We start from the raw sequence: 72089 nt of genomic DNA, 5'->3' as shown, positions 1-72089 counted from the left end.
TAAGCATCTTTTTAAAAGTAACCATTTGAAAATTTTATCACCTTAAAAACCTTTGGACTTCCGGATGGTTGATTTCGGACGGTTTGACTACTGGAGGGTAATGAAGTGTATTCCAGAACAAGGTGATTTGAAGAAAAAGGTCCGGAATGTTTTTTGGAAATGAAAAAGTTCGAAGTGAAACTTCGAGATGATTTTCGAAGAAGATTGGTTAAGTTCTGGATTATGAATTGAAGTTCTGCAAAAAGAATTGAAATTTCGGAGCCAAAATCTGTAGCTTTCAAGAGCAAACTATTTTAAAATTCTGGAGACAATAATTTGAAAGATTCTGGAGAAGGTTTTGAGACAAGATTCCGGAATGAAAATTTGAAGAAAAGAGTTCTGGAGCACATTTAAGACACATTCCGGAGCAAAGATTTTTTAAGATTCTGGAGAAAAAAATTTAAGATTCCGGAGCAACATTGAGGATGATTTTTGAAGCAGAGTTTCAGATGTTCAAGAGTGAAGGATAGAAAGCATTTACTACCGTTCCAGATTTGAAATTCCGGAGATATTTTATGATGTAGGTTCTCAGGTAGGATTGTGACCAATGTGACTATATTGGTCTTTGAACTTCAAAAGACTTAGGAGTTTTACAACTTAACACTTAAAATTGATAGTTAGATAACAAACACACAAAATGATACTGATTATTCCGAGAGGCAATGGTTCCGAATTGTAAAAGGATTTTGCTTCAGAACCAACTATACTTTCTGATGTTGCCATTAGAGAGTACATACTTCTTGAAAGAATTGAGGATCAGGCATCATCATGCCCATTTTGTTCAGAAAACGATTGAACTTGGTTTCGTCTAATGCCTTTGTAAAGACATCAACAATTTCATCGTCAGGCGGAACAGAAATACGTTCAATATTGCCATTCAAAACATGATCTTTTATAAAATGGTACCGTATATCAATGTGCTTCATCATGGAGTGCTGAATTGGATTATGCTAAATTGCAATTTCACTTTAAGAATCACAATAGATTGGAATACGTTGAAAGTGGTATCCATAATCCAGAAGTTGAGATTTCATCCAGAGAACTTGAGAGGTACAACTAGCAGCAACAATGTATTCTGCTTCGGCTATTGAGAGAGCAATGCAATTCTGCTTCTTGGATGACCAACTAACCAATCGACCACCTAAAAATTGACAGCCACCAGATGTGATTTTTCCGTCGAATTGAAGACCACAATAGTTTGAGTCTGAATATACTTGAAGAGTAAAACTCTTATTTGTTGGGTACCAGATTCCGAGATTCTTTGTGCCTTTGAGGTATCTGAATATTTTCTTAACAACCAAAAGATGAGACATCTTTGGATTGACTTGAAATTTGGCACACAAACATGTTGAGAACATGATGTCTGGACGACTTGATGTGAGATAGACTAAGGATCCAATCATTCCTCTGTAATTCTTTTTATCAACTGCTGCACCTGAAGGGTCCGAAAGGATTTTGTGTCCGAAACCCATTGGTACATTGGCTGAGGCACAGGTGTCCATTCAGTGCTTTTTGAGGAGTTCCGAAGTGTACTTCTCTTGGTGAATGAAAATTCCTCTGTTGGTCTGTTTGACTTGGAGACCAAGAAAGAAGCATAATTCCCTATTCATACTCATTTGAAATCTACTGACCATTAACTTAGCAAAGTCAGCAACCGTTGACGGATCCGAAAATGATATCGTCCACATAAATTTGGACCAGCATGAGATGTTTTCCATTTATCTACGGAACAGACTAGGATCTAGAATTCCTCTTTGAAATCCTGAACGCTTGAGAAAGTCAGTGAGGGTCTCGTACCATGCGTGAGGAGCTTGCTTAAGGCCATAGACAACTTTCTGGAGTTTGTAGCAGTGGTTAGGATATGATAGATTAACAAAACCAGGAGGTTGTTGAAGATATACTTTAGTATCAAGTTCACCATTTAGAAAAGCGCTATTGACATCCATCTGGTAAACCTTGAAGCCTTTATGAGCAGTATAAGCAAGAAAGATTATGATAGCTTCAAGACGTGCAACAGGAGAAAAGGTCTCATTGTAGTCAAGCTCTTCAATCTGTGTAAATCCTTTAGCTACCAATCTTGATTTTCTTTGAATGATAACTCTTGCATCATCTAACTTATTTCGAAATACCCATCTAGTACCAACAATGGGATGATTCTGAGGAGGAGGGACGAGAGTCTAGACTTCATTTCTATCAAATTTTGCCAATTCTTCTTGCATGACTGTAATCCAATCAGCATGTTCAGGTGCCTCTTTGATGGATTTGGGTTCAATCATTGAGATAAATGCCGAGAAATTACATTCATTTTGAATACTTGTGGAAGAGCGAGTTTGTACACCACGTTTGGGTTTCCGATAACTTGGTTCGGAGGATGATCCTTGGTCCAAACATGTAACCTTGTAAGTTCTCGTGCAACAGATGATCTGATATCAACAATGGGGTTGTGTTGTTCCCTCTGAATGGTCTGAACATTTTGTATGATGCTCCCCCTGAACTTCTGTACCGGATAAGTTGATGTCATCTTTAGGTGGGAATTCAAAGAAGTTTGCATAATCTTCGATGTTGATAGGATTGGAATCATCAAAATCAGAAGCTGCATCTTGAAATCCATCCACATTTGATTCGAGGGAAGAGTGACCATTCTACCCCTCAACTTGAGAAGGTTGAAATGGTTCATAATCAAATGGAGGAAGACTAGGAGTAGGACCGGAGATATTTTGAGAGACCAGAGCTTCGGATGAGGTTGGTCTTGTTCGAGATTTCAAATCAAGAGCTGTTTCTGAGGGTCTGAAGAGGGTTTCAAAGTCAACTTCAAAGATGGTTTGCTAGTTTGGACATTCGGGCGCTGGAGCATTGGACTCCATGATGTGAGTTGTAACATGAGTTGGGCCAGAATTCCGAACGAAATTGTCATTAAGTACTCGATATGTCATTGATTTTGCAGAATAGCCAAGAAAAATTGCTTCATCAGCTTTGGGTTAAAACTTTGTAAGCTGATCACCATTGTTTTTTATGAACCATCGACATCTAAATACGTGAAGAAAAGAGATCCTAGGCTTTCAACCATTCAAGGCTTCATACGGTGTCATGTTGAGGCATCGATTAATGATGCTTTTATTCTGAGTAAAACATGTCGTAGAAACAACTTCAACCCAAAGATAGAGTGGAAGATTTGCAAAGTTGAGCATAGATTAAGCAGCTTCAACAAGTGTTTAGTTGCGTCTTTTAGCAACACCATTCTGTTGTGGAGTGTAAGGTGCAAAGAAGTTGTAATCAATTCCTTTATTAGTGAGTAATTTCTCAATGGTTCCATTGGAGAATTCTGAAATATTATCACTTCAGATTCATCTAACCGGAAGTTTGATGAGAACTTGTATTCCTTCGATGAAATTGATGAGTTCAGAGGCTATTTCAGACTTTAGCCTAAGGAAAAAGACCCAAGTGAACCTTGTAAAATCATCAACTATCACAAGGATGTACATCTTGTGATGAAGACTCTCTACAGTTGAGGGTACATATAAGTCAATGTGAAGAAGTTCTAATGGTTCTGAGACTGATTTTTCAATGATGAATGCAACACACAAGTGATCATTTTCAAACTTGAGGAGAGGCAGTCCTCTTACCATTTCACCAGACACAAGATCATTCATGTATCGAAAGTTCAGATGAGTAAGCCTTCAGTGCCATAACCAACTGATGTCAGGAACAACTTTGGAAAGAAGACACAGTTGAGGTTTTCCAATGATCATGTTGATGTCGAGTGGGTACATGATCTTGTTGCGATTTGACTTGATCAAGCATTATTTTATGTCTTCCGTCATTACGTAGCTATGTTTCTTGGAAAATTCAACACGCCGATTTGAGTCAGTGAGTGAGCTACACTTATTAGGTTGTGCTTCAGGTCAGCTACATAGGCTACATTTGAAATATAGAAGTTTCCATTGGTGAGGATGCCATAAACACGAATCTGAGAGTTGGAGTTGTTTCCATATGTCACGTAACCAACATTAGGAGAAAGTTTGAGATCTAACAGAAAGTTTTTCTGCCCCGTCATGTACATGTAGCAAGCACTATCAATATACCATAGTTTCTCTTGCTCCGAAGCACATAGTGCCTGCAAAAATTAGTGAGATGTGGAGTTTTTAGGCTCCAAGTTAGGTTTTGGGACAAAGGCACGAGTCTTGGGTTTTGGTAGTTACTTTTGAGCAACAGATGGTTTGGAAGGTTTATTCATGGATTCTTTAGGAAACAAACAGAAGGTCATGCCCCTTTCATCTATCCAGTAGACATACTCAATCACATGAGAGTTCGAAACAACTTTCTTCGGACATTGAACTTCCGGAGTAGTGTGAACTACTGTGTCATCCAGAGTTGTTGTCACATCTTTGTATGTTTTAACTTTCCAGACAAGGTTTTGTTTAGAAGATTTTGCAAAAATTGATTTCTTAACACTTTTAGCTTTGGTTGATGGCACATTTGAGTTTGTAGACTGAGGTATAAAAATTATGCCATCAGTTTTAGCAATAAAAACAGGTGAAATTGTTCGAGGAGAGTTGTTTTGGACAGATTTGGTGCTCACACTTGATTTTTTTGGAGTGGGACTGACAATTTTCTTTTGTTCTACAAGGCTGGGAGTATTGGAAGGTCTCTTGAGAATCTTAGTGGGTGTGAATGAGTTTTGACTGTGAGTTGAGGAATGAGAATTCCAAGATACACTCATTTTGGAGTTCTCAAGGAATCTTGAATTTTGAGTTGTCTTAACTTCCTTTTTGAGAGCGTTTGTGGCTTCTTGTTTAGGACTAATGGCATCTTTTCGGTTCAAGTAAGGTTTCTTTCTTTGGTCAGATGTGGACTTTGAATTCTGACCATTTGAAGGATTGCCAAACTCTGGCTTTATGGGCACCAAGGTTGTTTTAGAGGTTACCAAGGAATTTGATTCACAAGAATCAAAGGAGACATTGCTTGTAGTTTCAACATTATCATCTAAGGATGCCCATGCAAACTCAGAAGTAACCGGTTTAGTTGTCACTAGAGGAATTTTCTCAACATTACAGTTGTTAGGAGGATTGTGTTTCGGAATATAATTAATATGATTTGAAACATTATGGTGGAATTCTATTGTCTGATTCAGGTATAGGTTTGTCAGAGGTGGAAGGAGCATGGAATTAGGACACTTGATAACTATAGGTTTAAACTCAGGAATCAAAGACGTAAAATGGTCAGAAGTCTCATGAAAGGGTGACAAAGGAGAAACAGATGTATCCGAATGTTGATGGTTCGGAACATCTCCCATAAAGGTCATGTTTCGTAACTCCTTCAAGCGACTAGCTATTGGTTTCAGAAACTCGCTTCTGAGACCAGGAGCTTTTGACCAAGGATGATGAAAGTTATGTGTCACTCTTTGATTTGCTTCAAGAAAGTCAATGGAGTTATGAAAAGCATAAATTTTGGCATTAAGACGTTTGTTATCTGAAATTAAAACATTTCTTTCAAAATAAGTGATTTCACATTTTTCTTTAAGAAGGATACATTCAGCTTGTGACATTACAAGTTCTCGCTCTAAAGACTCTATTTTTAATTTCATATCCTTGAAATGTAACCTAAGACGACTCAATTCATTATCCTTCTTCTCACTGGCTTCTATGGCTGACTCATAGGCTCTATAGATGGTGTTCATATCTGTTTGGATCTGGGTCAGATAAGATTCACAAAGAGTCATATCAAAATTATTATCAATAATCATAGATGTTACCTGCTGAATGATGCTTCGACTTGGTGGATCGTTGGTGGCCATGTAGCAGTAGTTTGGTTCAACAATAACATCTTCATCTTCATCTTCTGACCTTGAAGACCAATAGCCATCGTCACACTCAATGGTTTGTATCGCCATCAAACACATGTTTCTTTCATTAATCATATCATCATCATCTCCGGATGACCAATATCCTTCCACATCTCTAGACAAAGTGGTTACAAATGCCTTTTCAGTTTCAGCCATCTCTTGTGCTCTTCGAGCATAGTAAGAAGAATCCTTGATTTTGGTTTTGTTGAATGTTATCCAGACAATCTTTTTCAAAATAGTTCGCATGTCCACACTTATGACATATAACTTTTGGTTTGTCAGATTTTGGAATCTGCTGAGGTTCTGGGGTGGAGTTGGGTTTAGAGATGTTTGGTTTGTAGGCTGATGGGTTTCTGGAGTGGTTTGTTGTTGTGGAACAGAGTAAGGTTGAGATTTGTTTTGATGAGGAGCATGAAAACAATTGTGATAAGGTTTATGAGATGGATTGAATGGACGTTTGTATTTCATGGAGAACAGTGCGAACTCTGGCTGAAAAGAGAGTTCAGAGTCCATGGTTTCAGAATCAAGAGTACCTTCAATAGGATAGTTTTGAGTAGATAGGATAGGTAAGGAAGGTTGAGTAAGTGGAACAATGTTTTTGAGAGGATCCGAGATAGATGGATTTGGAATAGAGGGTTCAAATGAGCTGAATAAAGGAAGAGGACCTCCGGAGAGTTCTCTTAAGTTCTGAGCAATGTTTGATTCATGACCTTGCAGCTCATCTAATAGTTGATAAAGCTTCAACTTCTTCAAAGATCCATTTCTTTGAAGACAAGAGTTCATGTTTCCCCATCCTTTACCAAGACTGTTTATGAACTTAAGATTGTACTCCAAAAGAGTTCGAACAATCCCATGAGCAGTCATATTGTTGACTACGATTTGGTATTGGTTAGAGGCTGAGGCAACTGATTCACTAGGAGTTGTCGTAAACGTGTTAAGCTCATTTACAACAGATGTCAGACGCTTGTCTTTCATATTTTCTAAACCTTCGATCAAATCTTGAAGAGTTTCCCAAATCTCTTTGGCAGATTTACACAACTTAATGTGTTCAAAGAGAGATGGTGGAACGCCAAACACCATTTCAAAGAATGCCACTTGATCAGGTTGCATCTTCTCAATATCGTCAGCAGTGAGAGGAGCTGGGCGTTGTTCATCTTGACCCATGAGTTGAGCAACAACATCTCTAATTGTTGTTCTAACTAGAACATGAGGACCTTCTTTGACGGATTTCTAGATAGCTTCACCTTTCTCTTTATCCAGATAAAATCTTTCCATTCTGACTTTCCAATGATCATATTCTTCAACAACTTGCAGTGGGGCACGAGTAAGGTAACCCACACTATTTGCTATTTGCATTGAATAAATTTGTTGAGGATTAGAAGCAGCCATTGAAGTTAAGGTATCTTCAAGAAAAAGTGGTATATAGAAGAACTTTTATCCTAAACACATAAATGGTTGAAATAACAAGGTAATCTCAAACCAACTATAATCTGATCTTATGGATTCAAACGACAACCACTCAAGCTCTGATACCAATTGTGAGAGCAAAAGATGTGATGTGCAAGGACAAGGTTTAAGAACTCAAACCATGAGTTAATGCTTAAGATGAATGTCTGCTTAGTAAGGATTGTTCCAGTCAACTCTGGAAAGACTAGTCAGGTCTGAGTTAATGCACTCAACAAAACATTCAAGATATTAATGAAGGGTGAAGATACTGATCAAAGTAAAGATAATAAATGAAGAACAATTAGAATGTTTGAGAGAATAACTTAGAAAGTGAAGTAAACTAGAATATTTCTATATTTTTTTGAGCAATCCGTCATATGATTTGTCATTGAAAACTCCCATAAATAGGAGGACATGATACATCGTACAAACTGATTTACATAAATAGGAGTGGATAATAGAGTTACTCCTGACACTCTGATTATCTAAGTTTGACAAATAGATCTAGTCCTATGATACGTAACATCAAGCTAAATGAAAAATACAATTAATACAAATGGATAAAACATTGATTCAGACAAGTTAACATTCCAGATATGAGATCCATTCTAGAATTCCTTCATTTGGTTTAGAACACTAACACACAATCTTCTCTTCTCATCCGGACTCAAGTTGTTATTCCGGACTGCACACTGACTTCACACCAACTTCTGTTTTGGAACTAAGACTGACTTTGGAACTTCAAAAGGTTAGAGATTGCTAGAGGTTCATTTTCAGGTTCCAACAAATTGTATGTTAATACTTAATACTTTGTATAAAATATTACACTAAATTAAGATAGTGTTACCATAACAGAGTTAGAATTGAAAGTTGGTTATAAGAATTGTAGGCTCTTTTAGTGATGAAATAAGACTTAAAATAGATGCTTACTTTAATTATGTTTAAATATTGTGTAGCTTCTTATTAAGGGCATGTGTCTGATCTAAATAGAGAGTAGAAACTTTGTTCGAGGAGATTGATGATCTGTAGAATATGTCCTACGTACAAAAGTACTTTCTAAGTACCAAGTCTTTTTCAAGGCTCTTTGTCTTAGGTGTTGCTTATGTCGGGGTACTATTATGTTCTAGGGTATGAGTCTTACTCATACCAGGGTACTATAATGTGCCAGAAGTACTATCATGTACAAAGTCCTTCTTTTTGACACTATTGCATGTCGGGATACGGGAGCGTACGTGATTACTTTATTAGTATTTCCCTATACTTTTTATTTGAAGAGATTTGGAGTCATCGTTTCTTTTATGAAGTGATTGGACGAGCTTCACGTGTCAGTATTTCCTTTCACGAAGTAATTGAGGGAACTTCGTAAAATGCCTAATGGAGTGTGTCAATAATAGACCATTACCAGGTATGTCTGATGTTGTACTACCGGATCGGGTAAGTCTGGGGGTAAAATACCTCACAATGTCAGACTACTGCTAGGAAAATTTTGATGCTGTATTGCCAAATAGGGTGATTCAGGGGGTAAAATATCTCACAATGTCAGACCACTGCTAGGCACATTTATCTAAATAACCATCCCTGAGTTTATTGTCTTGTTGTTTTACGAATGGAGGTTCGTGGTGAAACTTACTCCATTCCCCTCATTTGATGTATTTATTAATCCTCGTTTTCTGCCAGGGAACTTTCGAAGCAGTGTCGTCAGTTTGTTGTTCATATTGATCCTTTAGGCTAGATCTTGTAAGATTGTTATATAGGATCTATACGTGGGAATCGACGCGCGTGATGGGATCAATTGTTTTAGAGATATGATATATTTGTGTTAATGATAATAGTTGGATTTGTAGGTTTGAGTTATACATTATTATCACATTGTGGGATTAAAATCCCTATGTACTCACTAGGTTTCCCAACCCGACCCACTCAGTTTATTGTATCACAAGTGGCTATATGAAAGATACATTCTTATGAGAGATTCAAGGAGTAGTAGGCCACTAGTTTAATTACTATAAGGATTGTAATATCATTATCGTTTTTTATTTGAACAAATTCCGCAATACTATTTCTCAAAAAGGATACTCTGATTTTTAAATAAGCATAAACAAATCAATATTTTTTGGCTGTGAAAATGGGATGACAAAAACCATATATTCTATGTTTTATGAAATTGAAGATGATGGTATTAGAGCCTCATCTTCTTACTGCTCCCATGAAATTGATGAACAGGGGAATGATAGAGCAATGAACGGACTGCAAGATAGGGTTCTCATGCTGAAAAAGGTAAGCGTCAACATATAATCTTAATAAAGGAAAGAACTTTTACAAATTGTTATAAATCGAAGATTTATTTCAAGCAAAATTTATGTGGATCAATGCTGCATTTTAAAATTATTTTCTCTCTTCATAAGTTTTATAAATTATAATATTTTTACTTTTTTATTATTTTATGATTAGGGTTTATAAAGTGGCAGACCCATTTCGTTTCGAATTTTATGAGTTATAAACATGATTTTATAATTTTTTTTTGTGTTAATGGCTTATGTAGTGAAGTTCTCATTAGATAGGAGGACAAATAAAAACAGTAAATGGCTTGATCAAACGTAGTAAGTTTTTATTTGGTATTTGAAGGAAATTAAATAAAAAATTGCAAGTTGTTGTCAAGGGTTGAAATCGTAATATTCGTTGGATAAAAATATTGGGTCACATTAGGATGTTGTTAATCCAAACAACTGTTAAAATGTTAAAAAAAGAATGAAATTGTAATTGGTTTTTTGGTTCAAGAATAAAAAACCGTTCTTATATTGCTATCAGTAGAAAAGTAAAGTTTTTTGTTTAATTATGATTAAAAGACAACTTTACTCTTCAAATGCACATTTATGTTTAGCCTAGACCAAAATATCAATAGATATAGAAGATGTATAAACAAGAATGACTTTTATCCTTTGTAATATATATATATATATATATATATATATATATATATATATATATATATATATATATATATATATATATATATATTTGTTTTACGATCACATAATTGCAAATCAATGAAACCACTCCACTATCATTTGCTAATGTTATATTTTTTGTCAAAATTTACTATTTGTTACTTAGTAAATGATATGCATTTTAAAGCCATTTTCCTTTTATGACCTTACATGATAATTTTTTCATATTTTATGTTTATGAAGTTTTTTTTTATTTATTAGTTTACTTTTTGGATGTTGTTTATAGGCTCTACTTGCTGGAAAGATAGTTTTATTGTTCACGAAAGATGGAAATTAGCACAATATCCTTCATATGATGCATTATATGAAGTTAGTTTTGATTACAATTGTTGATACAAGTTTTTTTCTTTTTTTTTATATATAGTTTTCTAATTTAGAACTTCATTATCATTCTAGCTTTGTTTTTTAATTTATTTATTTTCAAACCTCTGAAGCTTTCATTAGTGTCATAAATAATAAAGAAATTTTCCACAAAATATATATAATCACCCGCTAACACACACATACACACACACTCTTGCACTAGAAAGGGTATTCAAGCTTATGATGCACCATATGTTAGTTTTTACTATTTTAGTTATTAGTGTTTATAGTTTGTTATTACTAATTTCTACAACACATTTGTTATTTCTTATATTGGTAAATTTATTAACCATGTAATCATAAAATATTAAAATATTGGTTGGCAAACTGGGAATGGATAGGTTCTAAAATCTAATGACCCAATGTAACACATTGATTCCTAATTGTACATATTAAAAATAGCATCCTGGTTTTACAAAAACTTAAAATAGCATTCTATTTTTAGCAATCATGTTTTGTGCACGCTTTTATTTAAAACATCTCAATTTGTTCTAACTTATATTCAACACTTTTTCTCTTAAAGTTTAATTGACTTGAATATGAATTCCAAAAAAATTCATTATTAACAATTCATAAAGTGAGACGTACTTACACATCTCATCATGAAATGACTATAGAAGTTTATATTTTTTTTTGAAACCCAACACGATTTGTGTGACATGTTTCTCATTTTTATTTTACTTAGTTTAGTGAAACTATAGTTTGGTATTGTGAGAGATTTTTTGTTTCAATTCCATTTAAGTACATCTCAAACGTAAACTCTAATTTTGCTTTTTTTTCTCTTAAGTCATTATCCTTGGGATTTAACAGATTGCAAGATGACTATAAAGAATCCTGGACCAAAACTGTCTACTAAACCCAAACAGGAAGATTTTGATAAACCTAAAAAAGAATTAAATTCATAATCAGACTCTATGAGAGGGAATGTGATTATGTTTCTGCAATAGTAGGTTTTCTGAGTTAATTGCAAGATATAAACAAATTATGTTGCTATTTTTTAGTTAAATTCAAGAAATGATCAAATTGTGTTACTTTCTTTTGGGAAAAGAGTTATCCCTATATAATTAGTTGCTTTGTGAAATTTTTGCATGGATTCTACTACATACACATGTTGATATAAATGTCGGGAGTATCCAAATGAATGTAATCAACAATTACTATCTTTCTTGATTCTTGAGTCTAGTTATGTGTATTTTATGTTTCTAGATGCCAGATAAAATCAATCTCATGCTAGTTCAAGTAGAATGCCAAAACAAATATTTGAATTTAGCATTTTGTGAAACTTATTGCTTTTTAGAAGCGACCACAAGCTTTTAACTTTTATTATTTTGTTGAACTTAATGGTTTTTCATCTGTTGTGATGTTTATGTAGAACTTATTGGAAATATGGAAGATTATTTATAACGACCAACTAGTTGAAGTCACTACAAAAATATAGCAATTTAGTAATATATCTATAATTGCGAACTACTATCATTTTTCTAACATAAAATGCTAACTTATTTATAATTTTTTTAACCCCAAAGCAAAGTACTTATATCAGTTTGTTATAATCTATATAATCTACTTTGTATAACAGGTAAAAAATTTGTTATGTACTCATTTAATTTGTTCACATTCAATCAACAAATTGTAAACAGATATTAGAACAAATGCTAAACATAATTGTGTAAATATATTATAGATAGCTTAACGCAAAATCATATTTTTCAATATGTTGTTGTGTTATTTGAAATATGATATTTTTCAAAAGAGAATTATTTATTGTTGTCGTTGCTTAATGAAAATAATATTTTTTGATGTGTTACATGTAATTTTCGGCATGTCATGTTTTCTCAAATAACCATTTGCCAAAAACATATATTTTCTCAAAAAACTAATTTCAAAAAGGAAACATGCTAAATATGACACTATGTTTTAACATTACACAATTGCAAAAATCATCTTAGTCTCCACATTTGTAAAAATCTAACTAAAGTCAAGAAACTTCCCTAAGTAATTTTGTTTTATGATGTTTGGTTTTTGAATTAGATTTTTGGAAAGAATTTATTGATTCGAAAGAAAAGGACTTGTCAAACGAAAAACAAATCTGGACCAATCATTTAATTGATATTTCACTAATTATATAAAATTTAATCAATTAATCGGTTTCAAAAAGTAGTTTCTAAAAAATTATATGAGTAAGGTCAATAGTACGAAATTGCTGGGTTTTATATCAATTATTGCCTTATACTTCCATCTTTTTCATACAACGAATTTATGATGTTTTTCTTTTCGTTTAATTCTGAAAAAAAAACCTTAAATGCAAATGAAAGATGATAGATAATTACTCTAAAAAGAAAACTTATGTAATGAAAAAGGCCGTCCAACTAATAAAACAAAAAATGTTATCTTCCAAAAGGTCCTTTAACGGTTATAGTTATTAATGCATTTCATTGTATTTTTAAAACATTTCAATATAGCCAATAACATGAACTCTCTTTATATTACTTTCTCTTTATTTATTTATTGTGTCAGATTTTTATAACTTTATATGTAGTTTTTATAAGTTCCCTAGCGTTTTATGCAGATCATAATCTAGTATTTTCAATATAACACAATAACTTGAGTTTTATAACGCTAGGTACAACTCATTTATATAATAACTTGATTCAACATCTTCATGAAGTTCATAACACTCAATTATATATAAACTATTTGTACTCCATGTCTTAGTTGTCCACATGTCTTAATTCATCAAGACATGAGTTTAATTTCACCTTGTTCATCATCAAATTGAGTACCATATCTAAAGATACAAGTTATTTATGCGTGAATTAATCTAATGACTTCAGTTTTCACACAAAACTAATTATACTCCACAAGTAAGTCATCTATATAACTAGTTCGTTAAGATCTACATTCAATTTCACTTATATCACAATTTACCAAAACTATGATTTACGACATTCTTTTCCAATTCAAGAAATTACAAGCAATAATATTTCATCTTGATGTTCTATACTAGTAAACACGATTACTGCATCCAATTCATCAATATTGTTGCGATCAAAAATCTTTAATCAATGAAGATCGATTAGATCTTGAACAAGTATATGAATATAAAACAGTAAGAACGCAATAATAAGAACAAGAAAAGATTGAATCAAACGTGTCGAATGATTAAACAAAATCCTCAGAAGAGCTCGATTAAGAACATCAACTATAGAGGATTGGAAGATTACAAGAACGATTAAAGAAAACTGTTGTACTCTAGATGAATCGCTATATCGACAATCTCTAAAATCGTTAACCTAATATGCATGCAAGCATTAACTTATATACACTACATAAAAGGCTCACGGTTGGACAGGCCCAAACCGGAGTGTACATGGCTAAACTAATGAGCCCAAAAGACGCAACATCAAAATAATCTTCAGCCCAACAATCTCCCCCTTTGCGTCAATTTAGAGCGAGACCTTCACTTTTTACTTGGGCCGGCAGCTGAAGCTGGTACCTTCTTCTTCACGGTATTAAACAGACATTTGGTTATGGAGAGGATGGTCTGTCTAAACTGGATGTACCAATTTATCATATCATTGAAGTACTTGATGTCATCATCCGAGTTCTCTTTACACCGCTTGATAATTGATAAGACATGCTCCAAGCAAGCTGTGGTGTAAAGGTGTTTGTCAGCTAAAGCGAAGAGACATTTCTGTCCTTCGGCTCTAGTGAACATTACAGAGTTTCGCCTCGAATCAATCTTGCCCATTTGCATTTGGTTTAGATCACTGGCCGATCCCAAGGGTGCTATCTTCGGTTTCTTCTTAAAAACTGTGGCGATCTCCTGATCCATTAGGGCAACCTCCATGATGTAGCAGGCCAACATCCTTTTGACATGGTCTATGATGGGACCATATTCGGCTTCGTTAGTCAGAAGGATATTGTACAAGACAATCCAGTCATGAGGATTCAGATTCGCCAGATCCGCCAGGGAGATAAGATGAGCAGTTCTTGCTGATCCACGAATGAGCTTGAACTTAACGTTTGTGAATCTCCCCACGGCATAAGGCTTCAGCACCCGAACGTTAACAATCTTCTGGGCGCTCCAGGTAAGGTATTGAGGGCGAGCAGCCTCCAGATAGAAGTCAATGAGCTCTCTGTCAAGCTCATCGTTCGGATGTGGGACTTCGAAAATGTTAGAGAAGGCGTGGAAGATGAACGCCTTTCGAGTCAGCGGCATATCAAACTGCGAATCGATAGTGTTGTTGCAGTCGAATGATATAACCGGCTCGAGCCATAATATGCTTGGAGTTTCTATGGCCTCTTTAATCATACGTTCCCTGGTCCAGGCAGGGAAAAGCGTCTTTCGGCTCTCAAGGAGATCGTGGGCTTCCTTTTGTTGGCGTTCGGCTTCTTCAGCCTCTCGCGCCACACGACTGGCATCATCGTCAGCATTGCGACTGTTCTTTCGCTTTAACATGTCAGCAATGGTCTCCTTGTCTTCATCTTCATCTTCATCATCATCTCCTCCCTCAGCTATGTTTTTGCCCTTGTTCTTCACACCCGAACCCGAAACATGACCGGTTGAGGGTGGTTCGGTTGTGTGAGTAGCTTTGGAGGAAGGAGGTGGTTTCGATCCGATTTGCTCATCTCCCCCTTGTTTCGGAATGGACACGAAACTCGGTAGGCCTTCGATTTTGCTGAGAAGATCCATGGCCGGAGAGAGCTTTTCAGCGAGGGTACGCCTCACCGAATGGTTTAGGATGGGGTCGTGTGCTTCCAGGATGTTTGATAATACTTCGTGGACATCCGAAACACACGTTTTGATCACTTCCCGTTCGGATCGAAGAGCTTCCAGTTGTTCTTGAGAATTGGATAGTTGTGTGCTCTTGACCTTTAGGGCGGTTGTTTTACTCGCCAAGACGTCCATCAGAGAATTCTCAACTGCAAGATCCTCTTGTAGCTTAGCTAGGCGGGCATCGATGGAGGCACGTAGTGCCGAGTTGTCGTCGCTGATATTTTGGCGTAGGGCAGCAAACGAAGTCAACTCCGTTGAGACGAACTTGGCCAATTGCTGAACAATCGGTTCCAGAGTTGTCTTGGTGGCGTCGGCGCTTTCCTGCAAGGACTTCAGCAGGACAGAAGCGTCGGAGAATAGTTTATCGACTTTCTCAGTCGCAGCCTCACAGGCTCTGGTGGAGGCATCAATTGCAGCAGTTGCTGAGGCCACCGAATCATGTTGAGCCCTGGAGAAGGCGTCAACAATTTTCTGAAGGGCAGCTTCAGAAAGAGAGGACTGTTGGTTGGAGGAGGAGGCGAGAAGTAGGTCAACCTTCTCGTGAAGCTCTTTGAGATGCTTCTTTGTCACTGGAGCATCATCCTCCTCATCACTCTGAACTTGAAACGGACTATAGTAGACCGAATCAAAGGTCATGTGATCACCACCAAGGTATTGGTTTTCGCCATCGGAGGCGTCTTCTGGAGATGGAGGTGGTGGTGAAGCTGGGGGTGTTGTGGGTTTTGTAGGTTCAGGTTGAGTAGGTGTGGGATTAGTTTCGGGTGGTGGTTTAGTATGGGTAGGTTCGGTTGTATGGGTTTCAGTGTGTGGTGGTTCGCTTACTGGTGTGGTTTCGGTAACTGGTGGTGTTTCGGTTGATGTGGTGAAAATGGGTGGTGGTATAGGGAAAGATGTTGGTGGAATAGTAGGGTTTATGGTGGGAATGGAAATAGGAATGGTTGGTGGGGGTGAAGGAACTGGGGATTGGTGAAGTTCCATATCTGGGGTTGGGGATCGAGGTGGTGTGTTGCCTCGTTGAGGAGATTCGTCTCCTTGAGATCCTTCAGAGTCCGAACTTCCACCCTCAGATTCGCTTGAAGAAGAGGGAATAGTAAGCTTTCGCTTCGGTTGTGTCTTCCTCCTCTTCGGCTGTGGGGACGGAGCAGCCTTCGGTTGTTTCCTCTTTTTGGGAGAAGGTCCCTTTGGAGCTTTGGACACTTGCTTCCCTTTGTCACCCTTTTTGCCCCTGCCCACCGGTTTGTCGGCATCATGAATCGACCTTAGCATGTCCGGTGTCAGTTCCCTTGGACCAGTTGGCCTAAACTCCTTGATCGTCCTGATCAGTCTGCTGTCGGAGGGCACATCTGCATACATTGTCTCCGGGATGGAGCCAATGAAGGAAAATTTTGATGCATCTGATACGATGATCTTCTTGGTATGGAACGTACTAATAGAAGACATCGATGCACCATCAGCAGTTGGAACATTAAACTTGTCCATGGCCCATCTTGTAATCAAGATCCAGAACCGGGCCAACGACACCTCAGAGTGTCGGGATGAAGAAGATAGGCTCTGAATGAGCTGTTGCCATAGGACAAACCCATAGTCCAGATTTATCCCGTTGTACACCCCATACATTATCGATAGGAAAAGACGACTTGCACCGTCAGATCCTGAGCTCCTTTCCGACAAGCCCTTGAAAAGGACTGTAAATAAGCCATTCCACTGTGGCGGCAGGCAAGACTTCTTAAACTTGGCGACAGAGGTGAGAGCCTCTGTGTATCCCATGTTGTAAAACATAGTATACAGAAAACCAACCGGAATAGTCTCCGGGTTAACTCTCGATGGGTCAGCAGCAAACCCTAGCATAGTGCAGAAACGGGGGCGAGATATGGAAGTCTTGTGTTCTGCAACTTCGAAGAACACCCGGTCGACTGCCTTGTCGTAGTAAGCAGTCGCATAAACCTGCAATAGAGCCACCATCGGCACGGTTTCAATTCTGGACAGTGCAGGAGCAAGTTGAGAGTACTTCAAACATTCGATGACCGACGACATATAGGAGTCGTACGCCAGTGGGTTGAGATCAATGACCAGACATTGTTGAGGACGGATGGGGAGGATCTGAGAAGTAGCATGAACAGAAGTAGATTCAGCCATTGTTGCAAGTTGGAGAAGAGGATGAACAGTAGACGGTTTATGAGTTTTTGCTCTTGAGAAATTTCGGAGGCAGTAAAGAGGTAAAAGGTTTTGTGGACTGCCTTTTATAGTGAGGGATTGGAGAGAGAAAGATCGTTTCATATCTTCTATGCGATGATCACGTAGGAGAGAGATTGTCAGAATCCTAGGATCACGCTACCCAACAAGCGTCGTTTTAGAAGAAAATCGCTTCATTTCCGCACGCGCCTTTAATTTCCAGAGAGATGACGCTTGGATTTCGCACACGCGTCCATAAGTGTCAGTAAAAGCGCGGCCGTTTCAAATTCACACGCGCCTTCCTTTTTACCGTCGTTTGAATTTCTATCCCTTTAACTCCCGCCGAGTCAGCAACCTTTCGTCTTATCCTTTTTAAACGACATCTTTTTGAATTAAACGCCCACATGGATTATTTCTGACCACAACACCATAATTACAGCCTGTAAATAATTAGTAACAGATTTTTGGAAAATCAAGGATTTTCGTGCAAAGAGTGTAAAAGAAAAGAAAATAAAGCAACTCTTTTAAGGATAGTCTGTGATGTCAATAATGACACGAAACTGATGATCCCGGGCACGAATCGCTTCCTTCAAGGTCAAGAGAGACCTCAAAGTGTTAGTGTGGAATCCCGTTGAATTACGATCAAACACTTATTAATAAATGTTGAAAGGCTTCTTTTTAATTAGGCTAATTAATGGTGGTTTTGCTTTGATTCATCAATTTTATTCTTGAAATAAGAAATAAAGTGAACAAAGTACTTGTGAGACCAGTGTAGTCTGTTGAACAAGTAGGTAGGAATTTATTTTGTATTGGCTTGGAGTAATATAAAATCTCATAAAAAAAATTAAAAATTGGATCCCTTGGGAAGAAATGTTATGGTGTGTAACAATTTCATAGGAATCTCGCAAAAGAAAAGTTGAGATTTTATAAGGGTACATTCGTTAATTCTTTGGTGAAAGCTTGAGCAAATTAATTGTTCACCGTCAATTCTTTGGTGTTGAATTGTGGGTTTCACTCAGCTCGTAGTGGCACGAAACTAAGATCATAAACACAGATGTTGTGTAACCATAAACCTCAGTGGTAGTTTCTGAGAGTCTCAAGGGTTACGTTGATGAAACGAATGTAATGGAGAAGTGTAATGGGGATGGTGTAAGAAAACATGGTACCTCTGCTGCGAAAATAAGGACCAAGCAGGAAACTCTTAACTCATGTGAGAAGAGAGTGAGGTAGCTCGCGATTAGAATAAATGTGTTAGCCTTATTGGGAAGACAAGGTTTGTGTATACCAGGTCATGAAGGCTATGTTCGTGGGAACAGGAACAGTAAGAGAGATGTCAACTAGATATGTTCGTTTTATAAGAGTTGTTTCATCTTTCTTTTTAATTGTAAACACTTTTATCTTATTAGGATTGGATGTGTTTGGTTTGGACTCTGGTTTAGATTCATTGATCTTCTGTTTGCACTTTTGTTCAGCGGATGGATGAGATTTCTGAGAACGAACAGAATTAGCTTTAGAGCTAGATGGAGAGGAATTGGTGGGAGTGGAAGATTCAGAAGAATTAGAAGAAGATGGTTCAGTTGATGAATTGGAAGAAGTAGAAGAAGTGGGTTTAGATGAAGAAGACTTCTTGGCTGCAGACTCTAGGTGATCTTTTTGCTTTTGATCGTTGGAAGGACTGACCTTAGAGTTTTGATCATTTTTGACTTCAGAACCGAGCCTTTGCTTTCGGTTGGAATCGTCTTGTGAACCGAACCTTGGCTTTCGGTTAAAGTCTTTCTCAGAACCGAACGTTTGCTTTCGGTTGGTGTTTGCTTGTGAACCGAACCTTGGCTTTCGGTTATTGTGATTTTCAGGCTTGCCAACAGGATTGTTTTCATACTTCAGATTTTTATCTTGGTGTGAGAAGTATGCATTCTGGGATTGCCAGAATTGTTTCCTTTCAGAAAGGTTCTTCCTATATCTTTGGTTCCTTTCTATCTTCTTATTCCTCATCTGCTTTGGTTGATGATGAACGTTAGCTTTCGTTTTCGGTTTTTTCTTGGCTGGTTCCTTTTGAACTGAAGGAATTTTACTTTGAGCCGAAGAAGCAGAGGGAGAGTCTGAAGGAGTTTCACTTTGAGATGAGGGAGTAGAGGGAGCGTCTTCTTTTGTCGAACTTTCATCCCCTTGAGGAATGTCTTTCGTACCACTGGTGCTAGGCTCGTTGAAGTTATCCGGCTTATTCAAGGGTTCAGGTATATATCTTCCTTTACTCATCCAGGAGGTTCTTTCAGATAAGCCAACAGTTTCGTTTGCATTATCTATTGGAGCTTCCCAGAAGTACTCATCACAGCCATCAGCATTGTCTTCGTTCACAATAGCTGTGAGTTCGGCTGTTTGATGTTCGGTTACTCCAATCACCTTGTATACTTGATTCGGAGTGGTCCTGAACTTTTGATACACAACGACTTTCTCTACTAGTTTCGGGGACTTTTGCTGGGACAATCGAGCGAACTCCACAGAATTTTCAGAAATAAGATTTTTGTGGTTTTCAGGTTCGCTTTTAACAAATTCTGAGCAGTCAACCGTGTCCTCTACCGAAATTTCACTCATGTTGTCGTCCTCGTTAAGCTCAGATGAATTTTCAACATCGATTTTGTTTTCTAAGCTTACGTTGGAGTTTAAAGAGTCAAATTTTTGCATGGTTTCGGTTCTCAGTTTGAGTCTGTCATTTTCATCCAAAAGATTTTTGAGCATGTCCTTGTGGTCCTTGGATTTAATGAAGGACTCAATTTTGTCCAGTCCATACATATAGGTCGGATTGACATCATCAGACGATATCACACTCTCACAATTGTAGGCTTCTGCATCGATTTCATCCTCCTTAAACTCTAGGAAGGGCAAAATCATGCGATGGATCTTTTGGCCTATTTCACAATCTAGGTGAAGCTGAGTAATATTAGAATACAGACGTTTAACAATTAAACAAAAAACATTCCGTTGTTTCAACAATTTTAAATTGTCTCTTTGCAAATAAATGTTTTCGTCTTTAACTTTAACTAATTCCGACTCTTTTAACTCGATCCAAATTCTCCGCTCCTCACTCTTCGACGCCACCCTGCTTAATTGATCAGTTAGGTTAGAATTGGTGACTCGAGTTTGAGTTAAGCTACTATCTAAATGAGAAATTCTTGTATTAACGTTTTTTAGTTCTTTCTCATATGAGGATGGTGGCACTTTAGATGAAATAAAAACCGATTGTACCTTCTTTATCAGTTCGTCGAGCTCATTGAACTGCTGGCTGAGGGGTTTGGCCGTAAAGCACATGTCTTCCTGCACCTTCGGTCCATCGCTTCCACCATCGGTGTTGTATCCTCTCATTTGAGATACGTCAGTCACCATGAAGCATTTTCCTCCACTGCTTTCCTCCTTAGCCACATAACCCTTTCCATGGGTAGGCTTCCTCACTTCATCGTCTTCTGAGTCAGTAGACCAAACTTCAGTGCTACCGAACTCGTCATCATTAACCGAACCCTGCACAATAAGAGCATTAATAGAAGGGTTAGCGGTAGACTTCTTCTTTCTCAACTCAACCAGTCTCTTCTGCAGCACAGCTTCCTCATCATTTCCATCGTCCTTTTCAGCCATCTTCTTAAGAACACAGTCCTTAGCATAGTGGTTCTTCCCACCACAGTAGAAACAGCTTACTCCGGAATCGCCATCCACTTTCGGTTCCTTTTTGGGCTCCTCAGCCTTCGGTTCATTGTTCACCTTTTTAGAGCTGTAACTCCCCTGCCAGTTTCGGGTTTTGTTGCTGGGGAATCTCTTCTTTATGAATCTATTAGGATTGGACACCATCATGGCATAATCCTCAGATGTGAGGTCATACTCCTCCAGGTTAAGGTCTTCATCCTCCATCACAGCTTTACTTTTGGATAGGAGGGCCAACGAACGTAGACTAGAAACGACATCCTTCTCTTGTACCACGATCTTCTCTTGGGACTTTAGAATACCCACCAGTTTCGCCAAAGAGTATGATTTAAACTGCTCATGGGCTTTGACTGTGGAAACCACTGCTCTCCATTCTGACCTCAGTCCATTCAAGAAAGTAACCTTCTGTTCGATAAGCTTCCTTTCAATATCGTGTTTGATCATCTTGCTGAGAAGATGATTGAAGCGATCAAACGTCTGGGTCACCGTTTCTTCAGCTCCTTGCCTGAATTCTCCAAACTCAGATAGAAGCAAAGTTTGGATAGAATGTTCAAGATCCTCATCTGTAGAATACAGTTCACGAAGTCTATCCCAAACTTCCTTCGCCGTCGTGCATGAGCTGACCAATCTGAATGTGTCGGTGTGTCGGACTGAAGGGAGAATCTTATCAACCTTAACGCCTTAATATTGCACTGGAATTTGTCCTTTTCATCTTGTGCAATGTCCTTCACGTCCTTTAGCAGATCATTGTACTCCTTTTGTGTCTTAATGATTCTAGACGTAGCAGAATGAGAAAACGGTCCATTGATGATGGCTTCCCATATGAGGTATCCATTATCCTCCGATCCAATCACGTAGTCTTCAACGTGATGCGCCCATACTTCATAGTCATGGGTGTATAAGATTGGAATCTTTGTTGTCGAACCGATGCTGTTGGAAATATTAATGGGGTTTGATTGCGTCGCGTCCATTATGATCGTAAAAAGCTGTTCAAAGATCAGACTTGTAATAAAACGGATTAGGGCAAAACAATAAATATCAAGATACGTCAATAAAGAGATGACGGCTCAATAAATATCGATAGTTGCGGAAAAACCCTAATGGAAATCTTTTTCACAGAAAAGATGTGTATCGATTACACAGCCTCCTGCTCTGATACCAATTGTTGCGATTAAAAATCTTTAATCAATGAAGATCGATTAGATCTTGAACAAGTATATGAATATAAAACAGTAAGAACGCAATAATAAGAACAAGAAAAGATTGAATCAAACGTGTCGAATGATTAAACAAAATCCTCAGAAGAGCTCGATTAAGAACATCAACTGTAGAGGATTGGAAGATTACAAGAACGATTAAAGAAAACTGTTGTACTCTAGATGAATCGCTATATCCACAATCTCTAAAATCGTTAACCTAATATGCATGCAAGCATTAACTTATATACACTACATAAAAGGCTCACGGTTGGACAGGCCCAAACCGGAGTGTACATGGCTAAACTAACGAGCCCAAAAGATGCAACATCAAAATAATCTTCAGCCCAACAAATATCATCAAGATTACTAATAAAAGTGATAGATGGAGTTAGGGTTTGCATCACCCATTGTAATTACTAAATTAAAAACCATCCAAGCTTGCAAGAAGGAAGAACTTACCTTCAATAGAGCTTTATTCTTGATTATGCTTAAAGTCCCTTGCTTGAGTTTTCCATCGTTAACCCAAATCACTCAAAAATGCACCTCCCCTGCTCCAAAGGTCATATGTGTGTAAAACAAATATAAGAACCGACTTTCTAATATTTGTAATCTATTTTATGATTTCGGTGCCAACCTATCATATAATTTAATATTCACGGGTCACATTCTCGTTACATAGCATCACATAATTGAACTTTTATGCTTCGTGTTCTCTCTATCTTCCTAGTTCAACAATGCAATTTATTCTCAACTTCAGATGACCATCATTTCTTCATAAACATACTTTATTTAACCAATTCTTTTGCCCGTACACTCTAAATTGTCATGGCTACATTCTAAGACTAAATTTAACTCATATGTACTCTATTAAGCTTCTCTTTTTATAATCTCAAATATTATTTTTTGGCAAACATTTTAATTAACATCAGTTCTAACTCTTTTTTTTAAACTACACAACTTTTCAGTATGGTATTTTACGAACATATCTAAGGGTTATTATTATTTAACCATACCTTTTTAAAGAATAACGACATTCCAATTTACTCTTATACATTCACAAAGTAGGGTGTTATAGTGGGGCACGTGGTGATGGCGGTGGGGCTGGTGATGATGGTGGGTGGTGGTTGGTTTTCTAGTGGCATTTGGTGATAATGGAGAGGTCATGTGATGGTGTTGGTGTTAATGATCTGTAGTGGTTGGTGGTGTGATGGTGGTTATTTCATTTAATAATTGAAATAAAAAAAAGAAAATAAGAAAATAACAAATAAAAGGGCAATTATGTAATTTCATAATGATTTAACGAACTATTTTGGATGATAACAGTCCCACGGACCACAAATACAACGTTTGGAAACCACAAGGACCGCGGGTTCGGTCCCTAACTTTTTTTTATCATTCAGGGTCCCTATGGTTTCAATTTCTTGCATTGTTGATCCGCACCCATGAAAAAAAAACAAAAGGATTTTTTTTGCAAGGCTCTTCCACAATATGCTTTTCATAATACCTTGCCAATTCATTATAATTTTTCTGAAAATTTTCTTTTGCCTTTCCTTCCTTCATATACGTAATATATCTTTCTAAGCACCCATATGAGTGTAGATTCTTATTCATTTCATATTCCTACAACATGGTACAACATGTATACCATAATTATCATACTATAGTTCTCTGTCTTTTAGCCATATATTATAATTTTCCAAATAGATATCAAGAAAACCTCACACTTCTTGATCCATTATAACCAATATATTTATATCTTGAAGTTATTACTCATTAATAGAATTTAAAGTTAGATACATGGTAATGTTGAAAGTATCTCCATGGAAGGATATAACACGTTTTGGAGAAAGGGGCAAGTTTAGCCCAAGATTTATCCGCCCTTCCAAATATTTCGAAGGGTGGGAGCTGTTGTTTATCGCCTTGAAATACTGAGTGAACTTACAGGTATTCATAATGTATTTCATGTGTTACATTTGTGAAAAACATTGTTTGATGAATCACAAAATATATCGTTATCTGAATTTGAAATTAACAAAAAGCTGAAATATTACGAGCAACCGGAGAGGATTTTGGATTGTAAAGAAACGAAACTAAGGAATAAGAAGATTGGACTTGTAGAATTTCAATTGCGGCATCATAAGGGTTCAGATTGTGAATTTGTAACTTGAGGAGGAATTTAACTCCAAATACCCTCTTTTAATCTAAAATTATTTTGAGAACGAAATAATTTAAAGGAGGGTAGAACTTATGGCACTTGTTCTTTATAAATGATAAATTTATGAGAGGTGTAATATGTTCTAAAGTTAACTAAGGGGTTAAGAAATGTATTTTGTGGTATCATAAATAATGTATATAAAATATGTTTTGGTGTTTAAATATGAAGAAAAGTTACATATATCATTTCGTTCGCATCTTTATAAGTAAAAAAAATATAACCCTTCTTAGCTAAAGTAATCTATGCTAAAGTTTTATTTGACTCTAATACAAATATGAGGATATAAAGATCATCATAATCCAAGCACGTATGAAGAAGTTATGGTCATTCAAAGTTGAGAAGTAAAGTGTGTTGCTAAAATGAGAAAATAGTAGGGTAGACATTGGGCGTGTACCCTTAGACATGGGTCATGTGTAAGTTTTAAACACCCTAAAGACCTTATCTTAAAGTATTTTGATATTATGAATTTTTTAAGTGAGACACGGGTCGTGTACCGAGTTCGACATATTAAAATGATTTTTAGATCTTAAGTCAGTCATTTCTCATTATTTCATTTACACACCTCCAAGATAGATACTGAGGGAGATTTTGGTGTGTCAAACCGTTGATTTTTAAATATAAATAAAATACATTTCTTCGGAAATGAGTTGATAATATATTTATCATGTTTTTCTGGGAACAAATTCCACATTATTATTCCTCAAAAATGATACTCTGATTTTTAAATAAGCATAAAGAAAATTTTAAAATGACCGTGAATTTGGAAATGTCACAGAAACCGAAAGCTTCTATTTTCCAGACATGTAGACCCCTCAGAACCATGTTAAATATTCAAAGGAATCCAAAAAATTCGGACATAGGAAGGAGTAGTATTTTAGAGAGAAAGAGAGTGAAATTTGGTGTGAAAATGAAGAAAATGAACTATTTATACTGCTAGGTGCACGCGCCTTGCAGTGATAATAGGTGCACCGCGTCTCGGTGCTTTACTAGCTACTCCTCCATCCCACCATGTGTCACCACCACATTCATCTAGATCCTTTGCTTCTAGAACATGCCATGTGATAAATTTTCATGGATCCACGTATCACATCCATATCGTGCCACGTCGCCTTGTCACTTGGAGGAGTGTGTAACGGCTGCATATTTGGACTACTTAATTTATAGTATATGTCACAAGGGTTCCGTATATATAAAGAATGCTGAAATCCGAGTTATAACGAAGAAGTTATGACCCGTCGAAGTTTTATGGCAAAACCGGCACGACACTGCGTAAAGTAAAAAGTGAATTTTGGATTAATTACTTTTTGGACTTAGTGATCTAAATGAAAGTCATAGTATACGTTAAACCTAGAACGTGCATAAAAAGAACGTCCAAATCTGACTTCGTATGAGGAAGTTATGATTTTTCTAAGATTTAGCATAGTAGTGCACAACCCATAATTTAAATTTTAGATTGATCGATTTTTGCTCGACACAACCTAAATAAGAATTGAAGATCTCATTAATAGGAGATCAATGATAAAGAGACAGTCAAAAACGGAGTCCGTATGTCGAAGTTATCAATTTACACGGTCGTTAAACAGTGTAATCTTCTCAAACTGTTAAATTTAAAATGGGTCGATAATTAGCCGATGGATTCAAAAGGAGATTTGTAGATCTTGTCAATACCTACGTATGCATATAAAAGATATCGAAAATAGAGCTCAAATGTGAAAGTTACAGAATTTAGCACTCAGAAGGGTGCTACCACAAAAGGGGTTACGTGGCTTAATCTAGACCATTGCTTTCACCGCAAGCCTTGCCACCAGATGGTGACATGTGGCACCAACTCGATGATTTGGAGGCTAAAACTCGACGAGTTTGACCCAATTCCAATCAAAAAATACCATGCGAGAGTGCCTTCATTTTCCACACCAAAAAGCCTTTACTTTTCTCTCTAACTTCTCTCTAAGCCTCCGAAATCCCTCCTCAAGACCTAGTAACCTGAAGGTGCTAGAGGGGTGACAACCCGAAACTTCTAACCCATGTAATTGATCTAGCACTAAAACTTGAGTTCATTGTCTTTTATTAAATCTTGTGGTTTCATTGAGTGCTCCAGACTTAGTATAATCTAAGATATGAGTCTTAGGAAGGGTTGGAGAGTGTTTAGTATCACAATATCGGGCCAAGATCACTAAATAAGGTGTGTGCGGCCACACACCTGTGTGTACGGCCACACACCCAACCGTAAACACCCTCAACCTCACACCCAATTCAATTTATGGATGGATACCCCTTCATTCATTCAATTAGATGTTCTCTTCCCTCTCTCTCTCTCTACTTTCTCTCTCTAAATCATCAACCAAGAACACCTGAAAGGCTTCATAATCGTGATCTACTCCATCTTCAAGCTAAGTATAGTGGTAAACACTTGGATCCCAAGCTTAAAAATCATTATGTTCATCATATTCATCATCCCATGAAGGTGTACGACCGCACACCTTCATATGGGGTCATCACACATTCAAAACTCCCAAGTATGAAGAGCATACGCTTTGAAAATAAACATATGGATTCAAATGAGAAGTGTACGGCCGCACACTCCTATGTACGGCCGCACACTCTTGTGTGCTGCCTCACACACACTCCTGGCCGCACTCCCCAGCCGCACACTCATTTTCAAGACCATACACCCACTCTAATACCCATATTTGGCCATAAACTTGGATAAATCATTAAGTTTGCATCATAGGACACTTATTCTTAGTAATTCCAAGCCCTAAGGATGTTTTCCCATCATGTTTAGTCATGAAACACCTTAGTTCTAACTCATTTATGTGTCGTCACATGAAAAATAGGGGCCATAGGAGTTCAGGGCATTCGTTGACACTCGAACTCTACATTAAGCAGGTGAGTTCATACCCCTACCCTTTTTCACTGTTTTCACTGTTTTTCAGGGGGGGGGGGGGGGGGGGGAAGACAAGTAAATTACAAGGGATTTCTTGTACTCAAAACTTGTTTTTCATGTGTGTGTTTCATATCCCATATGCTTTTAACACTGATTGTTATAACTGATAATCGTTTGAACATGCAGATCACGTAAACATATATTTGTGAAATGAATTTAAACTGTTATGTTTTATATATTTCACAAATGGTTTTCCACATTTTATCAGTTAAAAGTATGACGTAGGAACCTTTGAACATAAACTTTGTACACTGTTTTGTCCTCGGTAACACTCCACAGAGATACGCGAGTGGAGGACTATCGTATTGTTACTAGTAAATTTGTTAGTCATATATAATTGGAGACACGTCCTCGGTGAACACTCCATAGAGATACGTGAGTGGAGGACTGCACCCGTAACCAGAATCTCTTGGATAGGGAGCGTGACTTGAGTGTATAGATCTATACGGGGCTGACTACCCCACACCTGGCTGCTAGCTACAGCCGAACCGAAATTGTTCAAGGGTGACGAAAGTCATAAGGTGATGTGGACTACTTATTGCCATATCTAGTCTATCGTATGGTTATGGAACTCGCAATTAGGGTAACATAGATTTACTTAATATTAATAATGAATAACGTAATACATTTCACAAGATAACCAGGTTTCAGTATACATCCTTCACATTGGTAACCAACATTCAGGAAAGTATGGGACTTTCTTAGGGAAACATTGTACATAACCATATTTTTCAGAATACATCTTTTACATTGATAACCAACATTCAGGAAAGTATGGGACTTTCCTAGGGAACATTGTACATAACTAAAAAAGTGTAACAAACTGGATAACTTTACATTTCATAATGGTAAACATGTTTTTTCAGTATACATCTTTCACATTTGGTAACCCACATTTAGGAAAGTATGGGACTTTGCTGGGAATGCAATTGTACATAACCAGAACAGTATAACAAACCAGATAACCTAACCGTACATTTTCATAAGAGGAAACGTGTTTTCAGTGTACAACCTTACTTTACTTTACATGTTGAGAAACAATAACCAACCTTTTTATGAAAATATGGGATTTTCTTGGTGTGTGTAATATTTTCAGAAACAGAAAGGAAACTTGAACATTTTCACAAAACAAAACCGCTTATGAACTCACCAGCATTATACTGATTTTCAAACCGCTTGTATTCTCAGGTCAGCGTTAGACAGGTACCCGAAGATCCTTTTGTTCGAAGACGAAGTGCGCAGACGACACGTTCCATTTTGTTTATATATATATACTATGTATCACATGTACAATTTTACTTTTGAAACAAATGTAAAGTTTTCTATATGTAATGTAATGGTTGTTTTACTTTACTTACTATGTGCATTGGATTTGATACTCAACGTGGAGTCCGCCCCGGAAACATTTCCGCCTTCGGTTTTCGGGGTGTGACAGATTGGTATCAGAGCCCTTATTTATAGTGAATAAAGTATACCAAACCTTACATGGTATAAAACTATAAAAACTAAAGAGCCTAAGTGCTCTGAATTAAAAGTATCTTGAAACTATAAGTATTTTCAAAAGTATACAAGTATACCGAACCGTCGAGATGCATAACTACAAGTAGAACAAAACATAAGTAAATGGGTGTTGTGTACTAAGGTTAAACCTGGGCAGTTATGTAGTCGTGTCTAGGATCAATATAGCCTGGCTGACTATATTCATTCGAGACACGGCCAACATGTGCTTGGGAGTGACTGTGGTATGCGGCATGCCTAAAACTTACCCTAATACCACAAACATTGAGCCAGTGTCGTAGCGAATCATGAAATACTATGGGAGTATTTCTCGAGCCAATCCTTTGTAGAAATCCTCGTTCACGTATAGATCCTTGATCATTCCGTTAGCGATAGTTTACTTGCTTTGTTAACTATTTCCTGCTTTATCGCTTATTCAGAATATATATCTGTCATATCTCTCGATTCGATTCAGAGGACTTATCATCCTCTCTTTCTTGATCTTATTAGATCAAGATGCCTCCAAGAAAGAGACCCATCTCAAAGACCAACAACCCTCCGCCACCACCTCCTCCTGAATTTGACCCCGTGGTATTTCAGGCAGCTGTTACCGCCACGGTGGCAGCTGCTATGTCTCAATTTAACACCGGTGGTTCCGGTGGTTCGGGAGGCGGTACTCAAACTCAGGATCAAGAAAGCAATCAGGGAAACCGAAAGGAGGGTTCCTATAAGGACTTCATTAATGCGAAACCAACATCCTTCGATGGCACTAGAGGTGTCATTTCCTTATCCCGATGGTTCGAGGAAATCGAATCCATCTTTGAAATCTGTGCCTGTGCGGAACCTGATAAGGTCAAGTTCGCAGCCTGTACCTTCATTGATAAAGCCTTGACTTGGTGGAATGGCCGAGTCAAATCTCTGACCCTACCTGTAGCCAACGCCATGGGCTACGAAGCCATGAAAGAACTCCTGATAGTCGAATACTGTCCCCTTGGTGAAATGCAGAAACTAGAGCATGAGCTCTAGAACCTGAAGATGAAGAGTTCTGATATTGCTGCATACACTTCTCGATTCGATGACCTCGCACTTCTCTGCCCGGGATTGGTCACTCCTGAAAATAAAAAGATAGAAAAGTTCATCTGGGGGCTGACCCAGCCAACTAAGGGAAACGTCTTAGCTGCACGTCCGGATACCTATGATAGTGCCAAGAGTTTAGCCCAAACCCTAATTGATCACAGTGATGACGTCGAGGAAACCACCACCGCTCCTGAACCGACCAAGAGGAGTGGTGAGAAAAGAAAGTTCTGGAAGAAGAAGAAGGATTAATCTTCCCAACGATCCTCCAAGAGACAGCAGACTGTAGCAGTCCATGCTGCTACTACCCCCGTTGCTGCTACTTCTGTTGTGGGATCCACAACTCCAACTCCTACTAGCATATATGCTGGTAATCTCCCTCTGTGTGACAAGTGCAAATATTACCACAACCCCTGCCCCTGCCGAGAACTATCTTGTACCAATTGTGGTAAGAAGGGGCACACGGTCTGATTCTGCAAAGCTCTGGGCCAATCGGTAAATCAATCATCTGGAGCAGGCGTTGGTCAAGCCTGCTATAACTGTGGAGAGGTTGGGAACTTTAAAAGGAATTGCCCCAAGAAGTCAACAACTGATAATACTAGGAGGGTTCTAGCCATAGGACGGGAGGAAGCAGTCGCCGATCCCACTGTAGTCTCGGGTACGTTCCTTCTCGACAACTCATATGCTAGTATTCTTTTCGATTCAGGTGCTGAAAGAAGCTTTGTTAGTCATTCGTTCAAACATAACCTAAAACATAATCCCCAACCTTTAACTGAAATGTTTACCGTCGAGATGGCTAACAATGAGAAAGAAAACGCCACCGAGGTGTTCATAGGCTGTACTCTTACCCTAAATGACCATTCATTTCCCATTGATCTGATGCCAGTTTCCATAAAGAGCTTTGATGTCGTCATTGGCATGGATTGGTTGAGTCCCAATCATGCTGATATCCTCTATTTCGAAAAAGCCATCCGTCTCAACCTTCCTTCGGATCAAACTCTCGTAATCTATGGCGATAAACTCAGTCCCAATCTTCGTATCATTTCCTGCATCAAAGCTCAAAAGCTCCTGCGAAAGGAGTGCATTGCATTCTTAGCCCATGTAATCAACGAGAACAGGAAGTTAAAGATCTCGCGAGCATCTCCGAAGTCTGTAACTTTCGTGATGTATTTCCCGAAGAGCTTCCAGGAATTCCTCCCGAGCGTCAGGTCGAGTTCCGTATTGACCTAATTCCTGGAGCTACCCCTGTGGCAAAATCTCCGTATCGCTTAGCCCCAGCAGAAATGCAGGAGTTATCCAACAAACTCAATGATTTGCTCAGTAAAGGATTCATTAGACCGAGTTCCTCGCCCTGGGGAGCTCCGGTATTGTTCGTTAAGAAGAAAGATGGATCCTTTCGGATGTGTATCGACTACCGTGAGCTGAACAAGTTGACCGTCAAAAACCGATATCCTCTTCCGAGAATAGATGACCTCTTCGATCAACTCCAGGGAGCCAGTTACTTCTCCAAGATAGACCTTCGGTTAGGGTACCATCATCTACGAGTTCATGAGAGTGATGTGTCCAAAACAGCTTTCTGAAGTCGGTATGGACACTACGAATTCGTAGTGATGCCCTTCAGTCTAACCAACGCACCGGCAGTGTTCATGGACCTGATGAACCGGGTGTGTCGTCCTTATCTGGATAAGTTCGTCATTGTATTAATTGATGACATACTTGTCTACTACAGAAGCGAAGAAGATCACAAACAACACTTGAGGCTAGTGTTGGAAACCCTTAGATCTGAGAAGTTGTACGCGAAATTTTCCAAGTGTGAATTCTGGATTCGGAAGGTAACTTTCCTCGGTCATGTGGTAAGCAAGGAGGGTATTCATGTAGATTCTTCCAAGATTAAAGCGATAGAGAATTGGTCGGCACCGAAGACACCAACAGAAATCCGGCAATTCATGGGTCTCGCCGGCTATTATTGGAGATTTATCCAGAACTTTTCCAGAATCGCCAAACCCTTAACCACTCTATCACAGAAAGATGTACCCTTTTGTTGGAGTGATAAGCAAGAAACTGTTTTCCAGACGTTGAAGAAAGCCTTGTGCAGCGCGCCTGTTCTGTCCCTACCCGAAGGGACAGACAACTTCGTTGTCTTCTGCGATGTGTCTAATCAAGGCTTAGGCTGTGTGCTTATGCAAAGAGGAAAAGTAATTACTTATGCCTCTAGACAGCTGAAAGCACACGAGGTCAACTATACAACACATGACTTGGAATTAGGAGCCGTAGTCTTTGCATTGAAGATTTGGAGATATTATCTCTACGGAACCAAGTGTACGATCTTCACTGACCATAAGAGCCTGCAACACATCTTTGATCAGAAAGACTTGAACATGAGGAAACGGCGATGGGTAGAACTACTCAGTGATTATGAGTGTGAAATCCGTTACCATCCTGGCAAGGCCAATGTGGTAGCAGATGCCCTTAGCCGAAAGGAGAGTTCAAGCCGAAAGGTGAAGAACCTGAAGATGACCATCCATTCCAACTTATCCATGCAAATACGAGAAGACCAGTTAGAAGCCCTCAAACCTGAGAACGTGTCAATCGAAGCCTTGAGAGGAATGGAAAAGAAACTTGAGATCAGAGGTGACGGAGTCTACTGCTTCATGGATCGAATCTAGATTCCGAAGTCCGGAGGATTCAGGGAGATTGTCATGGAGGAAGCGCACAAGACCAGATACTCTGTTCATCCGGGTTCGGACAAGATGTACCTGGATCTCAAGAAACAATACTGGTGGCCAAACATGATAGCTGAGATAGCTACATTCGTGGGCAAGTGCCTGACTTGCGCCAAGGTGAAAGTTGAATACCAGAAACCCTCGGGTCTCCTCCATCAGCCCTAGATACCCGAATGGAAATGGGAGATGATTACCATGGATTTCATCACCAAGTTACCCAAGTGTCCGAGTGGGTACGACACCATTTGGGTAATTTTCGATCATTTGACAAAGTCCGCACACTTCATTACGATCAAAGAATCATTCAAGATGGAAAGAGTCGCGAGAATTTACATCCAAGAAGTAGTCCGACTGCACGGTGTACCTGCGTCCATTATCTTTGATCGAGATAGCAGGTTTACCTCTAGATTTTGGTCGTCACTCCAGAAGGCTCTTGGAACCAAACTAGACATGAGCCCCGCGTATCATCCTCAGACCAATGGACAAAGTGAGAGAACAATCGAAACCCTAAAGGACATGCTTAGGGCATGTGTCATTGATTTTGGAAAGTCGTGGGACACACATCTACCTTTGATCGAGTTCTCGTACAACAATAGTTACCACACAAGCATCAGGGTTGCCCCGTTTGAAGCCCTATACGGTCGTAAGTGCAGATCCCCTCTGTGCTGGGCCGAGTTGGGGGACACACAGCTAGCCAAGAGTCGAGTCCCTGACAGCACTCTCACTGGTCCTGAAATCATGCGCGAAACCACTGAGAAGATCATCCAAATCCGAGAACGATTGAAAGCTTCACGAGATCACCAAAAGAGTTACGCTGATAACCGCTGGAAACCTCTGGAATTCCAAGTTGGAGACCGTGTCCTATTGAAGGTCTCGCCGTGGAAAAGCACGGTACGCTTTGGAAAGCGTGGGAAACTTAACCCTAGGTACATTGGACCCTTCGAGATCCTCGCCAGGATTGGTCTGGTAGCCTATAAACTTCGTTTACCCCATGAACTCAGTAACATCCATCCCGTCTTCCATGTTTCAAATCTCAAGAAGTGCCTATCCGATGAAACCCTAGTGATTCCTTTAGACGAGATCGAGATCAATGAAAACCTCAACTTCGTGGAGGAACCGATCGAAATCATGGATCGAGAAGTCATTGTCTCGATCTCGGAGATCCAGTCCATGACTTGCACCGGTGTCGGGCTCCCAGAAAGACATTGTGGTTTGGATGCCATGAAATCCTTGTACTTGCATCCACGTCCATCATTGCCTCCATCATGATTGTTTCGACGAACTATTGGTGGGTTGGCTTGACCAATGGTCCCACTATTGTTCCCTTCTTCTGATTGCCCCTCATTCAGCTCAGGCTGTTCCTCTAGTATTGAGGGTTCACTCCTGTTGTTCAGCAACAATCCTTCATTCATTTATTCCTAAGGAATTGGCACGAAATCCATTGCTGCCAAAGTTTATTTATCAAGTACTAAATCCATAGCTATCAGGCGCTAACTCCATAGTCACCAAGGTTCACTTAACAAGCGCTAACTCCATAGTCGCTAAGGCTTACTCAACAAGCGTTAACTCCATAGTCACCAAGGTTTATTCAACGTGCGCTAACTCCATAGTCGCCAAGGTTCATCAAATAGGAACGAAGTCACATCGTCGCCAAGGTTTGTACAATAGGCGCTAACTCCATAGTCACCAACTATCCCATCTACCCAAGTTCTACCCAACATTTTCGTAGATATAAATACTTACACAGTTTAAATCATTTAACACTTGTATAAAACATCAATTCTACGCCCATCTTAAATAGAAAAATAATATATAAACACATAGCACGTATTTCATAGCAAATACTTCATATTTATGTTTTAGAGGAAAGTAACTACACACTCACTTGATTAGAAGATGATTAGACAGCACTACGGCTTGTAGAAGTAGTATTCTTCGGTAGATCTGGAAGATCTTCACAAAAAAAACCGGGCTCCTCGCGGGCATAGCTTCGGCTCGGGAATTTCACTTCTCGGGATCTTCGGGGTCTCGAAACTTGCTTCGGGGCTCAGGAATAATACCGGGGCTTCAGGGTACTTCTGGCACGCAAAACGATGCAAAACGGGAGAGAGAAGAGAGAAAAAGAGCAAATGAGCCGGCTGCCCTCGCATCGTATTTATAGGAGGCTGGAGCCTCGGAGTACGTTGGGCGTACAGTAGTACGCGGGGCGTACGCGTCTGAATTCGTCATTGCTTACGTATCCGAAGAACTCGAGTGTGAGGGACTTCACCCTTCGCTGTACGCTGGGCGTACTTCGGATGAGTCCGATGACTCCTCTTCGGATAATACCAAAATTTGGAATTAAATTTAAATATTAAATATTTAATAAACTTCGGAAATTCATATCTTCTTCATACGAACTCCGTTTTCGATGTTCTTTCTATCCACGTGTAGGTGAGACTACGCTCTACAACTTTCGTTTAGACTCCGTCGGCTAATTTTGAATTTATTTTTATTATTTATTTTTAGTAAGCCGGGACAAGAAAACTCCGTTATAAAATCATAACTTCTTCATCCGACGTCCGTTTTCACCTATCTTTTTTTCGTTTTACTACAATTAATGAGATCTTCGATTCTCATTTAGATTGTTTCGGCTAAAAACCGCTCGGTCTCAAATCGAGTATTCGGGCTGCATACCGCTAAGTCGAAACTTCGAAAAATCATAACTTCCTCATACAAAGTTAGATTTGGGCGTTCTTTTTATGCACGCTCATGGTTTAACGAACTCTACGACTTTCGTTTAGATCGCTAAGGCTAAATATCACTCTCACATAAATTCACTTTTTACGTCATTCAGCGTCGTGCCGGTTCTGTCGCGAAACTTTGACAAGTCATAGCTTATTCGTTATAACTCGGATTTCGGCGTTCTTTATATGTACGGAATCCTTGTAACATATACTACAACTTAGTTAAGATTATTCATCCTAAATAATCTTCTATTAAAAAGTCATTTTTGATGCTTATCGTCTCTAAATTGACTAGCCCTGATCTACGGGCGTTACAATTATCTACCCCTTAGGATGATTACATCCTGGAATCATCAACGAAATAGGCTTCGTATACTGACTCCATAAGTTATCTCTCCATCCTAAGTAGTAACCTTGATGCTCAATCCTGCATCTGCTCTTCTTACTATGTTGGACTTTAAATCGTAACCTTCAAGTTACAAAATAAATCCTTATTGTGGACTCCTTCTTCTTCTTAGGATAAATACATTCATTTATCTATTGTAACTAACCTATGGGTCGTGTCCCGATGACCTCTCATCGTAGTCGGACTCAATTTAATATGACCAATAGGGTCGGAATAACCATCATCCTACTAGTCATTACCGAAACAATGGTAATGACATGCCTAAATAAAACGGAAACAATTTCTAGCTTCTTGGTAACCTTGTGACTTTCCCTGATCCAAGTGCGAGTCCTGTGCTTCCGGTAGTATAGATCTCTACTACCATTCACACCTACTCATACTCGTCCCAAGCATTGTCTCGCAGTTAACCAAGTCACCATACATAAATCATATAATCATTCAACACATCAGATAACAAAACCAAAGTTTATATTACTTCTTGAAACTATTACACAAAAGTTCAAGTTCACCCTATACTATGCCTCTAATAGGCTACATCATAAATTACTATTCGCACTGCTACTTCATAACTTGATTATTGGATATAAAATCCTCATCCTTGATTCGCTTCGTCGAGGATCATGTGGAATGCCCTTGGCTGTGGAGGTGTGTTTTTCTTTGGGCAGTCTTTAGAAGTATGCCCTTCTTCGTTACATCTATAGCACACCTTCTTGATGGGTGCGCACTTGTTGACGTAGTGCCCTATCTTCCCACATTTGTAGCAAGTCATTTCCTCGCTACATTTCCCGAAGTGTTCTTCTTACATTTCTCACACCATTTAGCTTCATCTCTTCCCCCAGATTTTGAGAATTTTCTTTCTTTGTCGATTATTGAAGATCCTTCACGCTTCCTTTTCTCTCCAACTTCAGCTCTTTCCAGACCCTTTTCTTTTATTTGGGTCTCAACATTCTTGGCTGCCCAGATGGCGGCTTTCAGAGTGGTTGCTTGCTTGACTATCGGTCCAAAGTCCACAGGTAATCCATTGGCAAACTTGTTGACTTTGGAAAGTTCAGTTGGAATTAGGTATGGAATAAGCTTCATCTTCTCCGTAAAGCTTGTAGCGTATTCAGTAACGCTCAATTTTCCCTTCTTTAGATTCTGGAACTCATTGTTGATTTCCAGAAGATCCTGCTCAGAGTATTATTGCATTTTCATTTGCTCCACGAACTCTTCCCAAGACATCTTGCTAGCTTCCCCCTTGGGCATTGAACCGGCCAGTAACTTCCACCAGCTCAGTACTCCAGATTTTAACAGAGGGATTGCAAGAGCGGTCTTCTGTCTGTTGCTACACTCGCAACTTTCAAACATTGTCTCCATCTTGGAGATCCAGTCCATGACTTGCACCGGTGTCGGGCTCCCAGAAAGACATGGTGGTTTGGATGCCATGAAATCCTTGTACTTGCATCCACGTCCATCATTGCCTCCATCATGATTGTTTCGACGAACTATTGGTGGGTTGGCTTGACCAATGGTCCCACTATTGTTCCCTTCTTCTGAATGCCCCTCATTCAGCTCAGGCTATTCCTCTGGTATTGAGAGTTCACTCCTGTTGTTCAGCAACAATTGTCTCATTTCCTCCTTTTGTTCAGCCATCATGGCTTGAATCATGGTTCGCACTCCAGCCATTGTGATTGGTTCAGGTGTTGCTGCTACCACAGCCACTCGCTCAACCACAGGTGGTTGATTTCTTTTTTCGTTCACGTTTCCAGCTCCACTCCTGGTTCTTGTCATTTTGATCTATACACCGAATAAGGTGAAATTAGATCCTTATTCACGATAGATATTCAAATCATCCTTATCACTCCGAAACGTTTACATGCTAGTTCTAATATCGTAGACGTACGCTTAGAATCCTACACACATAAGGTTTCCAGATCCGGTCGGCAACAGACCATAGATCCGAACAATTAACATCATATATGGCAAACATATAACAATTAGCACATAATAGCATTTTAGGTAATTTTCCTAAAATAAACTAGTGCCTGTGTCAATTTAGGTGTACTACCTAAAATATAATGGACACACTCAACTCACAATCATTGCTTAGCATTCTAAGTTTAAGTCTAGAAATAAATCCATATTCCTAGTTCGCTTAAACTAATGCTCTGATACGAACTGTGACATCCCCAATTTCACGGCCAGAAAAGACCGGTTTGTTTATGCTTTGTTTTTAAAATCAGAGTAATCGTTTAAAGAAAACTGTTGCGGAATTTGTTCCCAAAAACAAAAATATGATAACCATTTATCCAAACATTTCTCAAAGAGAATGTATTAAATAATAAAACCTTGGGATGTCATGTTCGATACAGACCAAAAGCATAAACAATATAAAATAGACCTTACAATAGTTATTTAACTACTGACTATAATCCAAAATCTCTCGTCAAGTCCACTAACTTATACCCTTGTGCCATTACCTGTAATGAAAGGAAAACTGAGTGGGTCAGGCTTGGGAGCCTGGTGAGCATATAGGGTTTTCAACCCACATTAATATAATTATTATATTTAATCAGCAAACAATCAACCCAATTACCCATCCCCATTATCTTCTTAAGGTTTTACCCTAAGAACCAACTATCCTTTATTCATTTATTCCTAAGGAATTGGCACGAAATCCATTGCTGCCAAAGTTTATTTATCAAGTATTAAATCCATAGCTATCAGGCGCTAACTCCATAGTCACCAAGGTTCACTTAACAAGCGCTAACTCCATAGTCGCCAAGGCTTACTCAACAAGCGCTAACTCCATAGTCGCCAAGGTTCATCAAATAGGCACGAAGTCACATCGTCGCCAAGGTTTGTACAATAGGCGCTAACTCCATAGTCACCAACTATCCCATCTACCCAAGTTCTACCCAACATTTTCGTAGATATAAATACTTACACAGTTTAAATCATTTAACACTTGTATAAAACATCAATTCTACGCCCATCTCAAATAGACAAATAATATATAAACACATAGCACGTATTTCATAGCAAATACTTCATATTTATGTGTTAGAAGAAAGTAACTACACACTCACTTGATTAGAAGATGATCGGACAACACTACGACTTGTAGAAGTAGTATTCTTCGGTAGATCTGGAAGATCTTCACAAAAAAAACCGGGCTCCTCGCGGGCAGAGCTTCGGTTCAAGAATTTCACTTCTCGGGATCTTCGGGGCCTCGAAACTTGCTTCGGGGCTCGGGAATAATACCGGGGCTTCGGGGTACTTCTGGCACGCAAAACGGGAGACAGAAGAGAGAAAAAGAGCAAATGAGCCGGCTGCCCTCGCATCGTATTTATAGGAGCCTGGAGCCTCGGAGTACGTTGGGCGTACAGCAGTACGCGGGGCGTACGCGTCTGAATTCGTCATTGCTTACGTATCCGAAGAACTCGAGTGCGAGGGACGTCACGCTTCGCTGTACGCTGGGCGTACTTCGGATGAGTCCGATGACTCCTCTTCGGATAATACCAAAATTTGGAATTAAATTTAAATATTAAATATTTAATAAACTTCGGAAATTCATATCTTCTTCATACGAACTCCGTTTTCGATGTTCTTTCTATCCACGTGTAGGTGAGACTACGCTCTACAACTTTCGTTTAGACTTCGTCGGCTAATTTTGAATTTATTTTTATTATTTATTTTTAGTAGGTCGGGATAAGAAAACTCCGTTATAAAATCATAACTTCTTCATCCGACGTCCGTTTTCACCTATCTTTTTTTCGTTTTACTACAATTAATGAGATCTTCGATTCTCATTTAGATTGTTTCGGCTAAAAACCGCTCGGTCTCAAATCGAGTATTCGGGCTGCATACCGCTAAGTCGAAACTTCGAAAAATCACAACTTCCTCATACAAAGTTAGATTTGGGCGTTCTTTTTATGCACGCTCATGGTCTAACGAACTCTACGACTTTCGTTTAGATCGCTAAGGCTAAATATCACTCTCACGTAAATTCACTTTTTACGTCATTCAGCGTCGTGCCGGTTCTGTCGCGAAACTTCGACAAGTCATAACTTCTTCGTTATAACTCGGATTTCGGCGTTCTTTATATGTACGGAATCCTTGTAACATATACTAAAACTTAGTTAAGATTATTCATCCTAAATAATCTTCTATTAAAAAGTCATTTTTGACGCTTATCGTCTCTAAATTGACTAGCCCTGATCTACGGGCGTTACACGAAACTTCTAACTCATGTAATTGATCTAGCACTAAAACTTGAGTTCATTGTATTTTATTAAATCTTGTGGTTTCATTGGGTGCTCTAGACTTAGTATAATCTAAGATATGAGTCTTAGGAAGGGTTGGAGAGTGTTTAGTATCACAATATCGGGCCAAGATCACTAAATAAGGTGTGTGCGGCCACACACTTGTGTGTACGGCCACACACCCAACCGCAAACACCCTCAACCTCACACCCAATTCAATTGATGGATGGATACCCCTTCATTCATTCATTTAGATGTTCTCTTCCCTCTCTCTCTACTTTCTCTCTCTAAATCATCAACCAAGAACACCTGAAAGGCTTCATAATCGTGATCTACTCCATCTTCAAGCTAAGTATAGTGGTAAACACTTGGATCCCAAGCTTAAGAATCATTATGTTCATCATATTCATCATCCCATGAAGGTGTACGACCGCACACCTTCATATGGGGTCATCACACATTCAAAACTCCCAAGTATGAAGAGCATACGCTTTGAAAATAAACATATGGATTCAAATGAGAGGTGTATGGCTGCACACTCCTGTGTACGGCCGCACACACCCACTATACGGCCGCACACTCTTGTGTGCTGCCTCACACACACTCCTGGCCGCACTCCCCAGCCGCACACTCATTTTCAAGACCATACACCCACTCTAATACCCATATTTGGCCCTAAACTTGCATAAATCATTAAGTTTGGATCATAGGACACTTATTCTTAGTAATTCCAAGACCTAAGGATGTTTTCCCATCATGTTTAGTCATGAAACACCTTAGTTCTAACTCATTTATGTGTCGTCACATGAAAAATAGGGGCCATAGGAGTTTAGGGCATCCGTTGACACTCGAATTCTACATTAAGCAGGTGAGTTCATACCCCTACCCTTTTTCAATGTTTTCACTATATTTCAGGGGGGGGGGGGAATACAAGCAAAGTACAAGGGATTTCTTGTACTTAAAACTTGTTTTTCATGTGTGTGTTTCATATCCCATATGCTTTTAACACTGATTGTTATAACTGATAATCGTTTGAACATGCAGATCACGTAAACATATATTTGTGAAATGAATTTTAAACTGTTATGTTTTATATATTTCGCAAATTGTTTTCCACATTTTATCAGTTAAAAGTATGACATAGGAACCTTTGAATATAAACTTTGTACATTGTTTTGTCCTCGGTAACACTCCACAGAGATACGCGAGTGGAGGACTATCGTATTATTACTAGTAAATTTGCTAGTCCTATATGATTGGAGACACGTCCTCGGTGAACACTCCACAGAGATACGTGAGTGGAGGACTGCACCCGTAACCAGAATCTCTTGGATTGGGAGCGTGACTTGAGTGTATAGATCTATATGGGGATGACTACCCCACACCTGGCTGCTAGCTACAGGCGAACTGAAATGGTTCAAGGGTGACGAAAGTCATAAGGTGATGTGGACTACTTATTGCCATATCTAGTCTATCGTATGGTTATGGAACTCGCAATTAGGGTAACAGAGATTTACTTAATAGTAATAATGAATAACGTAATACATTTCACAAGATAACCAGGTTTCAGTATTCATCCTTCACATTAGTAACCAACAATCAGGAAAGTATGGGACTTTCCTAGGGAAACATTGTACATAACCATATTTTTTAGAATACATCTTTTACATTGATAACCAACATTCAGGAAAGTATGGGACTTTCCTGGGGAACATTGTACATAACTAAAAAAGTGTAACAAACTGGATAACTTTACATTTCATAATGGTAAACATGTTTTTCAGTATACATCTTTCACATTTGGTAACCCACATTCAGGAAAGTATGGGACTTTCCTGGGAATGCAATTGTACATAACCAGAATAGTATAACAAACCAGATAACCTAACTGTACATTTTCATAAGAGGAAACGTGTTTTCAGTGTACAACCTTACTTTACTTTACATGTTGAGAAACAATAACCAACCTTTTTAAGAAAATATGGGATTTTCTTGGTGTGTGTAATATTTTTAGAAACAGAAAGGAAACTTGAACATTTTCACAAAACAAAACCGCTTATGAACTCACCAGCGTTATACTGATTTTCAAACCGCTTGTATTCTCAGGTTAGCGTTAGACAGGTACCCGAAGATCCTTTTGTTCGAAGACGAAGTGCGCAGACGACACGTTCCATTTTGTTTATATATATACTATGTATCACATGTACAATTTTACTTTTGAAACAAATGTAAACTTTTCTATATGTAATGTAATGGTTGTTTTACTTTACTTTTCTATATGTAATGTAATGATTTTATACCTATAATTATGATGGGTAAAGATGGGTATATTAGTGATGAGATGAGAAATGAAAGATGAGATGAATTATGAGAGATGAAAGATGATATAAATAATGAGAGGTGAAAGATGATGTGAATCGATGGCCCGAGCGATGACCCAAGCGACGGCCCAGTCATCTAGCAGAGTATAGATGACAACCATAGACTATTCTACACAATCCAGTGGAACACTAGCAGGCTCACAACCTGTAGGTGTTGTGAACGATATGTTCATCAGATATACTCTAAAAACTCATTGACATGTATTGTGGGTGGATTCCTAAAATAATACTACCAATAAAAGAGATAAACATCGACATATATGGACTTAGTGCCTAGCAAATAACCTCAACAACTATGGACTTAGTGCCAGTTGTATAAACCTGGCAACGATGGACTTCGTGCCTATTCCTTAGGATAATCCTTAGGAACGAATGAGTGAATGATAGATGATTCTTAGGGTAGATCCTTAAGAAATAAAGAAGATAATGGGGATGGGTAATTGGGTTAATTGTTTGATGATGAAACATAATAACTTTATTATTGCGGGTTAAAAATCGTATGTACTCACCAGGTTTCCCCACCTGACCCACTTAGTTTATTTGTATCACAGGTATCGATACAAAGACACATTACACTGAGATATTAATGGAGATGCAAATCATTAGTGTAAATGAATGTATGGTCTGTTCATGCTTATGTTTTTGTATTGGCGATGACATCTCAATGTTTTAATATAAATAAAATTTATTTTGTTGGAAACGCTTTGATAATATTATTATCATGTTTTCTGGGAACAAATTCCGCAATAATACTTTGCAATAAGGATACTATGACTTTTAAATAAGCATAAATAAAATTTTCATAATGATCGTGAACTTGGGGGTGTCACATTTGGTATCATAACATTAGTTTAAGTGAAATAGGAACTTGTAGGAAATTTCGTGACTTAAACTTAGAATGCTAAGCGATAATCGTGAGGAGTGTGTCTAACATATTTTAGGTAGTACACCTAAATAGACACAAGCACTAGCTTGTTTAGTGAAGATGCCTAAAATGCTTTTATGTAAATTATTTGGGATGCTTATGATGCCATTATTTGATTAGATCTGTGGTCTGTTGCCGACATGATCTTGAAACTTTATGTGTTCAAATTTCTAAACGTTTAATTACGGTATTAGAACCAGCATGTAACTTTTTGGAGTAATAAGGAGGATTATGCGTCTAAGCCTTCTCTATCTTAAATTTCTCGTCTTGAACAACTATTACGGTGTATGAAACGTCATTATAAGGAGTTATACCAGACTGAGCAAATAGAGGAAATAAGAAAGCTGATGATAGTGAATGATACATATAAAAAGATATCGTAAGAGAGGTATCTTGCCTTTATTATGCGTCTGATAAATAATACGTCCAGTACGGGAGAAGTACACTTTCGATTAGCTGAAAGAAAGAACTTTTGGTATAATCCATGAAGTTATCCCATCTTCTAGCATTTCCACCACCAACCGAGTTGAAGTAGAATTGATGATTGAAGATACGCATGGAAGAAGTACTAGAAGAGTCTAAGGAAATTTTTATTGATGAGATTAAAACTTAATCTTAAAGATCGATTAGATCTCAAACAGGTAATTAATGATTAAACAGCAAGAACACAAAAATAAAGAACAAGTCAAGAATGAATCAAACGTGTCGAATGATTATAAAATAACCCTCAGAAGAGCTCGATCAAGAACATCAACTGTAGAGGGTTGGAGGTTTACAAGAACGATAAAAGAAATCTGTAATACTATCGTAATAATCGTTCTTCTCTCAATCGTTAACCTAATATGCATGCAAGCATATACTTATATAATAAACCTAGCAAGCTCACGGTTGGACAGGCCCAAAACCGGAGTACAAAATAAATGGACTAACAGCCGAGCCCAATGACGCAATCTTCAAACGAATCTTCAACCCAACAATCTCACCCTTTGCGTCAATTGGAGCGAGATCTTTACTTGTTACTTGGGCCAGCAGCTGAGGCAGGTACCTTCTTCTTCACAGTATTAAACAGACGCGAGATGAGAGCAAGTATCGTCTGTCTAAACCTGATGTACCATTGGATCATGTCGTTGAAGTACTTGACATCATCCGCTGCATTCTCTTTACACCTTCGGATGATTGATAGCATGTGCTCTAGACAAGCAGTGGTGTAAAGATGTTTGTCAGCTAAAGCAAAGAGACATTTCTGTCCTTCTGCTCTAGTGAACATGACCGAATTGCGTCTCAGATCGATCTTGCCCATTTGCATTTGATTGAGATCACTGGCCGATCCCACAGGAGCTATCTTCGGTTTCTTCTTGAAGACTGTGGCAACCTCCTGATCCATTAGGGCAACCTCCATGATGTAACAGACTAACATCCTTTTGAGATGGTCTATAATTGGACCATATTCGACTTCATTCGTCAAAAGGATATTATGCAAAACGATCCAATCATGAGGATTTAGGTTCGGTAGATCTGCCAAGGATATAAGATGTTCAGTTCTTGCAGACCCTCGAATCACCTTGAACCGAACATTGATGAATCTTCCTTCGGTATAAGGCTTCAATACCCGAACATTCACTATCTTCTGGGCGCTCCATGTTTGATACTGAGGACGAGCAGCCTTCAGATAGAATTCGATCAACTCCCTATCAACCTCAGGGTTAGGATGAGGGACTTCAAAAATATTGGAGAAGGCGTGGAAGATAAACGCCTTTCGAGTCAACGGCATGTCGAATTGCGAATCGACAGAATTATAGCAGTCGAAGGAGATCACCGGCTCGAGCCATAGGATGCTAGGAGTATCTATGGCCTCCTTAATCATTCGCTCTTGAGTCCAGGCAGGGAAGAGAGTCTTCCTGCTCTCAAGGAGATCGTGGGCTTCTTTCTTCTTGCGTTCGGCTTCTTCAGCCTCTCGCACCACACGAATGTAATCATCATCAACATTGCGACTGTTTTTGCGTTTTAACATGTCCGCAATGGTTTCATCATCATCTTCTTCCTCAGCTATGTTCTTCCCTTTATCCTTCACACCCGAACCCGAAGCTTGACCAGTCGGAGGTGGTTCGGTTGTGTGAGTAGCTTTGGAGGAAGGAGGTGGTTTCGATCCGGACTTCACTTCTCCCCTTGTTTCGGATCGGACACGAAACTAGGTAAGCCTTCAATTTTGCTGAGAAGGTCCATGGCAGGAGCAAGTTTTTCAGCAAGGGTTCGCCTCACCGAATGATTGAGAATCGGATCGTGTGCTTCCAGGATGTTAGATAGGGCAGCGTGTACATCCGAAACACAAGCTTTTATAACCTCCCGTTCGGATCGAAGAGCTTCAAGTTGTTGTTGAGAGTTTGAAAGCTAAGAGCTCTTGACCTTAAGGGCGGTGGTTTTGCTAGCCAAAACATCCATTAACGAATTTTCAGCTGTGAGATCCTCCTGTAGCTTAGCGAGGCGCTCGTCAATGAAGGCACGAAGGGCCGAGTTGTCATCGCTGATGGATTGGCGAAGAGTAGCGAATGACTGTAACTCCGTTGAGACGAACTTGGCCAATTGCTGAACGATTGGTTCCAAAGTTGTCTTGGTGGCATCAGCGCTCTCCTGTAATGACTTCAACAGGGAAGAGGCGTCTGAGAATAGTTTATCGACTTTTGCGGTCGCAGCCTCACATGCTTTTGTGGAGGCGTCTATGGCGGCTGTGGCTGAAGCTACAGAATCATGCTGAGCCCTAGAGAAGGCATCAACAATCTTCTGAAGAGCGGCTTCAGAGAGAGAGGATTGAGTGTTTGAGGATGACGCAAGAAGCAAATCAACCTTCTCGTTTAGCTCCTTTAGATGTTTCTTTGTTACTGGAGCATCATCCTCTTCGTCACTTTTAACCTGAAATGGACTAAAGTAGACCGAATCGAAGGTCATGTTTTCACCGCCAAGGAATGGGTTATCTCCATCAGAGGCATGATCTGGAGATGGTGGCGGTGGTGAAGCTGGGGGTGTGGTGGTTTGGGTAGGTTCAGGTTGAGTGGTTGTGGGAGTAGTTTCGGGTGGTGGTTGAGTGTGGGTAGGTTCGGTTGTATGCTGGGTTTCGGTTTGAGGTGGTTCGGTTACGGGTGGTGTTTCGGTTGCACTGGTGTGAACCCCCGTATCAGATACGTTGGTTGTAACCTTTGCAGTGGTTGTAGTTGTATCTGTGAAAATGGGTGGTGGTATAGGGAAAGAGGTTTGAGGAATGGTGGTAGTGGGGTTTATGGTGGGAATGGAAGTGTGGATGGTTTGAGAAGGTGAAGGAACTGGTGAGACATGAATTTCCATGTCTGGGGTAGGTGATCGGGGTGGGGTGTTGCCTCTTGGAGGGGTTTTGCCTCTTTGAGAGCCGTCCGAACCCGAACTCTCGTTTTCTGAGTCACTCGAAGAGGAAGGGATTACAAGCTTTCGCTTCGGTTGAGTCTTCCTTCGCTTCGGTTGCGGGGACTGAGCAGGTTTTGTTTGTTTCCTCTTCTTGGGAGAAGGACCTTTAAGAGCTTTGGTCACTTGCTTCCCTTTTTCCGCCTTTTTGCCCTTGTTAACTGGTTTGTCAGCGTCATGGATGGACTTTAGCATTTCCTGTGTGAGTTCCCTCAGTCCTGACTGCTTGAACTCCTTAATCGTCCTGATGATCCTGCTGTCAGAAGGAACATCGCCGTACATTGTCTCTGGAATAGAGCCAATGAAAGAAAACTTGGATGCATCAGAGACGATGATCTTCGTGGTATGAAAAGTACCGATCGAAGACATTGATGCACCGGCAGCAGTGGGGACATCAAACTTATCCATCGCCCATTTGGTAATGAGAATCCAGAACCGGGCATACGACACCTCAGAATGTCGTGATGAAGAAGAGAGGCTCTGGATGAGTTGTTGCCAGAGAACAAACCCATAGTCAAGATTGACTCCGTTGTAGACGCCATACATAATCGACAGGAACAGTCGACTAGAACCATCAGATCCTGAGCTCCGTTCAGATAAGCCCTTGAAGAGGACTGTGAACATGCCATTCCACTGCGGCGGCAAGCAGGATTTCTTAAACTTTGCGACAGAGGTGAGCACCTCCGTGTACCCCATATTGTAAAACATGTTGTAGAGATGGCCCACCGGAATCGTCTCCGGATTGATTCTTGAAGGGTCAGCAGCAAACCCTAGCAGTGTACCAAATCGTTGCCTTGAAATCGAGGTCTTGTGATCAGACACCTCGAAGAACACCCTGTCGACTGCTTTATCATAATGAGTAGTCGCATACACCTGCGATAGAAGCTCCATGGGTACAGATTCAACCCTAGAAAGTGCAAGAGCGATTTGCGAGTACTTCAAGCACTCGATGATCGGAAACATGTAAGAGTCGTACACCTGGGGTGTTAGGTCAATCACCAAGCACTGTTGGGGACGAATGGGAAGGATGTGTGAGGTAGCATGGACTGTTGATGATTCTGCCATTGTTGAAGGTAGGAAGAAGAAGATGAACAGTAGAAGTTTTAGGGAATTTATGCTCTCTTTTAAATGGGAGTGGAGACTGCCTTTTATAGTGATTGTAAGGAGAGAGAAAAATCCGTTCAAATCTTCTATGGAAATACGAAAAGGTTTCCCGGAATGACAGATGCGTGACAGTTAAGGCATGCGATGATCACGTAGGAGAGAGAGTGTCAGATTCCTAGGAACACGCCGCCCAACAAGCGCCGTTTCAGAACAAATCGTTTCAAATTCTCACGCGCCTTTAATTGCCAGAGAGGAATCGCTTGAAATTCGCACACGCGTCCATTATGTCAGTAAAAGAGTGGGCGTTTCAAATTCACACGCGCCCCTTTTTACCACTGGTTGACATTCAATCCTTTATTTCCCGCCTGAGTCAGCAACCCTTCGTCTTATCTTGTGAATCACATCTTTTGAATAAATTGCCCACGTGGATGATTGTTGACCACGTCTTAATAATTAACCACCAATGCAATAAAACAGCTTGAAATTATTAGAACCAGATTTTTGGAAAATCAAGGATTTTCGTGCTAAGAGTGTAAAAAGAAAAGAAATAAAGCAACTCTTTGTAGGAATAAATGTGATGTCAATAATGACACGAAACAAATGATCCCGGGCACGAATCTCTTCCTTCAAGGTCAAGAGAGACCTTAAAGTGTTTATGTGGATTCCCGTTGAATGACGATCAAACATTTATTAATAAATGTTGAAAGGCTTCTTTTAATTAGGCTAAGTAAGGGTGGCTTTCGATTTGATTCAGCAATTCTAATCTTGAAATAAGAAAGAAAGTGAACAAAGTACTTGTGAGACCGGTGTAGTCTGTTGAACAAGTAGGTAGGAATTAATTTTAAATAGTTTGGAAAATATAAAATCTCAAAAAAAATTAAAGTTGGATCCCAAGGGAAGAAATGTTATGGTGTTTAACAATTTCATAGGAATCACACAAAATAAAATTTGAGATTTCAGCTAGGTACATCCGTCAATTCTTTTGGTGAAAACTTGAGCAAATTAATTGTTCACCGTCAATTCAGATAAGGTGTTGAATTTGGGGTTTCACTCAGCTCGTAGTGGCACGAAACTAAGATCATAAACACAGATGTTGTGTAACCATAAACCTCAGTGGTAATTTCTGAGAGTCTCAAGGGTTACGTTGATGAAACGAATGTAATGGAGAAATGTAATGGAGATGGTGTAAGAAATTAAAGTACCTCTGCTGCGAAAATAAGGACCAAGCAGAAAAACTCTTATCACTTGTGAGAAGAGAGTGAGGTAGCTCTTGATTAGAATAAAGGTGACAGCCTAATTGGGAAGACAAGGTTTGTTTGTACCAAGTCATTAAGGCTTTTATTCAGAATCTTATGAGGCTTGGGACACATACAGCAGCATGCTTCTAGGGACACTTAAGTAATTCAACAATTATATCCCCATAGACGAACAAACACAAAAAATAAAAAAATATTTTTGGAGTTTTTGATATAAATAAATAGAAGAAGAAAAATAAGCAAGAAAAAATAGACTTAGAAAGAGAAAAAAAAACTTTTGAAAAATTTGGTAACCGAACCCGAACGTTCGGTTGGGAAAAAGTTGAAAAACCGAACCCGAGCGTTCGGTTGGTTTCGGTGCAAGAAAATTTTGAAAAACCGAACCCGAGCGTTCGGTTGGTTTCGGTTCAAGGAAATTTTGAAAAAACGAACCCGAGCGTTCGGTTGGTTTCGGTTCAAGGAAATTTTGAAAAACTGAACCCGAAGCTTCGGTAGGTTTCGGTTTTGGAGAATTTTGAGAAACCGAACCCGAACCTTCGGTAGGTTTCGGTTTTGGAAAATTTTAGAAAACCAAGGAATTTAGACATGCAATCAGAAAATACTTTTAACAATAAGATAAACAACTTTGTACAAGAAATATACAACCAAGAAAACTACCTTTGTGGTGATGAGCGAGTCAGATGATTTAACCGAACCTGAACGTTCGGTCAATTTTGCTTTTTACGTTTGAGGTTGAGAGGTAGTTTGAGGTACTGACTCTGATTCCATCATACCTAGCCCTTGCAATATTCTGTTGAATGACGCTTTAGGAAGAGCTTTGGTAAAGACGTCAGCCAGTTGATCAGTGGTTCTTACGAAGTGAACTTCGACGTTTCCATCTTCCACGTGATCTTTGATGAAGTGATACCTCAGTGCTATGTGTTTGGTTTTAGAGTGTTGCACTGGGTTATGACAGATCCTAATTGCACTTTCAGAGTCACAATATAGTGGGATCTTCTTCATATTGAGTCCATAGTCTCGAAGTTGACTCTGGATCCAAATCACTTGAGAGGTGCAGGATGCAGCGGCTATGTATTCCGCTTCGGCAGTAGACAACGACACGCACGTTTGTTTCTTGGATTGCCAGCTAACCAACTTCTCGTCAAGGAATTGACAGCCGCCAGTGGTGCTTTTTCTGTCGAGTCCACATCCTCCAAGGTCTGCATCTGAATAGGCTTGAACGAAAAAGCCTGAGTTGGAAGGATACCATAGACCTAAGGAGGCAGTTCGCTTGAGGTAGCGTAGAATGTTCTTCACTGCAAGCATGTGAGGTTCACGTGGGTTTGCCTGAAATCTAGCACAGTAACATACAGAGAACATGATGTCAGGCCTGCTAGCAGTAAGATACATTAGTGAGCCTATCATTTGATGATAGAGCGTGATATCAACAGCCGGTTTGTCTAGGGATGGAGTTAGCTTGGTGCCGAATGCCATTGGGACTTTGACTTTGGAGTCTCCCATCATACCAAACTTTGCTAGGAGAGTCTTCGTGTAAGCTTCCTGATTGATAAAGATGCCTTCGGGTCCCTGTCTAATATTTAAACCATGGAAAAAGTTAATAGGACCCATTGAGCTCATTTCAAATTTAGTCTCCATCAGCTTTCTGAATTCAGCTGTTAGGCTGGGATTCGTTGAGCCAAAGATGATGTCATCGACATAAATTTGAACTATCATAAGGTGGTTACCTTCCTTTTTGCGAAAGAAGGTTGGGTCAACCGAACCTTGTTTGAATTTAGACATCTTTAAGAATTTAGTTAGCGTTTCATACCAGGCTCTCGGAGCTTGTTTGAGGCCATACACAGCTTTATCCAGAATGTAGCAATGATTTGGATATTTTTCGTTCACGAACCTAGGAGGTTGCTCCACATACACGGTTTCTTCGAGTTCTCCATTAAGAAATGCACACTTGACGTCCATTTGGAAAACTTCAAAGTTTTTGTGGGCAGCGTAAGCAAGAAATATTCTTACAGATTCCAGCCTACCTACATGAGCGAAAGTCTCTTCATAATCAATCCCTTCCTCCTGACAATATCCCTTTACCACCAGACGAGCTTTGTTCCTTATAACATTCCCTTCCTTGTCCATTTTATTCCTAAAGACCCATTTGAGACCAACAACCGAGGCATCTGGAGGAGTTGGAATGAGGCGCCAGACTTTGTTCCTTTCAAATTCGTTCAGTTCGTCTTGCATTGCTTGAACCCAATCGGAGTGATCGAGAGCAGTGTTAACTGTCTTCGGTTCAACTTTTGATACGAATGAGTTAAACATACAAAACTCAACTTTGGAAAATAAGGATGTCTGTTTTGCCTTGAGTTGTGATCGGGTCAGAACCTTTTCAGAGACATTACCAACCGCTTGAGAGATAGGATGATCTCTGGTCCATTTGACAAGAGGAGGGTAGTTTGGATCAAAGGTGGGGTCTAGTTCAGCGTTGATCATTTCTTCTGGCTCGGATTGACTTTCGTAGTCAAGCGTCATATCAGCTCGCTCCCCCTCGATAGATGAGCTTTCTGGAATGTTTGGAGAAACTTGAGGTCCAGAGGTTTCTTGTGGGGCTTGGTATTCAGGCGTTGATGCACCTTCGGTTGGTGAAGCACTTTCGGTTGGAGAAGTGCTTTCGGTTGTAGTTGTAAAGCTTGGCTCCCCCTCAACATGTGAGCTTGGCTCCCCCTCGACTGAAGCATCGTTGGATGGAGGTTCATCAGAATTCGATCCTCCTTCGTTCATTCTCCTGGCAGCTTCTTCGACAATTTGTTTCATATGGTCTACCTTGTTGTCTGTTGCGCCTGCTTCTGAGAGAGTAGCTTTCTCTGGTTCGTCAAATAGCTCCATAAACTTCTCGAATAGATTAGCGATCGAGACTGTGACCTGGCCAGTTTAAGGAAAGATTTCCCCAGCGGTGTCTTCTTTGGCCTGTAGCTTTTTGACATAGCTATCGTCAAAAGTCACGTAATAGGTTTCTTCGATTTTTCTTGAACACTTGTTTAGGACTCTGTATGCTTTGGATGTGAGAGAGTAGCCCAGAAAGATTCCCTCGTCGGCTTTGACATCGAACTTGTTGCGGTGTTCTTTAGAGTTAAAGATGAAACACCGTGAGCCGAACACGTGGAAAAATTTCACATTGGGCTTCCTGTTGTTGAGAATCTCATAAGGTGTGAGCGTGAATCGCTTGTTGAGATAGGACCTGTTCTGTGTAAAACAAGCAGCAGAAATAGCATCAGCCCAAAAATAAAGAGGTAAGGAAGCGAAACTTAGCATAGTTCGGGCAGCTTCACACAAAGGTCGGTTTCGTCTTTCGACAATTCCGTTCTGTTGAGGTGTGTAGGGAGCTGAGAAGTTGTGACTTATTCCCTTTTCTGCTAGAAATTCTTCAAATTCCCTGTTCTTGAATTCCAGACCATTGTCGCTCCTGATGTTGCGAACGACCTTCTTGAGTTGTACTTCAATCTGCTTGATGAACACTTTCAGCTTATGAGTCGCTTCAGATTTGAGCTTTAGAAAGAACACCCATGTAAATCGTGAAAAGTCATCAACAATAACAAGAATATACTTGCTACCACCGATGCTTTCGATAGATGATGGACCACACAAATCAATATGAAGTAATTCGAGTGGTTCAACAACTTTTGTGTTAATTATAGATGGATGACTTTGACGACTCTGCTTCCCCATTTCGCATGCAGCACACAAATGATCTCTGTCGAACTTGAGCAGTGGAAGGCCTCAAACATGACCTCCAGTGACAAGTTTGTTAATATCTTTAAAGTTGAGATGAGAGAGTCTTCGGTGCCACAACCAGCTTTCGTCAGATTGAGATTTTGATAACAGGCATATAGCTGGGTTTCCTTTGATGGGTTTAAGATTTAGAGGAAACAGTTCACCCTTACGCTCCGACTTGAGAATTACTTTCTTTGTCTTCTTCTCAATAATTTCAGAACCTTCATCGTCGAATGAGACTTTGAGACCTGTACCTCCAACAAGCTGAGATACACTGATGAGGTTGTGTCGTAGTCCTAACACATATGCCACCTTCCTTATAGTAAAATCACCATTAGTTATCATTCCGTATCCCTTTATGGTGCCGAAAGAATTGTTTCCAAACTTGACGTTACCACCATTTGAAAGAGACCTGTATTCCCTGAGCTCTTCTTTCCTCCCTGTCATGTGACGTGAGCAGCCACTATCGATGTACCATTCTTCGTCGAACTGCTCGTCACTTATAACCTGCAAAAGTTAAGCAGATTTAGGAACCCAAAGTTTCTTGGGTCCTCGTGAGCCTTTCACAGGTACAGGAGTAGTAAGAGAGATGTCAACAAGATATGTTCGTTTTATTAGTGTTGTTTCATCTTTCCTTTTAATGGTAAAAACTTTGATTTTATTAGGATTAGGTGCGTTCGGTTTAGACTCTGGTTTGGATGCATTAATCTTCTGTTTGCCTTTTTGTTCAGCTGACGAATGAGATTTTTGAGAACGAACAGAATGAGCTTTAGAGCAAGATGGAGATGAATTGGAAGAATTAGAAGAATTAGATGAATGAGAAGGAGTGGGCTTAGATTGAGATGACTTCTTGGCTGGAGACTCTAGGTGACCCTTTTGCTTTTGATCATTGGTGGGACTGACCTTAGAGTTTTGATCTCTTTTGACTTCAGAACCGAACCTTTGCTTTCGGTTGGAGCAGTTCTCTGAACCGAACCTATGCTTTCGGTTGGAGTCATTCTCAGAACCGAACCTTTGCTTTCGGTTGGTATTCTCTTCTGAACCGAACCTTGGCTTTAGGTTGTTGTGGCTCTCGTGTTTTTTAACAGGATTATTCTCAACTTTTAGATTCTTGTCTTGATGTGAGAAATATGCATTCTGGGATTGCTAGAAGTGTTTCCTTTCAGAGAGATTCTTCCTGTATCTCTGGTTCCTTTCACGTTTCTGATTCCTCATCTGCTTCGGTTGATGATGGATATTGGCTTTCATTTTCGGTTTCTCCTTAGCTGGTTCACTTTGAACTGTGGGAATTTCACTTTGAACTGAGGAACTAGAAGGAATGTCTTCTTTTGCCGAACTTCCATTTTCCTGAGGAATATGTTTCGTACCACTGGTGCTTGGCTCATCGAAATTATCTGGCTTATTCAAGGGTTCTGGTATGTATCTACCTTTACTCATCCATGAGGTTCTATCTGATAAGCCTACCGTTTCGTTTGCATTATCTATTGGAGCTGACCAGAAGTACTCATCGCAGCCATCAGCATTGTCTTCATTTACAATAGCTATGAGTTCAGCGGTCTGATGTTCGGTTACTCCAGTGACCTTGTACACTTGATTTGGAGTGGTCCTAACCTTTTGATATACAACCGCTTTCTCTGCTAAGATCGGGGACTTTTGTTGGGACAATCGAGCGAACTCCACTGAATTTTCAGAAATTAGATTCTTGTGTTTTTCAGGTTCGCTTTTTACAAATTCTGAGCAGTCAACCGTGTCCTCTACAGAAATTTCACTCATGTTGTCGTCCTCAATAAGCTCAGATGCATTTTCAACATCAATTTTGTTTTCTGAGCTCAAGTTGGCGTTTAAAGAGTCAAATTTTTGTATGGTTTCGGTTCTCAGTTTAAGTCTATCATTTTCATCCAAAAGGTTTTTAAGCATGTCCTTGTGGTCCTTGGATTTAATGAAAGATTCTATTTTGTCCAGTCCATACATGTAGGTCGGATTAATGTCCTCAGATGATATCACACTCTCACAATTATAAGCTTCAGCATCGATTTCATCCTCCTTAAACTCAAGGAAGGGCAAAATCATGCGATGGATCTTTTGGCCTATTTCACAGTCCAAGTGAAGCTGAGTAATATTAGAATAAAGACGTTTTGCAATTAAACAAAAAACATTCTGCTGTTTGAACAACTTTAAATTGTCTCTTTGTAAATAAATGTTTTCGTCTTTTATTTTAACTAATTCAGACTCCTTCAACTCGATCCACATGCGCCGCTCCTCACACTTCGAAGACACCCTGCTTAATTGATCGGTTAGGTTAGAATTGGTGACTCGAGTTTGAGTTAAACTACTATCTAGATGAGAAATTCTTGTATTAACATTTTTTAGTTCTTTCTCATATGAGGATTGTGGTACTTTAAATGAAACGAAAACCGATTGTACCTTCTTGATCAGTTCATCGAGCTCGTTGAACTGCACGCTGAGCGGTTTGGCCGTAAAGCACATATCCTGCTGCTCCTTCGGTTCATTGCTTCCACCATCAGTGTTGTATCCCCTCATCTGAGATACATCGGACACCATGAAGCACCTTCCTCCACTGCTCTCCTCCTTTGCCACACAAGCCTTTCCATGAGAAGGCTTCCTCACTTCATCGTCTTCAGAGTCGGTTGACCAAACTTCCACTCCACCGAACTCGTCATCAGCAACCGAACCCTGCACAATAAGAGCATTCATGGAAGGGTTAGCGGTAGATTTCTTCTTCCTCATCTCATCAAGATTTTTCTGTAGCAAAGCTTCCTCATCCTTTTCCTCATCTTTTTCAGCCATCTTTTTGAGGACACAATCCTTAGCATAGTGATTTTTCCCTCCACAGTAGTAACAACTTACTCCAGAATCACCATCTGCTTTCGGTTCCTTCTTGGGCTCTTCAACCTTTGGTTCATTATTAACCTTTTCTGAGCTATAACTCCCCTGCCAATTTCGGTTTTTGTTGTTGGGGAATCTCTTCTTAATGAACCTCTTGGGGTTAGACACCATCATAGCATAATCCTCAGACGTGAGGTCATACTCCTCCAAGTTGAGGTCTTCATCCTCCATCACAGCTTTACTTTTTGACAGGAGGGCCAGCGAACCTAGGCTTGAAACAACATTCTTTTCCTGCAGCACAATCTTCTCCTGAGACTTGAGAATATCCACCAGTTTCGTTAAAGAGTATGATTTAAACTGCTCATGGGCTTTAACTGTTGACACCACTGCTCTCCATTCTGACCTTAGACCATTTATGAACGTAACCTTCTGCTCGATAAGCTTCCTTTCGATGTCATGTTTGATCATCCTGCTGAGAAGATGATTGAAGCGATCGAACGTCTGGGTCACAGTTTCTTCGGCTCCTTGCCTGAATTCTCCAAACTCAGATAAGAGCAAGGTTTGGATAGAATGTTCAAGATCCTCTTCTGTAGAGTACAGTTCGCGAAGTCTATCCCAAACTTCCTTTGCCGTCGTGCATGAGCTGACCAACCTGAAGGTGTCGGACTGAAGGGCGAATCTTATCAATCTTAACGCCTTGATATTACATTGGAATTTATCCTTTTCATCTTGCGCAATATCTTTGACATCCTTCAGCATATCATTATACTCCTTTTGAGTTTTAATAATCCTTGACGTTGCAGAATGAGAAAAAGGTCCATTAATGATTGCTTCCCATATGAGGTATCCATTATCCTCAGATCCTATAACGTAGTCTTCGAAGGGATGCGCCCAGACTTCATAATCATGGGTATATAGGATTGGAATCTTCGTGGTTGAACCGATGCTGTTGGAAATATTGATGGGATTTGATTGCGACTCGTCCATTATGATCGAAAAACCTGTTCAAAGATCAGACTTGTAATAAATCAGATTAGGGCAAAACAATAAATATCAAGATACGTCAATAATGAGATGACGGCTCAATAAATATCAGTAATTGCGGAAAAACCCTAATTGAAACCTTTTCACAGAAAATAAGTGTATCGATTACACAACCTCCTGCTCTGATACCAATTGATGAGATTAAAACTTAATCTTAAAGATCGATTAGATCTCAAACAGGTAATTAATGATTAAACAGCAAGAACATGAAAATAAAGAACAAGTCAAGAATGAATCAAACGTGTCGAATGATTATAAAATAACCCTCAGAAGAGCTTGATCAAGAACATCAACTGTAGAGGGTTGGAGGTTTACAAGAACGATAAAAGAAATCTGTAATACTATCGTAATAATCATTATTCTCTCAATCGTTAACCTAATATGCATGCAAGAATATACTTATATAATAAACCTAGCAAGCTCACGGTTGGACAGGCCCAAAACCGGAGTACAAAATAAATGGACTAACAGCCGAGCCCAATGACGCAATCTTCAAACGAATCTTCAACCCAACATTTATGATTATTTGGACACATTTATATGTGTTAAATGACTATATGAAATTCTTGTATGATGACTTGGAAAAACTGCGAGACAATACTCGAGACGAGTATAAGTAGGTGTGAAAGGTAGTAGAGGCCTATACTACCGGAAGCACATGACTCACACTTGGATCAGGGAAAGTCACATGGTTACCAAGAAGCTAGTAATTGATTCTGTTTTGTTCAAGTATGTCGTTACCTTAGTTTCGGTAATGACTAAGAAGATGATTGTTATTCCGACCCTAGTGGTCATGTCAAATCGTGTATGGCTAAGATATGTATGTTACGTGGTTCAGACAACCAAGTTCGATGTAACATCTGACTTAAGCCAGAAGATTGAAGTGAAAGGTAATCAAAGCGATCAATAGAAGTATCGTGATCATTGTTAAGGTAAGAGCTCTTAGCTAGAAGTGCTACGCACTAGAATGTGATTATATCGCATTAGAAAATGAAGGAAGGAAACTTCCATTCCATAATTTGAGTCTAAAAGACATGAGCCTAAGTATTGCATCATACGATGAGAGGTAATTAAAACATGACCCATTAGCCTATCATGATAATCGAAGTAAAGAGCTTCTCTTAAGTTAAGTCTGTTAAGAAGAAGAATGGGTCTCCAATAAAGATTTATTTTGTAATTCGAAGGTTACAATTGAAAGCTCAATACGAGATAGAGAGCGGGTGCAAGATTGTGCATCGCCTGCAGTCAAGAAGTCCAAGAGTTAGATACTCAGTCGAAGGAACGTTAAAGTTATGGTAATTACCTAGGATGAAGAGATAATGTGTGGAGTCATTATACAAACCCTATTTTGTTGATGATTCCGGGACGCAATCATTATAAGGGGAGATAATTGAAACGACCGCATATTCAGGCTAGTTAATTTATAGACAATAAGCGTCAAAAATGACTTTTTGATGGAAGATTATTTACAGTAAATAATCTTAACCAAGTTATAGTGTATGCCACAAGGGTTCCGTATATATAAAAAATGCCGAAATCCTAGTTATAACGAAGAAGTTATGACCCGTCAAAGTTTTACGGCAAAACCGGCACGACACTGCGTAACGTAAAAAGTGAATTTTGGATAAATTATTTTTTGGCCTTAGTGATCTAAATGAAATTCATAGTATAAATTAAACCTAGGACGTGCATAAAAAGAATGTCCAAATCTGACTTCGTTTGAGGAGGTTATGATTTTTCTAAGATTTAGCATAGCAGTGCACAACCCAAAATTTGAATTTTAGATCGATCAATTTTTAGCCAACACAACCTAAATTATAATTGAATATCTGATTAATAGGATCTCAACGATATAAAGACAGTCGAAAACGAAGTCCGTATGTAGAAGTTATGAATTTTACAAGGTCGTTAAAAATGTCGAGAATTAGCCAATGGAGCCAAAAGGAGAGTTGTAGATCTTGTCAATACCTACGCGTGTATATAAAAAATGTCGAAAACGGAGCTCGTTTGCGAAAGTGACGGAATTTAAAAGTCAGAAGGGTGCTGCTACGACAGGGGTGACGTGGCTTAATCTGGACCATTGCTTTCTCCCCAAGCCTTGCTACCAGATGGTGACATGTGGCACCAACTCGATGATTTAGAGGCCAAAACTCAACGACTTTGACCAAATCCCAGCCTTTAAATACCATGTAAGAGTGCCTTCATGTTTCACACCAAAACCCCTTCACTTCTCTCTCTAACTTCTCTATAAGCCTCCCAAAACCCTCCCAAAGCCCTAGTAACCTCAAGGTTCTAGAGGAAAGCCCTAGAGTACCCGAAGGCTCCGAGAAAAAGAACTTTTTGGCTTAGAAGTTTTGCCCTGCAGAGCGCGATTCCTCGCTAAAGCCTATGTAAGTTGAGTTATGGTTACTGTACTTTAAGTATAACTTAGGTTTAAGTTCATTATCGTTATTATGAACCTATAAACAAGATTTATCAGTGATTCCAAGTTGTTATTCTGATTGATCTACTTACGGGGATGATGTCTAGGCTATGATTTATTGAGGTGTTTAAAGTGGGATTTCGAAACAGTATACTTCGTATACCAAACGGACCCTACCTCCAATATGATCCAACCTGGTTGTTTCTTACTAGATAGATCATGACAGTAGACTTTGAGTTAATGATGAATCTAGACTAATAATTAATCGCAATAAAGATTAGACTTAAACTTAGTGACAATAATGCGAGGTTTCGTCGAAGGAAAAGAGAATCGATAGAAGTGAAGTGACACCCGAGTTTGGAATCATCACTTTAACAAGTGAGTACATAACTACTTTAATCTTACACATAGACATGAAGTATTTAATATAAATTACGTGCTATGTGTGCATATTATCTATGTTCTTGATATCTATGTTAGAACATTAATGTATTATACTCTCATGGAATTACTTTTGTCCCTTGGCGGCTTTTATCACTCTTTATTCTTTAGTTGCTTTGTTTTGTATAAAGTTTCCTTTTCCATATTTGTGAAATATTTTGGGGCAACCATTCAAAATACTTAGAGTACATATCCTTATTTGGAAAATATGGGAAACCAAAGTAAGGAAGAATACTTATATGGGGTTCTTAGTAAGATATATGTGTATCCAAGATTGTCTTTCCAAAAGAATCCTTATTGAACGATAGGAGACTCCAATATATATATATATATATATATATATATATATATATATATATATATATATATATATATATATATATTAGACCCTATCACACCGATATGGGATACAGTAACATTTTTGTCACCACATAAGAATTAAAAACCTATTTTAAATATCACATTTGCATGTACGAAAAGGTTGATTTCTTTAATTTGTCCACACATGTTACTTTGGGAGCTTAATCCAATTTATGAGTGTTGCCATTACTTTCTAAATATGTTTCGGGGATTGGTTGTCCTAAATTTCAATTTATAAAAAAATACGTTGCCCTGAAATCTGGAACTCGAATTGTATTATTGATTAACATAAACTTAATGTGCAATGTAATTTTCTTATTGATATGAAATGTACGAAATATAATATATAGTTTTTAGGATGTTAATTTTATATAAAACATAAATCTTTATACATATTGCAATAGATTTTATAATAATTACTCGATAACTTTAAGCCATAATCTCTAAATAGCTACGTAATAACTAAACATATTTTTGGAATTCTATAAATTATATGGGTTGATGGAGTCCATCCCTGCCACCCCTCCCAGTCATCAATCACATCAAATTTTCTCTCTCGTCCTATTTCCATCAACCATCCTACAACATATAAAAATCCATCACTTCCGTCACATTCAATTCATTCAATTTATTTATTTATCACTAATTTTTTAATTTAAAACTATAAAAATTTAAAATAACATTAAACATGACTTTCTATGTAATAACAAAGAACTTAACAAAGTTGGTGTTGAGTTTGTACATCGTGCAATTCATGGATCATATTTTCATTCACTTCTTCCTCAATAAGGGATCAATATGATGAACCAGAAATATAGAAATATAGTAGCACCGTCATCTTGCAATATCATATTGTTTAGTATAATGCAAACACATATATCTCTTGTTTTATTCAACGAAATTTTAGGACGCCTTAAGCCCATTCAACATCCTTTCTTTTCGCTTCTTCTATTTCCTTGAACCATGTTTTAGTTATTGGATGTGAAAGTAATATCACAAAAGTATACCAAGTTGGATATATTCCATCTACAAGATAAGATTCATGCTTGTATTCTTCACCATTCCAAAGAAATGAACATTTGGCCGCAACAAATAGTGGTGATTGATATATGATGTTAATGTCATTGTTTAAACCGGATACACCATAAAAAAGATGCTAAAATTGTAAATCTAGTGACCCACCGATTTGAGTATTATTGTTGGATATTCGTGATCACTTATCATGTACTGTCCTCTCAATTATGTTGGGTAATTCCTTCAATTCTTGGAAATCCATGTCTGGCTTCATGTACAATGTAAAAAGTTAAATGTTTGTAGATGTTGGTTGACACAAGTATTTAGCTCTATACATTTAGACAACACCATATTAGCTCTATACATTTACACAACACCATACTAAATTTTTTGAAGACTTTCATATGAAGTTCTTTCCGACATATTTAGATACTCTTCTAACACGTCTGGCGTGTTCCTGTATGCTAGTTGACACATTGTTGAAGTGAATTTTTGTAGCCCATTGAAACCTCTTTGAAATGTTGCATCTCATGTTGTTTGAAAATAAGGATAATGCATCTTCAGATAGCCAATAATATGCATAAATAAATGTTAACTAATCTAGAACCTTCTGTGGAATTGCTCGTCACCAAAGATTGTATTATTTACAAAGTAATTTCGAATCAACTATTTTTCTACCTCTTTATGATGTCTCCAGACAACAGTTCTAATGCCTAAATGTGTTGGAACTTGTATTGTTTTGAACAAGCGCTTGTGCAGTTCAAGATAATGCTGAGAGAAGATGAATATTAGTGGGTACATTGGTGGATGAAGATGAATAATAAGGATTTTCTTCTATAACATATTTCCTAATTTATGGATCCATTAAAATTTGAGAGAGTTGGAATGAAATTGGAAAAATGTTGGAATGGAAATGGAGTAAGTTGGTGGTTTTTAGAGTGGATAATTGTTGTTTATATAGTTGAAAAAAAATTATTTTAAAAATATAATTGTTAAATGGTCACAAAGAAGGAGAAAGGGTAGAAACCAAGCAACTTAATAACTCATTCCTATAGACTTTTGGCAGTATTAACGGTACCGAGTCCTTCCTACATTGCACCTCTCTCTAATATGTGCACCCGAATGGATACAATGATTGTTCGTGATCAATAAAACATTGCTCATTTTTAGAAAATACAAAACTACAAAAATGATCCCAGTGGTAAGCATTTTTTCTGATGTTTAGTTCAAACCTCGACTTTTTTGGATCAACAGTCCTTTTGAGCATGCTTGTACGTGGTTTTGGTCCCTCGAAAAACTGAAAAGACTAAAATGCCCTTATGATATATATTTTATATTTTTTCTATTTAATTTTAAGTATTATTGATTAAAAAAATTAGGGTTATCTCTCTCTCCCTCTCTCCTTCTCCCTCTCCACTCTCTCTCTCTCTCTCTCTCTCTCTCTCTCCCTCTTAAACACAACAGAAATCAAACTAAAATTAAAATCAAAACCTAAACCTAAAGAAAAAATCATTTTTACTCTTCCAGGTTAAATATAAACAAGCAAAACCCAACCAAACCTACATTTCATTTCTCTCTTTCTCTCATACAAAAATAACAGAAACCTACACACAAAGAAACGTATCCATCTAACAAGTATCACTAAAACACCAAATCAGTTAACTTATTTTTGCTACCATTATCCCACAATAGATCTATAAAACAAAAATGAAGATTAATATCGGAAGCATTAGCAGCGCCATCAGATCTGTTTTTGTTATAGGTGTAACATCCGAAAATTCAAGACCAAAAATTTCATTTTTGATATGACGATTCATAAAATAATTTATAAGAAGACATCATCAAGCTAATTCATTTCATTAAAACCATAGATCACATATCTCAAAACCATATCATGAAATAGTAACAATGTCAGAGTACAAATCCAAAGAATCACGTGTGCGGCAATCATGTGTGTGATGCGCTGCTACCGTATCGGCTCCTTTACCTTCGAAGAGGAATGACCTGAAACAAAAACTGAAAGCCGTAAGCACAATGCTTAGTGAGTTCCCCCATCATACCACATACCATATAACATATCCTGGTACTGGATTACCCCTTCGGTCTCTTTCAACCGGTAACTGCCTAGCATATTAGGGTGTTGGCCTACCCCTTCGGTCCTATCGACCAGTACCTAGCCTAGCATATCAGGGTGCTGGCATACCCCTTCGGTCCTTTCGACCGGTACCTTGCCTAACATTTCAGGTGCTGGCCTTCCCCTTTGGTCCTTTCGACCGGTACCGGGGACTATTTCACCCTTACTCTACCACATAGCATCCAAGTGCATAACCATATAATCATATATTGCCTACCATATATGGGTGCTGGCATACCCCTTTGGCCCTGTCGACCGGTACTGGGGCCTATCCTACCCCTCTTATCACATATCACATAACATCATAGCATACTGGCACATTAACATAACAGATAGCAACATACCAGATAATTATCTCTAAGACAATTATCCCTACTATAAGTCTTACTAATGGGCTGACCTTGGTTCCTCAAACCCTACCCCTTCGTTCCTTTCGACTAGAACCATAGACCATTTCACCCCTTACTCTACCACATAGCATCCTAGTGCATAACCATACAATCATATACTGCCTAGTTTATCTGGGTGCTGGCATACCCCTTCGGCCCTATCGACCGGTATTGGGGGCCATCCTGCCCATCCTACCCCTCCTATCACATATCACATAACATCGTAGCATATTGGCACATAAACATAACAGATAGCGACATACCTGATAATTATCACTAAGACAATTATCCTTACTATAACTCTTACTAGTGGGTCGGCCTTGGTTCCTTAGACCCAGTTCTACTGGAAGGTTACTCACATTAATGTCGTGAAGTAGTTGAACTGTCCTCGGTGCTGGGATCAACTCTCCTCAAACACCTATACAAAACATCTCTTTAATTACTCTTTAGAACTTATAACCCTTTTAAGGGCCAACTCTGGTTAACGGTCAAGTCAAAGGTCAACACTCTGGTCAAAGTCAACATTCAAGTCCAAGTCAACATTCTGGTTGACTCAACTTGCCGAGTTAGTCCGTCAACTCATCGAGTTCCATGATTTAGAGAATCTCGAACTCGCGATCTAACTCGTCAAGTGACCCTCTAACTCTCGGAGTTTCTCCACATGACAGAATCGGGACTTTCCGTTTGAACTTGTCGAATCCTTCCTTGGACTCGCCGAGTTATCCTTCATACAGAGTTGGGGTATTTCACTCACAACTCACCGAGTTCATCCTTTAACTCATCGAGTTCCTGTTCATGTATGTTGGGACATTTTTCTCATCAACTCGCCGAGTTCATCCTTGAACTCGTCGAGTTCTTTGATCTTCAAGTCCATAAACACGTCCAATTCGCCGAGTCATCTCCTAGACTCAACAAGTTTTTTCAGTAACATAAAAGGTTGGGGAACCACAACCCAACTCGAAGAGTCCTAAGAGTGAATCATCGAGTCCCCCAAAGTCTAATTCCATACAGCCGATTTTAGTCAGGATTAACGCATCCAAAACATAGCTCTGGCCTCCTAAGGTTGATATAACATTTAAAGTTACAAACTTTACGTTCATGCATGGGCTATTTAGCTCAAATAGCCCTAAAATTGGTTCTTATGATGCATGGGACTCCCATGGACATAAATTTGGCACCTTTTTGCCATGGAGTCCCTCACAGGCTCTGGATCTGGAGTCTTAGCCCCAAACATGCTTGCATCCATGAATGGTGCCATATTACACTCCAAAAGGCCCTAAACTTCCCCCTGAAGAGATCTCGTAAATGAATATTCAAGGTATAGACTTTATACCTCAAATGAGCAGGAAATGGATTTCTTCTTCTGGGTCCAAAGCTCCTTCCTTCAATCAAGCACTTCTAGCTTCCCTCCTTCAAGAACACAGCAAGAAATCACTTCTTTTTCACACACACACACACTCTCACAAAGCTCAACATTATGAATTAGGTTTTTCTGGACTATGGGAGGCGATGTGGGAGGCTACAATGGGGGTGTTTATTGATGGGTTTTGATCATAAGAACATCCTATGTGCTCATACAAACCCTAATGCTTGGATCTAGGTTTCTCTATTGTACATGCAATTTATCCAAGACTATAAACCCTAGATCTAGCATATGATAATCAATACTACATGTAATTAGGGTTTATATCATACCTTGATTGTTATGTAGCAATAACAATCTCAAATCCTCCTTGTAATGACTTTAGAAAACTTAGAGTCACAAATGTCACTCCTCTAATGGTTCACAAACACCAAGAGCAAGAGGATGAAGAAGAGAAGAGAAGGAGGCTCTCAAAAACGTGTGGAAACCCTAGATAACTAGTTCACCACGTTTTTGGAGCATAAGGGTTCTATATATAGTGAGGCTATTAGGGTTATCTAACAAGGAAACCCTAATTTGGATGCTTAAGCCCTAAGCAACCCATGGACTCCTTTCCTTAAAGGCCTTGGACGATTTCCAATGGGTTTCCCCATAGAATTCGTCCAACCTTATAATATAAGGCAATTCATAGCCCAATTGCAATTATCTTATAATTACAATTCCAGTCCCTTAAGTTTAATTAATCTCTTTTAGTCACAAACTTAATTCTTATTAATTCTTGACTAATATTAATTAAACAATATGATTTCTCCTTTAATATATTATTCCCATAATATATTAATAAATCATATTTAATCCTTTCTCTCCATAGTTCATCCTATCAAGTTGCTTTGGTGAAGGCAACCCAAAAGGATCATGCACCATCGGGTCAAGTACATACCAAAATAGTTATGGACTTAGACATTAATCCGACAGTCTCCCACTTGGATAAGTCTATCAACTATTCTACATATGACTTTAGATCCTGATCTGCAATCGTAGCTTTCCAAAGCCGCTGTCAACTTTGATCCTATCAGATACGCGTGTCCTTTAGATAAGGGATCATATATTCCTCCATTCTAGATATCGTAAGACATGATTTATAATCATTCTTTCTGTACTATTACTCGACTTCCGATTTTTAACGACTGACTAATTGAACAAATCAAATTAGCCCTAGCCCGACCGAGCATTTACGTTTGTCATCACTAAATCATCGAGGGGCCCAAAGATATCGCTTTTATCATACTTTGGATAAAAGGAACGGATAAACTTTGATTCAATGCTCGGTTGCACTTACTCACAGAATCACACACAACAATATGTTTTATAACACCAAGTTACTGGTGCGTTTACATATTATCAATGTGCGACCGATTTCCAAGATACAACTCACACATCTCGGTTTCAAGAATATAAGATGTTATCATCTCACCAATTACTCGTGATACAATTCACGGAGTGATCCAAGTGAGTGTGGGTTTAATCCAATGCTCAAATCATATTCATAAGCACTCATGAACATTGCAGCAAACATTTGCTTATGTCTAATACTCTTTAGACAATCCACACACGCATTCATGACAGTCTTCATTCATACCTACTCCCAACATATGAACGACTGTGGCCTGTTCGAATAATTTGACTGTTCTAAACCAATTAAATTATTCAAGAAGTCAAAACATGCAAAGTGAAACACAAGGATAATACTAATCCCATATGCCCTCAAACCTTTGAGTATAAATAAAACACCTTTTATTTATCACCATATCGATTACTCATTATTTGTTGTTTCGGGTAATCAACTTTTTACTTGAATTATTACAACACTTGTCCCATACTCTTAGCATGCACACAATGTTTACCTATGGCTCTTACTTTGTGAAATTGATCAAATGAACACATTTCCAATTATACTCATTTCACAACTCCAAATCCTTTTTCATAAGTGAAAGAATATCAAATTCTTGCCACTTATAGAATATGTTAGATTCTAACATTTTATGCAATGATCCTTTTCGTAATGTCATAGCACAAAAAGTCATAAAGACTATTTCCAACGATATTACAAAGTCCTCTATCGGAGATTGTTACAATACAATTCCTTAGATATGATGTCTCTCACTCAAAGTACATTCCTTTGAACATGCTTTTGCATAAAAGTTTCTAATCTAGACATAGATTTTCAATATTCAATTCCCAATATGGACACGTTTCCATATTTTCCATATGACACCTCATTCTCAATGGAATCTTATCTATTCATAATAATGTCGATATGTTCCATCCAATGCTATACTTCCAACTACTCACAAGCGACCAATCCTCGGCGAACTTTGGATTGTCCTTTGATAGTTGTTTAATTATCTTAGTCAAAACCAATTCTTGTCCTTTTCCCTCTAAATGCGCTAGACATTTGGAAAATTTTAGAATGGTCAAATATTATAGCATTTGCAATGGATCCTATACCCGAAGCATATGGGACACGATGCATAACGTCTTACATAAAGATTTGATACTTTATCAATCTTCTTCCATAATATTTTATGTGCTACGTTCTCAAAATTCGAACTATGAAGAGGAATGCTGTAATCATAATCGAAATTTGTGAACACACTATGTTTCCTTGACTAAATTATTAACATTCCACAACGTAAGCCATTAGATTTGAAATGAAGCATAATATTCTATCCCTTAATTATAGCAAAACAACTTTTCAACTATTGCGACTCTACAAAGTATAACTCTTGTTTTCTATAATTAATATTGCTAACTTGCAATACTTTCCATAATAATCATACAATCATAACATTTATGCTCCCACTATCATGATGATTATTATAAATATAACACTTATGCTCCCACTAGCTTTGACATGTATTCAGAAACCAGCTCAACTTCCAGAAAAACAATACTTGTTGAATTTCTTAAGTTCATGTTTCAAATACCTAATGCATTGATAATCCTTTATCTAAGCTTATACACCTTTCCTTTAGATAGCTCATATGTGTGTCTAAACAATTCAGACTAATTGCCAAATCTCACAATTCGAATCATGGAAAGGGATACCGTAACCATAATCGAATTCGAGAATTCAATTTCACAATCACTATCTTCTTAAAATCTTTCTTAGTGAAAGCATTTCCTCACAGTCACTTTCATGAAGGAGGGAACCTTATGACACTTAGATTTTAATGGTGTATGTGTTCCTATCCATGTGAATTTGTCAAAACCAAAGTTTACGAAAAATTCAAACTCATATGGACCGAACTTTCTTAATCTTGATTTCTTGCCTTATGGTAGCACGGCTGCCCACCATGTATTCCAAGTAGTTAAGCAGCTCACCTTTTCCTATCAATGTACTTTTCATTGATCAAGGTCCTTGCCTTTTATGCATTCAAATGAGAACTCGTAGGGCTCACATGCATAATTAACTCAATTGGAACGGCACAGAAACAATATAGTGTCAACACGATAGGTTGTAAACCTCAACTCGTGTGCTAGTGATGATCAATAAGGTCTATTTTGATTTGTTCTTGAAACCTTTCAAGACCATTAATACTCCCACTGACTCCTCGACATATAAGATTCTCTTGTCAATAAACATTTCTTGACAAACAAATAATCAAGAGTTAGTGTAGTTTTTATCAAAACACTTCATAAATAGGTCCTATTTGGTCTTTGTCTTATCCAGGACATCACAACTTTCCTCATTTGATGAATGTTATAAACCTTCTTAATACTTATCACTCAATGTCACAATCTTAACTCTAAGACTTGTTTTGGAACGAAGTATGATTGACTTCTTGATTTAACCATTTCTTCAATTCTTGATTCCTCTTATTAGACATACAATTGTACTAAGACTCACTTAGAGGATCAATTGAGATATGGTTCTTAATCATTAAGACCTATCATAAAGCATAAAAGGTACTCTCCCTTCTTCTTAGAATGGAAAACTTTTATCTTTCTGCCTACTTGATTCTTCTTATTCGTTCTGCTATTGATTTAAACTTTTTCAATCAATTCAGAATTACACTTAATCTTATAAGTATAATCATATTTACTAAACCTTTAGCAAATCATGACGAATATTTTTGTTACTCTTATGGTGGACTTGATCAATCACGCAACTTTGTGTACTCGATCTCCTAGTTCTTCACTTGACACTTTGTCAATGAATTAATCTAATTTCCAAATATGAAATTTCTCATTCATCGTGCAACCAAGTTGCATGATTCCAAGTTTCTGTCCAATTGAAACTTGGGCGATGAGAAACTCTCATTTGGAAGATTTTTTACATTTCCATAATTAAGAATCAAATCCATTATTGCTAATAATAGAAACATTCAAACATCAATTTTTCATACACGCCATTGCAAGGATAAATAAATAATATAAAATCAAAATTTATTTTATTGCGGAAAAAATTTGTCCTTACAATGCAATTCATTGAAAAACTATGCTAATACATATTTCTTAGCAATCTAATTCTAACTCTAAGTAGTAGCTCAAGAATCTAATCTTTAAGTAATGCGATCGAAATCCATTTCTTCACGGTTAGATTCTGCTCACTTCTTCCCTTAAGCTTCCTCTCTTTTCTTCGATCCTACAAAACATCAATTGTAATCTTATCACATTATGTACTAAGAATCTAGAATAGGAGCTTAAAAGAGTTAGTCAATGGATTTTACCTAAAGCAGAGCCATACGTTTTGACTCTCCCATCTCTTAGATCTCTTAGGTAAATAGGGCAGCTTCATCTCCAATGCCCCTTCTCTTGGCATTAAAAGCATATTGACTCTTTTGGAACAGGACATGGAACTACTTCAGACATTGCCTTTCTCTTATGATCAAACTTTTCGATCATAGCATGTCTTTCGTTGCCATTGTCTATATCCATAGAGGTCTTGAAGGCAGATTCACCAATCCACTTTGCTTTTCTATTGCGCCAAACCATTGTTGATTCAGCAGTAATAAGCATATAGGTGAGATCTATACGGGTCACGTCGCAATTCATCATATAGTACTCTCTTATGAACTCACTATACGGGTTAGGAAGTGACTGAAGAACCCAATCAACAACCATCTCCTCACAGACAACGGATCCCAACATTCTTAACCTATCAATGTGTGACTTCATCCCTAGGACGTGTGCACACACCAACTTGTGGGTTTGGGAGAATAAATGGGGGAGGTGGAGGAAGTGAAGCATGATTTCTTATTCCTCGATCGAATCGTGGAATATCATCTTCATGTGGAAAGCTTGTTCCACGGGATTTAGGAACACCATAGCTGTCGTACTTTGACATCTACAAAACGGGAGAAAACAAATTCAAGTTAGTTGATTGATTGAGTCCTTAGTAAATCACCCAAATGAGATACTAAGGCTAGGACCCAACACAATACGCTACAACCTAGAAAAGGGATGCCGTAATCTAGTTGCAGAATATTTGAAGGTAAGTGAATGACGATTCACTAATTTCCACCATGAAAAACGAAAAAGAAATTTAAGTTTTAAATCTATGAAAACTCCTAGTTCCTTTGAGATTCATTGAACATTTCAATGGCATGTTTAAATCTCGATATGCCCTTCTAGTTTGTGACTGGGATGCCGAGGATCACAAAGCGGGTGTGAATAACCATGCAAACTTACATGGTGCCCTCACATGTTACGGTCACCTATTCGATGTGCCGGTAAATCACACACGCTCCACCGAACTATGACAAACATTGAGTCACCCTTTGATACCTTTGCTTAGAACCATTTAGTCTGCCGGTAAACCACACATGCTCCACTAACGTCTTCGCAAGGGCACAAAGTGTAATTTCATGGAATTGCATCAATTCACTTTTGCCTAAGTAACTAAGATTGGGAATTTGTAAAACATTTAGTTACTTTTGTACTTCATTATACTTATAATGGAAGGTTTTTGTCCTATCCTACTCGTTCGGCTAACGACCCTCCACTAGTCAAGAGTGCGGTGGGTAAGAGTGGATACCCATTCAATCGCCATTTTATAGGCAATTTCCTTAAACACCCCTTATAGACCAGCTTCGTGAATGAGGCCTACTAACGGTAAGACTGACTTTTACTCATATATATAACGTTAGACTTTTAATGTTATATATAGTATAGGGTGTATTTTACATTTTTAAAATACTAGGAGGTCAAATTTAACAATTATACTTTTAATTCAATTAAATTGTAAACCTAAACTTTTATGGATTTATTAAACCTCTTTTAATTATACACCTTAATTAATTAATAAAACCATAAGGGTGTGATTTGAACTTTTCAAAACAATACTAGGTTTTAGAATTTAACATTCCTAGATTAAACTTTTAATCAACTTTTAAATTCCAAAACTTGATGACAAGTTTTGAAACATTTCAAAACATTTAGGTTTAGAATTTAAATATACATCAAAATTAAACTTTTAATCAAAATTTAAATTCCAAAACTTGAGGGCAAGTTTTGAAACCTTTTCAAAACATTAGGGTTTCAACTATTTAAATTTCAAAACTAAACCTTTGAGTTCAAATTTAAACTATAAAACCTAAAGGGGAAAATTGAAACTTTTCATAACACAAGGATCAAATAACAAATAATATAAATTAAACAATTAATTTCATCATTATCTATATTTGACCTAATTTCAATTTCTTGCAAAATAAGTTACCCAATTAATACAAATAATCCAATCTTTATCATATAAGGAAGTTATTATCTAATCAATTGGTAATTATCTTGTGTGTTGGCAAGGATATTCTTTAAGAAACAATAAAATTCGTATTTTATAGGTTTAAAACGA

Source organism: Lactuca sativa, chromosome 3, assembly GCF_002870075.4.
Source record: "Lactuca sativa cultivar Salinas chromosome 3, Lsat_Salinas_v11, whole genome shotgun sequence".
In the NCBI taxonomy this organism is placed as follows: domain Eukaryota; kingdom Viridiplantae; phylum Streptophyta; class Magnoliopsida; order Asterales; family Asteraceae; genus Lactuca; species Lactuca sativa.
The sequence above is the reverse complement of the archived record's forward strand: the minus strand, read 5'-3'. Positions refer to the sequence as shown.